We start from the raw sequence: 72089 nt of genomic DNA on the forward strand, positions 1-72089 counted from the left end.
CTAATCCAGTGCGCAAACAAAATCGTTATAACTGAGGCTATATTACTGAACCGCCTTTACATCATCTGAATTGAAAAGAAAGTAAATAAATAAAAATAAAAGAAAAAAAAGACATCTTGGAAAACTGAACAGTGGACACGAATGATCTTGTTCGATGAATGTACCGGGTGATCAAAAAGTCAGTAGCGCTTCTAGGCGCTACAGTCTGGAACCGCGCGACCGCTACGGTCGCAGGTTCGAATCCTGCCTCGGGCATGGATGTGTGTGACATGTCCTTAGGTTAGTTAGGTTTAAGTAGTTCTAAGTTCTAGGGGACTGATGACCTCAGCTGTTAAGTCCCATAGTGCTCAGAGCCAAAAAGTCAGTATAAATTTGAAAACTTAATAAACCACGTAACAATGTACGTAGAGAGGTAAAAATTGACACACATGCGTGGAATGACATGGGGCTTTATTAGAACCACCCCGTATTGCTAGACGTGCGAAAGATCTCTTGCGCGCGTCGTTTGGTGATGATCGTGTGCTCAGCCGCCACTTTCGTCATGCTTGGCCTCCCAGGTCCCCAGACCTCAATCCGTGCGATTATTGGCTTTGAGGTTACCTGAAGTCACCTGTGATGTGTGTGATAGCCGAAAGTGGGAGCTTTTAAGTTGGCGCTTTGTAGAACTTTTCACACACAGTCAATAAATAACCCCTAACACTTGCGTAATAATATTGTAAGAAACTCCTCAGTTGAGGAAGGGAAACGGAAGACGTTATACGTGCCAGATCTAAAATTTGTCAGAAGAACTGACAAAAGCATTTTATCCCTGTTTGTACACAACTGATCTGAACCCATAGAAAATGAGAAGGTGTTCTGATTCCACAGAACTAAGCTGTTGACCAAATGACATCAAACGACTCAAATAAGAAAATAAATTCCACTTAATACCACAAAACTGACTGTTAATAATAATAAATGCCAACAGGAAATCTTTACAAGGTGATTCTTGTAAATAAGAGAGCAGCAGGCAGCCACTGTTAATAATACTTATACAAATAGCGTCGGTGCCGGATTCGATCCGACACGTTCACCCTCAAACGCCTGTTCAGCTTTATATTAAATCGGTTGTCCAAGAAATGTGATGTGAACGTGAATAGCCGTCCGAAGATGAACCTTTCGGTTCGAAAGCAGTAACGGCGATCTTCGTGAGAATGAAGAGCATTTTTAACAGCGGCTGGTTGTTCTCTTCTCCTTTGGAAGGTTCTGCTTGTATTTCGTACACGGTCACTCTCTCAAAAATGTCCGTTATCGACAATATTGCAGGAAGAAAGTGTGTCTTCCAAGAGTCATGAACAGCAAGATACTACGTAGTATTTATGAAAATACGAATGCAGATATACAGTATTATGTTTTTAAATAGTAGAACTCAAGCCATCGAATATTTTTGACCTCCTGAGAGAAGCACAGCTTGGTACGAAGACGATGCCACATCTGTTGTCGTATTTTCTAAATACTTTCTCCGTGGTTTGGCGCCTCGATCTTAGCCAGTGACATGCAACAGAGTACTAAGAGCACAAAAGCACTGGAAACGTGATTAAGAAAAAAAATTGCAATTAGGAAGTTTGCGATTACCAGTGTTTAAGTTTCTTGGTTTTTTCCTTGATAAAACTAAAATATTTTTCTGTGTCTTCTACAATCCTCTTACCTTATCACTGCCTTGCCGACACCGTTTCAGAAGGAATATGAAGTACAGTACTACCGGGCATTCCAGTGGTCATGCCGAGGGGACGTTAGAAACCCTTATGTTCCTTCCTCTATTTCTTGCAAAGGTGTAAACTGTAGTAAAAGTTTTGACATTATCGAACGATCAAGACTGAGGCCCAAAATTTGTAGTTTGATACTTTCCAATATCTCCTCAGCTCTAAGTTTTACGGTTTCTAGACAAATCCTTTAATTTCTTTGGATAATTGGTCTAGATCAGCAAAGCAAATGAAGAGAATATCACAGTTTTCTGAAGCATACGTGAAATCCTACCAATACGAGTAACTTTTTTCCGCGTGCTGCCTACTCTTATTGTGATTTGAAGCTAACGTTTGTGTAGGGGTAGCGTCTTCGATTAGTAATCAAAACACATTCGGTCCCGGGTTAGAATGATTCCACTGCTTAAATTTTGAATAAAAATTATCAGTAATGGTGGCGAAGATTTCCTGCAGAAGAAGTCACCGTCCTTCAATCAGCAGCCTTGTCAAAGAGGGCGGAGGAGCTGTCTGAGGCTCAGGGCACTCTCTTTCCCTTCGATTGAGAAACTGAAGGTGGAAGAATCAACAATGATCAATACCAAAAGGATACATAATATAATGGAAACCACTGCATTAAAGGCATATAAGGTACATCCACAGGACCTGTTGTCCGTCATTGAATAAAGCGTCATGATGACCTCTCCATTGGAAAAAGGTTCCGGAATAGTCCCCCATTCCGGGAGGGGACGGCCAAGTGGGAAGTGACCATGAGAAAAAGACTAATTAACAAACGAAAGGATAACGTCCTATGAGTCGGAGCTAGGAATGTCCAGTCTGAACGTGGTAGCGAATGGAGAAAGATTGAAAAGGGAAATGGTACGGTTCAAACTACATATTGTGGGGGTCAGTGAAGTGAAATGGTTAGAAGACAAGCATTTCTGGTCACATGAGAATAGCGTAGCATGAACATCAGCAAAAAACAGTATTTGATTCGTTATGAATATAAAGGTAGGGCAAAGACTAAGTTACTGTGAAGAAAAAAATGGCTCTGAGCACCATGGAACTCAACTGCTGTGGTCATAAGTCCCCTAGAACTTAGAACTACTTAAACCTAACTAACCTAAGGACATCACACACATCCATGCCCGAGGCAGGATTCGAACCTGTGACCGTAGTGGTCGTGCGGTTCCAGACTGTAGCGCCTTTAACCGCTCGGCCACTCCGTCCGTCTACTGTGAAGACTTTGAAAGGAGTCTACTGGGGTACACTTATATGTGGCACCCGAATACGATAATAATGTTAATGTAAACTAAAATTAAACTATTGCACTATAAACGATGTATGTCACTGACAGGCTTTATAATGCGGATCGCTGACTGTGCACGAGCGCAGAGTCAAAGATACTGTTTCTGGTCTGAGATAGTAGTGTTGGAGTAGGAGAGTACAGGGCGCACCGTAGTAGCGAGCGAAAGACGATGGAGCAGGCAGTCTTTTGTGGTGTGCTTTGTGAAGCCGCCAAGTGTTAGATTAATGTAGGAATTACGAGAACATGCAAGCAGAAGTCTTTTCACAAGCAAGGTAAACATATTAAATAATTATGATTTTCATTTTGCCAGCGCGTTAGTATAAATGAGTTGGCTGATAATTTGTAGTTGTTGAGTAACCCCAGAAAGTACGTAAATTGATTGATAAAAAAGGTAGTTGGATATTTCACTTTTGTAATGTTTCTTTGTTAACAGAGCTATATGTAATTTGATGATTTGCATTTGTGATGGTTTAGTGCGGTTACACAATACTTGCTGTATAAATCTTATTGTTCGTTAATCAGTCAGTAAATATGATGTATTTCTCTGACCAATGTAACTTCAATTATCAGATGATTTTGACAAGACACACTTAACTTACAATATATTTCACAAAAAAGAATTAAATGTTAGTAATTCATCACAATCAGTACCATCTGATTGTCATGGTCTTATGTTTTTCATTTGTCAGCCAAAAGAATTTCATGTGCATTTCAAAGTATTATGGCCAGTACTGCACACTGCTGATCCTGTAACTAGCGTACCTTTTTTTATGAGAGACCAGAATATATCGCATTCCACCCTTGCTGCTTTAGTGGTAAGATAATTTAATTTACTTGTTGTGTGCACAGGGACCAAGGTAATCAGTTTTGAAGAGGGCCAGATGATTCAGTGCCTAAGGTGTTGAATGTATATTGCAGTGACTGTATTTCTTTATTGGTATTGGGAGTTGCATTGCCCAATCAGTTCGTGTAAAGTTTTGCCAACAATAACACAGAGTGAGCACACCACTTACAGTTACAACACGCTACACGATAATTCTAGTTTAGTATCCATTCCAGAGTTCAGTCACACATTCAACGTATGAAAAAGCTTTTTTAAAGAATGTTACTAGTTCAGTGATGGGTTTGTGGTCAACAGAATCAACAACAAACCAACACCCACAACAATAATTGAAATCTAACGCAAAAATCACAATAGAAAATGAAGAGACAGAGAAAGTATATGACGGTATTGAGCGTGTAATTAAGTGCGTAAAGGGAGAAGAAACTCTAAAACTAATGGGAAGTAGAATGCGATTGTTGGGGAATAAGCACAAGAATGGGTTAGGAGGTTATGTGTGCTTCGTGCTAACAATGAAAGAAGAGGAAGGTTAACTGAGTTCTGCAATAAATGTCAGCTATTAATAGCGATTATTCAGCTTAAGAATCACAAGAGCAGGAAGTATAGTTGGGATATGGTCCAAAGACCTAATGGAGCACCTTCACAAAGAAGTGTTCACTCCCCCTACGCGAAGCATTTTGTTGACTCACTTTGACAGGTATTGGGACAAAACGAAATTCTGACATCAAAACACCTCTTCCATGTATGTCCTACAGGTAACTATGACTGATGTATAGGACATATTCTGAAGAGTGTTTGGAACGTATTTGGAAAACTATTGTTGCATATGTTGTAGTTTTAACATTTGTGATCCTATGTATGGGTTTTCTCTCACTTCTTTTCGTATTTATATTTCATGTGAGCTCTTGTTTTGTTTACTCTTATTAAAGCTTTTAATTAAAAAAAAAGATACAATAGGAAAGTTACAGAGTAAAGAAAAATTTAACCTGTTAACATTAGTGCCAATAAGTCAAAAATTTTGAAAAGCTGTTCGAAGGCAGAGACTGTAATTAACATCTCGTTAGGTTTAACGCTTATATTTTTTTCCAACGATCGTCAGTTCACTTTATCTGCCCAAGTAATAAAATAACGTTTAATTAAATAACGGAAGACAGAGGGTATGCAGGAATGGTTCGAAACTGAAAAATTCCTAGCTAAATAGCAAGTGATGTGAGATAATGTTCTGTCATAGACTGCATAGAATGTACGCTCTGCCAACTTTCATTTGCTCTGTAACTCGCCAAACAGTTGTATAGTATGTGGTACAACGGTGCAGTGCACTTGTAACATTTCCTCAAAACACTTGTTTACTGCCACTACTGTAGAGAATTCCTATTACAAATCCGCTTCACTGCAGCATATTTGATATTAAATGATCTGCAGTTTCATGAAAATGATTATAGGAGATCGAACTGTTGGGTATAGACCATATTAAGCTAGGCCTGAAAATTCACCGAAGCAAATCCTAACATGTCCGCTTCGTTTTTCACAAGGTAAAATCTTTGAGGTATCCTTTGCGTAATAAACATAATTCCAAACATCTCCTCATATATCACAAATTGATCTATTGTTGTTTTAATCCTACCAGAACGACTAATGATCTCTCGTGGGAAGAAATAAAACAAACAGTTGATACTTGAGATATTGTGGTAGGAAGTTACAAACATCCGGTAGTTCTCCCAAAATTGTGACTTAACTTGCTCATTCATAAGTACAATAAATTAAACTTTCTGAGGTAATTTAGAAGTAAAGCAGTTATTTGAGACTTAAGTGGTCATTCGTAACCACGCTAAATAAAAGATAATGAGGAATATTTCATTTGCTGTAATACAAGTTTGAGTACGACTTCTCTCTTTCACGACACATTTGATACGATGGAAAAAGAGAAACGACTGTTGTACAAACAGTAGGAAAATAATCGCTAAAGTATAATTTCCATATGTTATACGTGAATGCTGGGCGTCAAATGCTTCCATTAATAAAACTATCCTCAGGGCTTCTCCAATGAAATTATGCGATATTTCTCAGGGACACTAAATATTTCTTAGCGACACTAAAGTAAACGGTGGAGCAATTACATCTGTAGTCTAAAATGTAAACAGAACTGTTAATTGCACATGCTGTATTTGACATAAGTTGCGTTACTTTAAAGGCAGATATTTACGCATTAAGTAGGGAATACATAAAAAGAATTTCAATGGACTCTTCCTATCAAAACATAAGCCACTGAGTGGTTTGAGACAATGGTTAAGGCACTAGATTAGCATGCGGAATTGTAAATTAGCTACCCAAATGTTCTCTTTTACAGTTTAAGTATTTTTTAAAGAGAATTCTGATATGCTAATCTCGATAACGCCACAGCCAGTACCCCTGTCCACCATTGCTAAGTGCAGTAGTGTAATAGGTCAAAGTTTAGTTTAGTTCTTGTCAGCCGTGACTCTATGTTGATGCCTTGAATGACTGCATGTCGATTAACAAATAAAAGTAAGAAATCAGAGGGAACTGGAAGACTAATAAAAAATTTCTTAGGTACCTCGATTTTGATATATTATTCATCCGGACCATCACTTAAGAACTGAAACAGGAAAGTTTCCATAAGTATTTTGATGAAATGTGTTATTAATATGATAACCTATTTATCAGGTGGCTTAGACCTACTTCAGCCTCATTTCAATTTTTTAAGAACTTCGATCATTGTAGTCATCAGATAACAGTGTACAGTTTGACGACAGTGTATTTAGAAGTTTTATTGTTATCTCCTTGGGGGTGAAGCACTACTGAATGAGCAATCACTTGATTGCTTTTATTAGCGATTTACATAAACAGAGAAAATTTATGTAAACATCTCCATTAAAATACTGACTACACATTCAGCAACGGATTGAAACTAAGGATGTTTAGACGTTTGTAGTTATTTTCGTTGTAAGAAGTTACCTTGCGTTAGCTTTCGACCACATAACGTCGACCACAGCTCCCCGCTGTGCCCGTAGTACCAAACCGCCTTGTACGAGGGTCACACAAAATTAGTCAGGTCGTCCGACCCCCACGATTAGCAAATCGAAAGCCAATTGATACCGGATGCGTCGTTTGAAACGCGGATTTAGCAATTAACCAATCACATAAATACCACGTCAATGATATTTTCCAATTTGGTGTGTGAACGCGAGTGGAGCGCGACCAAGCTGCTAAACTAGCTGATTTGCACCGTTAATTTACCGTGTCGCTCCGGCCTGACTGCGTGTCATTTTACAGATGAATTTTAAATTTTAACGCCGCTGATTGTAACACATGTCCTCGCGTTCTGGCAGCACCCAGAAAATGAATTTCGATTGCCCTCTGGTTATCCAGCCCGAAATGTGACACCCAGCCGGCCTGCAAATAAAAACGGGAAAGAAGAAAAGAGTAGATGGCAATAGAAAGTCGGAAAGCAACGAGGGCTGTTATTTGCAGATAAACTGAAACTTCACTTAACCTGTAATAATGTGCAAATGGTTTGCCATTAGCTATACCCACAAATAGGTTTCCTGCGGGAGCAAAAATTGTGGACGGTGGATACAAGAGTATACCGATCAAGGACAAGTGTCATTTCAGTTTCAAAAATTTCTCAATTACATTAATCAACCAACCGGAACAAAAATCTGTTATAGTTCGATAAATATATCGTACATATTATTTGAAAAGTAATGTCAAGGTCTACGAGCAGTAGAAAAATATCTTTGTAAAGCATCAGCAAAAGATATCACTTCCCCCAGATTTTTCACTGTTTTCCCAAATGAAGAAACTTTTATGGAAATGTCGGTTAATTCCGTATTCGTTCCTGCATTGGGACAGTCTCAGATGACACAAAAGTAAGTAACCTCTCAGGGTCCTCACTGGTTCCGTCAAGTAAATATTGTTAAAAAGTGTTTATTGATAACATCACTTGTGTTAAGAGAAACGATACTCTAACTGTCGATTATGATAGCTGAATAAAACACTAGCTGCAACATCACCAGTGAAAATAATTATCTTGTATTACACTACTGGCCAATAATATTGCTACACCAAGAAGAAATGCAGATGATAAACGGGTATTCATTGGACAAATATACACTCCCGGAAATGGAAAAAAGAACACATTGACACCGGTGTGTCAGACCCACCATACTTGCACCGGACACTGCGAGAGGGCTGTACAAGCAATGATCACACGCACGGCACAGCGGACACACCAGGAACCGCGGTGTTGACCGTCGAATGGCGCTAGCTGCGCAGCATTTGTGCACCGCCGCCGTCAGTGTCAGCCAGTTTGCCGTGGCATACGGAGCTCCATCGCAGTCTTTAACACTGGTAGCATGCCACGACAGCGTGGACGTGAACCGTATGTGCAGTTGACGGACTTTGAGCGAGGGCGTATAGTGGGCATGCGGGAGGCCGGGTGGACGTACCGCCGAATTGCTCAACACGTGGGGCGTGAGGTCTCCACAGTACATCGATGTTGTCGCCAGTGGTCGGCGGAAGTTGCACGTGCCCGTCGACCTGGGACCGGACCGCAGCGACGCACGGATGCACGCCAAGACCGTAGGATCCTATGCAGTGCCGTAGGGGACCGCACCGCCACTTCCTAGCAAATTAGGGACACTGTTGCTCCTGGGGTATCGGCGAGGACCATTCGCAACCGTCTCCATGAAGCTGGGCTACGGTCCCGCACACCGTTAGGCCGTCTTCCGCTCACGCCCCAACATCGTGCAGCCCGCCTCCAGTGGTGTCGCGACAGGCGTGAATGGAGGGACGAATGGAGACGTGTCGTCTTCAGCGATGAGAGTCGCTTCTGCCTTGGTGCCAATGATGGTCGTATGCGTGTTTGGCGCCGTGCAGGTAAGCGCCACAATCAGGACTGCATACGACCGAGGCACACAGGGCCAACACCCGGCATCATGGTATGGGGAGCGATCTCCTACACTGGCCGTAACCACTGGTGATCGTCGAGGGGACACTGAATAGTGCACGGTACATCCAAACCGTCATCGAACCCATCGTTCTACCATTCCTAGACCGGCTAGGGAACTTGCTGTTCCAACAGGACAATGCACGTCCGCATGTATCCCGTGCCACCCAACGCGCTCTAGAAGGTGTAAGTCAACTACCCTGGCCAGCAAGATCTCCGGATCTGTCCCCCATTGAGCATGTTTGGGACTGGATGAAGCGTCGTCTCACGCGGTCTGCACGTCCAGCACGAACGCTGGTCCAACTGAGGCGCCAGGTGGAAATGGCATGGCAAGCCGTTCCACAGGACTACATCCAGCATCTCTACGATCGTCTCCATGGGAGAATAGCAGCCTGCATTGCTGCGAAAGGTGGATATACACTGTACTAGTGCCGACATTGTGCATGCTCTGTTGCCTGTGTCTATGTGCCTGTGGTTCTGTCAGTGTGATCATGTGATGTATCTGACCCCAGGAATGTGTCAATAAAGTTTCCCCTTCCTGGGACAATGAATTCACGGTGTTCTTATTTCAATTTCCAGTAGTGTACTATAGTAGGACTGACATGTGATAACATTTTCACTCATTTTGGTTGCATAGATCCTGAGAAATCAGTACCCAGAACAACCACCTCTGGCCGTAATAACGGCCTTGATACGCCTGGGCATTGAGTCAAACAGAGCTTGGATGTCGTGTACAGGTACAGTTGCCCATGCGGCTTCAACACGATACCACAGTTCATCAAGAGTAGTGACTGGCGTATTGTGACGAGCCAGTTGCTCGGCCACCATTGACCAGACGTTTTCAATTGGTGAGAGATCTGGAGAATGTGATGGCCAGGGCAGCAGTCGAACATTTTCTGTGTCCTGAAAGGCCCGTACAGGACCTTCAACACGCGGTCGTGCATTATCCGGCTGAAATGTAGGGTTACGCAGGGATCGAATGAAGGGTAGACCCACGGGTCGTAACACACGCGAAATGTAACGTCCACTGTTGAAAGTGCCATCAATGCGAACAAGAGGAGACCGAGACGTGTAACCAATGACACCCCATACCATCACCCCGGGTTATAGGCCAGTATGGCGATAACGAATATACGCTTCCAACGTGCGATCACCGCTACGTCGCCAAATACGGATGCGACCATCATGATGCTGTTAGCAGAACCTGGATTCATCCGAAAAAATGTTTTGCCATTCATGCACCCAGGTTCTGCCATTCATGCACCCAGGTTCGTCGCTGAGTACACCAGCGCAGGCGCTCCTGTCTGTGAATGAGCGTGAAGGGTAATCGCAGCCATGGTCTCCGAGCCGATAGTCCATGGTGCTGCAAACGTCGTCGAACTGTTCGTGTAGATGGTTGTTGTCTTGGAAACGTCCCCATCAGTTGACTCAGGGATCGAGACGTGGCTGCACGATTCGTTACAGTCATGCTTATAAGATGCCTGTCATCTCGACTGCTAGTGATACGTTAGGATCCAGCACTGCGTTCCGTATTGCCCTCCTGAACTCACAGATTCCATACTCTGCTAACCGTCATTGGATCACGACCAACGCTAGCAGCAATGTTGCGATACGATAAACCGCAATCGTGATAGGCTACAATCGGACCTTTATCAAAGTCGGAAACGTGATGGTGCGCATTTCTCCTCCTTACACGAGGCATCACAGCAACGTTTCAACAGGCAACGCCGGTCAACTGCTGTTTGTGTATGAGAAATCGGTTGGAAACTTTCCTCATGTAAGCACGTTGTAGGTGTCGCCACCGGCGCAAACCTAGTGTGACGTTTCTATGTCACAGCATCTTTTTCCTGTCGGTTAAATTTCGCGTCTGTCGGACGTCGTCTTCGTGGTGTAGCAATTTTAATAGCCAGTAGTGTACATCAAGTACACGACGTGGACTAGATGCTTCAATATGCAGTAACTTCAGGACAACTGCACTAACAAGGAGACCTTGCCTACTTATGACAGATTTCATCCAGATTCGTGCTATATGTACGGCCTGGATAGAATGGAAAATGATTGAAGAGGCAGTTACAGATGGCCAGGCGTTTAGGAAAAATGTCATTTTCGGTGCGGTTCGGGCGAGGCATGACCAAATTATGTTAGTGTAACTTGTAAGCAGGGGCTGGCTCAGCGGGAAGAGTACAGAGCGGTAGCTGGAGGGTTGTAGGGTCGAGTCCCTATCTGGAAGCTGATTTGTATTCAATACTTTTACGTTAATTACACAGAAAATGAATTGGAACAATTGTCCGTATACTGTATTTATTAATATTTTCATAAAAAGGAATGGAAAGTAAAGGCAAAGGAAAATTAGGGATTGCAAGTAAATATCCAGGAAAGAATCGTAAGGTGTATAGGAGAAACTCATACGTAAAATCGGATTCTTTCATTATACAACAGTTGATAGTTTACACGATGAAAGGAGACTACTGGGGTACACTTATATATGGCAACCGAACAATGATACTAATGTAAACTGAAATTAAACTATTTTATTGTAAACGATGTATGTCTCTGATCGGCTGCATAAAGCGGATCGCTGACTTTGCACGACCACAAAGCCAAAGATACTGCTTCTGGTCTGAGACTGTTGTGTTGGAGTAAGAGAGAGCTTGGCGCACAGCAATGAGTCTATGAAGGTAAGACGATGCAGTAGGCAGTTTTTTTTGTGGTGTGCTATGTAAAGCAACCAGGTGTCAGATTATAATGTAGGAATTTTCTCATAGCAATATTTTGTGTTACACCACACGTAAAATCTGTAGTTGAAATGATGAGTGATTTTTTAACGGAATGTAAAGTTAAATGTTGAAATGTAAATTTAATTTTGACAACAAAGGATTACTTGATTGATATTACTAAGAAACTATACGAGTACATGTATTATTGGAAACATAAATGTGGAAGCAGAAGTCCTCTTGCAGTTAAGGTAAAGAAATTATTTTTTTATTACTTTCCTTTTACCAGCGTGATGGTGTAAATTAGTTGACTGATAATTGGTAACAGTGAGCTCTATGTTGATTAACACCAAAATATACGTAAACAGATTTGATGTATAGGCTAATTAGATATTTCCCGTTTGTAATGTTTCTAAGATTTGTATTTATGCTTTTTATTGATATTACGTAAAACTTGCTGTACAAATCTCGTGGTTTGGGGCAGAAACAGGTTTTCATTTAGCAAAAGAGGTATAATATTTATGAGTAATGTAAATTCAGTTATCAGAGGTTTTGAAAAGCCACACTTAAGACCGAATACTACTTCTGTATTGAAAAAGTCAGTCTTAGTTATTTACCCAAATCACTACCGCCTCCATATCCAGGTAATGTTTTTTTGAAGACATTCAATTTTTCTTAAATGTTTCGATTTATCAGCCAAAAGAATTAAATGTATATTTCAAAGTAATACGACCAGCATTGTACACCGCTGAGCCTGTATCTCGTATATATTAATCTTCTTCACGAGAGAGCATAATATAACTCGATCCATCGTTGCTGCTTTAGATGTAAAACCATTTTATCTATTTGTTGTGTGCACAGGGTTCAAAATTATCAGTTTTGAACAGAGCCAGAGGATTCAGTAACTAAGGGTTAGAATGTATGTTGCAGTGACAGTATTTCTTTATTGGTATTGGGAGTTGTATTTCCCAATCAGGTGGTATAAAATTTTGCTAACAATAATATAGAGTAAGCATACCATCTGCAGTTAAAACGCGCTACACGATAACTCTAGTTTTGTATGAATTCCCATTTCAGGCAATCAAACGTCAATAAAAAGTAAAGAACGTTATACTACAAATAATTTTAAATAACTTTACAACGTTCTAGGATTACACTCATTGTATACAGAACAGGGAAATCAATAATTATCTCGGCTACTTTCAGACGTTACAATCGCCTCGTTTTTACTAACCAATTGTTGTTTTAAATCTCTGTAGAAACGACAGAAACTTGGTATACATTCATAAAACGTTCTCTCTCACTGTACAGTTTGGCAGCAAATCACGCTCCACGCTATTCTAAGACAAAAATGAAACTAACGGAATACGAAGATTTGTACGTTCTAATTACAGTCCCTTCTTGGAAAGCTATTTGCAAAGTCCCCGTGGGCGCTCTAAGTACAATCCTTTCTTGAAACTTTGTTTGCTATCCCCGTTTCTCCTTTGCCTTTTCTTTTCATAGATTTTACGGAAATACTAACTTAGCGCCCCTGCTTCTCTCCCGTAGACAGTATGGTCTGCACAGATTGTTTTTTTTTTTTATTTTATTTAATCCAGTTTTCATGTTGTTCATAAATTTTACCTTATTCTTAGCTTGGCACGCTAATTAAAGCCATATTAGCATGGTGTTTTCCGAATGTATTTCTGACCAAAAGGCAATTCTGGCAGTTAGAGCCGGAGGTCTTTCTTCATCATGTCTTTTAAGTTTTTGTTGCGATATTTCCATGAAAAGTTCCATCCACTAACACGTATTTTACAAATGTCAAATACCAATTTTCGTATCTTTAAATATATTTTAATACATCAAACTATGTCATAAATATTTATGTCCTATTTTTCATGTCCTTAGTAGTTAATTTCCAAAAAAAAAAGAAAAAAAAACTGAGCACATATTATCTTATATCTAACCGAGAAGGAAGTTACAAATTTTCAGTGAGTTAGTTTCAAAAAATCATTCATAATGAAGTACACCCATAAAAACAGTCATCCTCTATTTCATCCCGATAGCGGTTAAATTTCCAAAGATGATGAAAAACGTATTGCTTTATATCTGATCGAAAAAGCAAATCTCATTTTAGCTTGAAAATTGCCTTGCTAGCGACTTACTTTTGGAAAGCTTTTCATCCCCTATTTCGCCCCCTTTTTGGCGAAATTCGAAAGATCTCATCCTGAACGACGCTTGCAGTTTATGGTCAACACTTTGAAATTTCAAGTTTCTATCCTTAGCGGTTTGCACTGGGCGATGGTGAGTCAGTGAATCAAACAGGTCCTATTTCACACTCTGAGGGTGTTAAGCGAGAAGCCAGAGTCAAATTTTCATACATTTAGCTTTAAAAAAGCTTTCATTAAAAATATTTTCCTAAAACCCTACAACCTCTATTTCACCCCCTAGAGACTAAGTTTCCTAAGATACTGAAACAAGTATGTTTATCTATTTGTAACCAAGAATTCAAATGCTAATTTTCAAAGATATAGCCTTAAGAGTGCCCTAGTAATTCTCTAATAATTATTTAATTTCAAAACAAGGTTTCACCCACTACCACATAGCGGCTAGATTTCCAAAAATACTGAAACACGTAGTTCTGTGTTTCTAACTGAGAATCCAAATTTCACTTTTCGCAGTTCCAGATTAAAATTGCCTTAATAGCGATATACTTTCAAAAAACCTTTCATAACCAATTTCATCCCCTCAGAGCGGTATTTCTAAAAGTCCTTTAATAAACAACGCCTACAGATAAGATTTTCCAAATTTCAAGTTTCTAACATTAGCCTTTTGGGCTGGGCGCCGATGAGTCAGTCAGTCAGGACATTTCCTTTTTGCACAGAATTAATAAATACAATATACTGGTCGGTGTTTCGGTTCATCTCCAGTATAAGTAACGCGAAAAAAATTTTTCCTTGTAGGGTATCGACCCCAAAACCATCAGCTTATCATTCTGCAATTTTTCCGCAGCGCCAGTCGCTACCTGGAGACACTGCTAACACAAATGGATCAGGTCTGTCCCGGCCCGCGACAAAACTGCTGTTTTTTCTAAACGCTTGGCCATCTGGAGTTCCCAGTTCTGTCACTTTCATTTGCGGTCAAGCCTCATATATAACATAAATACGGATGAAATCGACGATGAAGTGTAGGTTCGATTGTCGTGTATGTGAGCAGGAGTAATTCCGTCTGTATTATGTATTTAAGAAATTATAAAGCACCAATACTTGACTCGTAAGTCACATCTGACTGTTGTTTATTTATGCAATGACCGACTGATACCTGGTTTGTGATGGAGAAACGCCTACCACCACGTGTCGGAAAATGACAACAGGAGGGTCACGAACTGACGATATTGCTGTTTATCGTTTCTTGATTGGGTTTTGGTCCCGTTCGACGTAATGACGAGTTTCATGCGAATATGTAGCCTGGGTTCATGAGAACAGATAATAACATGGTCGACTAATTTTAAATTTTTCTCTGGGGTTCGTTTGAAAATAAAGAGTTTCTAAGCACATCGATTGTACTGATCACGAATCTGAAGCATGCTTATCTACAGTGTCTCAGGTTTTTGCACCAATACCGTCATTATCATCATTGAAATGTATACCCAATGAAATCGAAAAGCAGTTACAGAAGAACGAAGGTGAATTGGAACAATAAAATGGTCAGAAAAATACCGGGAGCCACAAATGAAACACACAAAAGGGAAGAAAGTAGTCTTCGAAGTCATATGTGGCTTTTCTATTTGAAAATACAGCACATTATTCAAATAGTTCATCCCATGTAGCTAATGTATCTAGACCTGATATGAAGAACAAACGTCCAGAAGCAAGAATGAAATTTTCACTCTGTAGCAGGAGGTAAGAGACGAGGTACTGGCGGAATTAAAGCTGTAAGAACGGTTCATGAGTCGTGCTTGGGCAGCTTACAAGGGAACCTCCCCATCGCACCCCGCTCAGATTTAGTTGTAAGTTGGCACAGTGGATAGGCCTTGAAAAACTAAACACAGATCAATCGAGAAAACAGGAAGAACTTGTGTGGAACTATGAAAAAAATAAGCAAAATATACAAACTGAGTAGTCCATGTGAAAGATAGGCAACATCAAGGGTTATGTGAACTCAGGAGCACCGTGGTCTCGTGATAGCGTGCGCAACTGCGGAGTGAGAGGTCCCTGGTTCAAGTCTTCCCTCGGCAGAAAAGTTTACTTTCTTTATTTTCGCAAAGTTATGATCTGTCCGTTCGTTCATTGACGTCTCTGTTCACTGTAATAAGTTTAGTGGCTGTGTTTTGCGACCGCACCGCAAAACCGTGCGATAAGTAGACGAAAGGACGTGCCTCTCCAATGGGAACCGAAAAAATGTGATCGTAAGGTCGTAGGTCAACCGATTCCTCCACAGGAAAACACGTCTGCTTTTTTCTATACGACACTGGTGACGGCATGTGCGTCACGTGACAGGAACATGTTGTCGACCCACCTAACTTGTACACTTGGCGAATGGGTAAAAAGATTCTTCTACCTTGCCCGATTTAGGTTTTCTTATGAATGTGATAATCACTCCCAAGAAACTGATGAAAATATAAGCGTTTGTCACATAAACTGAAAATATAAAAGTTAAACTCTTCACCCGAGGGAAGGCTTGAATCTAGGACCGCTCGTTCCGCAGCTGTTCACGCTAACCACGGGACGACGGCGCTCCTGGGCTCACTCTCTCCTTGATGTTGCCTATCTTGCGCATGGGCTATTCAGTTTGTATATTTTGTTTATTTTTTTCATAGTTCCACACAACTACTTCCTGTTTTCTCGATTGATCTGTGTTCAGTTTTTCAAGGTCTATCCACTGTGCCAACTTATAACTAAATCTGAGGGGGGTGCGATGGGGAGATTCCCTTGTTAGTAGGTCAGTCGGCCTTTGGGTGTTATGAGGCGCACACGCCTTGTTTACGTCTCGCCTGTAATGCTGCTTGCCAGGGACCTCGCGTTTGTTTACTTCCGCGTAGCTGCTTGTCCCAGAGTTCGACTCCATTGACCATCATGGCGTTTCCTTACCGCCACGCCACAATTAAATTAACGCTTTCATTAGATCACGAACGACCGAAGGCGTACGAAGTTGAATGTTTTCTACGGGATGAAATGCGTCTCCCGCCACAAGACGTTCTTGGAATACACTTTTCTATACTTAGTATTACTGTTACATGAAGCTCACGAATTACGAGCTGTGCGCCGACGATGTGCGGCGCCACGCTAAGGATTAAAGTTTCCATACTCCGACGGACATATAGGGACTGTAGTGTCTAATCACACTGGTTTTGGCCTCCGAAGGTAGCGAGTTTTCGAACTCCCGTCTGATTTACCGTCAGACGCTGTGGTGACCGCTTTTAAACCACACGGCAACTTCGTCAGTCACGCAGCTGAAACGTGGAAGACGTTAGAAACGTACAGTGTCCTCAATGGTGACCGTGAGATAAAAATTGAGCTGCGGAAACACGTGCCTTCCTACTTGATTATTGCCGGCTGCAGGGCTGTCGTCGTGTACGATGGCCATCCGCGCACCTGTTCAGGTTGTGGCCAGGAAGGCCATGTCTCCAACGTGGACTGGTTCAGACGCCGGTCGGAGTCGTCGCTCTTCCCGCGGCGCCCACTGTGTTACCCCTGACTTACGCCTATGAGGCGGTGCTGCCTGCTATGCCCCCTCTGAATCAGTCGATACCCGTGTCGGCACCTCTCGAAGACGATGTGGACCTTTCGCTTGTCTTTCCCAGACCTCTGCCGGAGGCAGTACAAATGAACGGCGACCGTCAGCAGGCACAAACTGTGTGTCCCGACCCCATGGTTGTTGGCCATGGAGCTGTACCTGCCTCCGCCTTTCTGCCCTCTGGCCACATGTCGGACGATAGTCGCCCGCCATCCGGCACGCAATAGCAGGAAGCAACGGTCGCCGAGGCAACGAAAGAGATAACGCCGTACCCCTTCTGATGACTGCGTCCATCGGATGTGTACACAGCATGCCGACCCTGCTACTGATGGTGAACTGTCCTCTGACGCTCTGGCACCTGACGATGCGACGTCCTTCTCTGCCTCCACCTCAAGTCAGCGTCCACCTCCGAATACCGACCTTCACCCACCTGCGTCTGATGCGTTTGCCTCCCTTTCTGTGTCTTACGCTACCTGTGGGCGGACCTCCACCAGGTGACACGTCTGTCTCCTGGGCGGACAAAGTCGATGCTGAGGATTGGTATTTTGGAGATGTACAGAACGATGGACCCCCGTAGGTGGCGTCGACTGCCTCCCTGTCATAGTGAAGAACCTTTCCGCGGGGACCTAACAGGAAGTTGCCTGTGCTTCCCCCGTGTTTGAATCGCCCATCCTCCTCGCGATATCAGCTTTGCATACTTATCGCACAGCAACGGTGAAGGTTAACACTATTCGCGTACGCTACAAAACTGTCTTTACTCCATGACATGCTGTATGTTGCGGATGTTGACGTAGCTCTCCTTCACGAGGTGCATGTTGCTACTTTCTGTGCTTCCTATGGTTTTACAGCATATGTCTCTCATGCTTCCCCTACCGGTAGTAGCCGGCCACGGTGGCCGAGCGGTTCTAGGCACCAGTCCGCAACCACGCGATTGCTACGATCACAGGTTCGAATCCTGCCTCGGGCATGGAGGTATGTGGGGTCCTTAAGTTAGTTAGGTTTAAGTAGTTCTAAGTTCTGGGCGACTGATGACCTCAGAGGTTAAGTCCCACAGTGCTCAGAGCCATTTGAACCTACTGGAAGTAGAGTGGCGATCCTCTTACGTGGTGGATGTGGGGAGAGAAATGGCGGAGTTTTGAAATTTGTAACACTGGATGTCGTGAACTGCTATGTATATTATGATTTTTCAACGCTATTAAGGTAAATACATTGTTTGTTCTCTATTAAAATCTTTCATTTGCTAACTATGCCTATCAGTAGTTAGTGCCTTCCGTAGTTTGAATCTTTTATTTAGCTGGCAGTAGTGGCGCTCGCTGTATTGCAATAGCTCGAGTAACGAAGATTTTTGTGAGGTAAGTGATTTTTGAAAGGTATAGGTTAATGTTAGTCAGGGCCATTCTTTTGTAGGGATTATTGAAAGTCAGATTGCGTTGCGCTAAAAATATTGTGTGTCAGTTTAAGGACAGTCATGTATAATTTTTCTAAGGGGACGTTTCATATGTCGACCCTTAGCCGAGGATACCTCACTGGAATCTTCTGATTTTTTTTCTTGTAGTTTGTGTAATTAGTGCAGCTATTGTTTATCGCTAGCGCGTAATTATAGAGAGAATTTCCTTTGTAGTTGTAGTGTTTCATTGTTGTACAGTAAAACACGTGTGGCACGCATGTAAATTTACACCAAGTATTTCGCAGCTGCGCTTGCAATTAACTAGATATTATTTTCAGTGCTTTGTTAATGTGTTCTCCTATTTTTGCTCTTCAAATTGTGTTTTTCTCTGTTGTTGTGTGAAATATTGTGACTATAATGGCGTGTGAAAACGTAATACTAGGCTCCAAAGTAAACTGAGAAATGACAGTGAAGACGAAAGCAGTGTCTTAGCGCCACCATGTAATGAATTAAATGATGTTCAAAGTAGTAATTTGGTAATTGTGCATAGGGAAATGGAGCGGGCTGCAAATAATGGTGTAGGCAGTGAGACAATTAGTGAACAGGGAAGCATTATCGATCGATCGGTCGGCAACAGCTCGCCTCAGGATTCCGAAATGACAGGACACAATCTTGCATATACTGTACATTCAGGTTTTGCGACCTCACCGTTTTCTCAAATAAATGAAGACACATTTTCTGCTTTTCAAAATGCGAATATTGCCGGCTCAAATGCACTGCCGAATAGCAGTGAGGAACATGTTTCAGACACCAGTGCACTGTTATTACAGTTAATGCAACAAATGGGACAAAGGCTACAAAAGTTAGACACAACGCTTGAACAAAATCAGAAACAAATGGGACAAAATCTTCAAAAGTTAGACACAATGGAACAAATTCAGAGACAAACACAGCAAAAGCTTCAAAAGTTTGACACAATGTAACACAATCTTCGGAAGTTAGACACCACGCTTGAACAAACACGTGAAGATTTAACTACTGGGTTACATAAAATCGAAGCGAAATGACAAAAAGTCTGTAATGACGTAAAAACACAAATTTGTGAGCATTTTCAACCGATTTTTTCGCGGCATGAAAATGCATTATAGAACCATGAAGCAGCCATAAAAGAACTGCAAACTATTGTTCACGAAAATCATGAGACCTTGCAAGCTAAAATTGACTCAGTTCCATCTACCGATTCGGTTACGAAACTTGCAAAAACTCAGGAAAACTTAAAGGACAGAGTAGATACTCTGGAAATTGGTTCAGGAAGACACATGGAGGTAATTAGTTCATTATCAGAGAAAGTAGCTGAACTTTCGAATCAGCTAAATAATTTATCTACGAAGGTAGATGATAATCTGAATGACACAAAACCGGTAGTCTTTAATGACATAGAAGAGTGCGAACAAATTAGGAAATTGAAACAAAATCAGAATCAAATTAATACGCAACACCAAAGAGAAATCCGGGAAGTACAAGAGCAGCTGACACAGGTAATACAAGAATTACATATTTCAGAGGACACTCGCGCACCAATACGGGATGAGGGACATAGAAATACGGAACAGCCACAAAATAATAACACAGCGCATTTCGGAAATTATGAAAGAAATTGGCAAGGTGCAACGAATTTTGAAATGGAACCGCCGAAACGACGTAACAATGACCGATATGCGACTCGCCGACATGATAATTTTGACTATAAGCTGTTCATTACTACACGCAAATTTAAAACATTTAAGAATTCTGGCAGCGACATTCATCCACAAGCGTGGCTCCATCAATTCTCTCGTTGTTTTCCTCCCAACTGGTCATTAGAGCACAGATCAGAATTTATGTGTGGCTATTTAGAGAATGAACCAGCTGTAAGAATGCGATGGGCCATTGACGATTGTCACAGTGAAGGAGAATTTTACCATGCCTTCCTCTCAGCATATTGGTCTCAAGCTACACAAGACCGAGTAAAACATAGCATCATAATGATGAAACATTTCGAACAATCTGAATTTTCCAGTCTTGTGAAATATTTTGAAGACATGTTGCACAAGAATCAGTACCTGTCAAACCCATACAGCCCCTCAGAACTCACTCGCATTTGCTCAATCAAACTGCCTAAACATTTACGACATATTATTTTGGCAGGACGTTGCAAAGACGACATTGAAGCTTTTCAGGGACTCTTACAAGAATTAGAAATTGACACTGACAATCGCAGAAAGCGAAAACAGGAATACAACAATTACAGGTCACATCCGTCGCAAATCCGCGATGAAAGAAATAATAACTGTACACGACAATGCTATTCTCACAACACAAATCGTGACCAAAACAGACACCACCCGTATGACAACCGTTGGCAGAATAATAAATACAGGGAAAGATCACCTCTCCGCAGTAGTGACTATCACGGAGACAATCAGAGAAACAGACAATATGGGAACGAAAATAATTATTATCGAGGGAGACAGAATAACTTCAGACACAACGTTCCACCACGCAGTTACGATTCCGGGAGAAATTCTCCACCACATGACCGACAAACAAGAAAATATGTAAACTACCGACAAAACGACAGACCTGACTTCCATCAGAACTGGCGAGCTTCAAACAGGGCAGGGCCTTCTCGATAAGGTGAATTTGCAGAAGTTAGGTCTCCTAATCCCAATAACGACGCACGCCAACAAAGAGACAGACAATGACTCGCACCACAGGCAGCCACGTGCGCCGGCTGGCTCAGGGAAAAATTACATAGACGCTAACCTTGAGAAAAATTCCAGTATTCTTTACCGACGTATACCACATGATAATTGCGTCGAAGTTGAAACACTGCGTACTAGGAAGAGTAAAGGCTTACACCACATTTCACAAGTAAAACCGTTTCTTGAATGATAATCTGCTTTTTAACTTAGTCTTTGCTATAAAATTTTTCACTTCACGTTACTGGTACTCTTTGTCACACTTACAAACTGTTAACATGCAACTATGTTTTAAAGTTAACTATCCAGTCAAGAACCTAGGGAACTTAGACTAGTAATTACGAATGCATTGTTTTAGTGAACAGACGACACAGTGTTGTTATTTGTATATTCTTGCTTGTTAATTGCACAATTACGTAACGACTATAAGGCTTACATACTTAGAACATATACAGTTAATGAGATTTTAATGCAACATTTTGGTTTACTTGAAGAGACATTCTCTATTTGAAGTACTTTATGTGAGATTACCGATGACTTAGTATTTGGTTTCTTTGACAGCTACACGATTATATCACGGCGCTACTAATATGTGACACGATTTACATTCTTGCTTTTGAGGTGTATCTGTGTTATATCTGCACAGTTTTTCTGTTTTATTCTGGAAAGTAAAACATGTTTTAGTAGTAACTTTTGTGGTATAGCTACAATGAGGCAGCCTTTTCCGTAGCACAACAATACGTTACAGCACAGTACTTTCTTCATCACGGCAATAAGCGTAATAACTAAGATATCTATACGCAAAGCATTTCACTTTAGTTTATCATGAAGTAAGCACATTGACTTTTGCGGAACTTAGCTTTCGGAAGACGATAACTACGACACTTCCACATAGATTATCTTACAAGGCGCACAGTTTAGCGCTACAGTACACGTATTTGAGTGATTAATTTTGTACTTAAAACATTTATTTCTAAAGATATTTGAAGTACAATGATACAAAGGTTTTCTGTGATACATTTCATTCTATTGCTGTAATCTGTAACAACTGAGGGTATTATTCATTTATCCTCAGGTGGGTACACACTTACTTTGTGTACCATGTGTTTGGCAAGCACAAGGAGCCCTAGCTAATATGGTATTTGCTTATACAACTTTACACTTCGGTACTATATTTCTCTAACACACAAATTACACAGCTATCTGATCATTTAACTGAGAGATAAACTTTTTTTTTTACTACGTCAGTGACACATGTTTACGCAATTACAGAGTTGGATTACTTCACACCTACGAAATTGAATTTTGTCTGTACTTTGTGAACTGTTCATATTTTTTCGGAGTGTTGAATGATATATTTAGTATGGGATCATGATTTTTAACGTACGTTTGAGGTAGATGACACTATTGAAATGAGCAGAGAATTTTCTTTAGGTTTTGATATTATTGGAGGAAGCTACAACGATTTTGAGATTGGACTGAGATGTTATGATGTTATTATTACGATGACCATGTGTATTTTGCTGTTGAGGGATGTTTATGGTGAATAAGCTGATGCTGTATGAGGAATTTGATTATGCTATGTATTTATTATGAAGAAATATTGAAGAAGTGTTGATGAATATGTATATGTGTAATAAAGCAAGGAATAATGAGTAGTGGTTCAGGACTCTGACTTGTGAAAAAGGATCTTGGAAACCAAGAATCGTACTTTAAGAGTTATGAAATGTGTATAAATGCATGAATGTATCACAATGCCGACGAAAACTTTTTGAACACTGTTATATTCATAGATTTTCTTTCTACACAATTGCAATGCAAATTCTCGACCTGTGAAATTTTTATATATGAGACTGTCACTGTAATGCAAACTGGTGTCGTAAATATTTCAGTAAGAAAGTTAAGCGACCACCTTCACATAATGAGTCTTGGGCACCCAGCTACGTGACAGTCGCCTGGAAAAAAGCCATTAGTGTGTGCCTTTCAGAGGCACAGGTGGAGAAAAAAGGAGGCCATTATCCTCGCTATTGACATTTCTTTGTAGAAAGCATCACAAATACGACACACTCAAACTTGAAAACATATGATTACACTGTGGAGCTCGTAATTTATGATGTTTACCAAAATGCCTAATGAAATGATGAGAAACATTTCACATCTATTGCCTTGCTGGTTGAAAGATTGTTTACTGCATTATGAAATGCCATATGGCTAGTGAATGACGTTTCACGCCTTGCTTTGCCTATTTTGTTTAATATCTAGTTTCTAGCTGCACTGAAGCTTTGGTTAAAATAAAATTTAATAGATGTACTAATACAGATATTTTATGCCTACAGATCCAGTAAATAACCATTTTATAATCTACTTCAAAAAAACGAGGGAGCACAAAAAGACATTTCCCTTCACAGGAATTGCATACATAATTTTTGTCAATGACTGGGTAACTTATTTCGTAGTCTAATTTATGGTGATGCGTCACACTAGTGTTAAGATGTGACACAGGTATTAAACATGGCCATTTTTACTGTTATATTTTTTCTGCTTGAGCTTTGTCATGTTTAGATATAAGTTATTGCATTTGCTGCTGCTGTTTGCCAGGCATAGTGCTACTAAATTTCACTTTTTTCTTGTTTGCTGCTCATTGCCTTATAATAGTTGTAATACTGCTGCTTGCTTTTCCAATTTGCATTTTTTTGTCCTTGCGGTTTGTGTTAATTTGTTATGTGCTGCTGCAATGCCTCGTCCATTGGTATATATATATCTGAGCTCAGTAGATTTACGTTAGCTTAAGAGGGGGTAGACTATATAAGAAACTGACTATGATGGATTGGAAGAAATGCAGTGAGAAGCTATAAGAAAATGGTTTGGCGAAAAAAAGTAGTGTACAGTGGAGAAAAACTATTTTTGAAAAAGGATGTGAACAGAATGCAGAAAGCATGTCTGGATAGGATTTTTATTTTATTTTATTTTATTTTTTTTTTTTTTTTGGGAGCAAATGTCGAAATAAGAGGAACGATCTATGGAATGAAGTTTTGGGTTGGACTGCAGTACCAAATGTTACACTGAAAACATACCCTGCCCTTTCCTCTTGTGTTATTCTGCCATGTGTTTGTGTACTCTTGTATATTTTTGTTTTTCCTGTCTTTATGTGTTTAGCTGATATGGGTTATGTTGTGGAATTTTTCTAATAATATGTTATTTTCTTTGTAAAGATGTTTAGACATTATTTATTCTGTTTTGTTTTAATGCTCATGTGTGAAGTTGATGTTTCAAAAGTTATTCTGATCTTTTATGTATGAACTTATGTCATAATTCCTGTAACACTGATGTATATGTTATTTCGATTCTTTTGTAAAGCCTGTACTACAAATGTTATCTGTATTGTTATGTTCTTTAATGACGTATTTTGTACCTTTGTAATTGTATTCTTATGTTATAAAATTGTAATTGACACCAGTTCATCAAATTAAGTAACTTGTAAGTTCCATTTCACTGCACACGTTTCTGTTGGTCATAGTATATGGACAATATGTGAGAAGTAGGGACTGTTAGTGTTTTCACGTGTGTTAAAAATTCAGCAAGGGACTGGACAACAGCATTGCTGGTTCTAAGGACAATTCCACCAACTTTGTGATTGCACAAGTGGTGGTTATGGACTTGCTATATTGTCTGCAAGACTCTTCAATGGTGACTGTGCACCTGCACAGTAGCAGCAGATGGCTGCTGGCCATCTCTACAAGGACTACAGTGGGTTTACACCTTTGCTGACTCACCAATACCGTAATCTCTACAAGGACTGCAGTGGGTCTGCACCTCTGGTGGCCCACCAATACCATACTATCTACCAGGACTACAGTGGGTCTGCTCTGTGATGACCTACCTACGAATATTCTTCATAACTTCGACTGACTCTGCTGTGGGTTTGCTCTGGTGTTGCCCATTACCTGTCTGCATGTCGAGAGTCAGCACTGTCTTTCCTTTGGAAGGACAACACTACTTCTTCAAGACTGCATGAAAATCCACTACTTCCGTGTGCATTGTCTTTTACTGCTCAGACTTTGAGAAAAGAAACGGCAGTTTTACTGTGATGAATGATCAGGACTGTCTTTATGGACTGTGAGAAAATTTTAGCTGTTGACCAACATTGTATTAATAAGTGTGTGCATTTGATATCTTTCTTAGTGTAATAATGAAAAATTTTTTCAAATCTGTATTGGCCAGTGCCCGAAATAATTTGTAAAATGTTTTGTTGGGAGCATGGGGGCTATGTAAGTAGGCTGTTTAGGTTTTCTTATTGGTAACGCTACGTGGCGCTCTGTATGAAAATTCACTGGCTGTGCTGTGTGGAGTCTGTGGCTAGTTTGCATTGTTGTCTGCCACTATAGTGTTGGGCAGCGGCAGCTGGATGTGAACAGCGCGTAGCGTTGCGCAGTTGGAGGTGGGCCGCCAGCAGTGGTGGATGTGGGGAGAGAAATGGCGGAGTTTTGAAATTTGTAAGACTGGATGTCATGAACTGCTATGTATATTATGATTTTTCAACACTATTAAGGTAAATACATTGTTTGTTCTCCATTAAAATCTTTCATTTGCTAACTATGCCTAGCAGTAGTTAGTGCCTTACGTAGTTTGAATCTTTTATTTAGTTGGCAGTAGTGGCGCTCGCTGTATTGCAGTAGTTCGAGTAACGAAGATTTTTGTGAGGTAAGTGATTTGTGAAAGGTATAGGTTAATGTTAGTCAGGGCCATTCTTTTGTAGAGATTATTGAAAGTCAGATTGCGTTGCGCTAAAAATATTGTGTGTCAGTTTAAGGACAGTCACGTATAATTTTTCTAAGGGGACGTTTCAGTATCAATAATATTCGCAATGCCCTCTGTCGCTGTCGGGACATAACCTCTCTTGCTCACGCTGGAATGGGTGCTCTGCAAATATGGGGTACCCTGATACAACGGTCGACGTCGTAAGTCTCTTTCGTGGAGCTACGTCTCGTGTACTCTACAATGGCCGTCTTACTCTTCCCATTTCGAGGCGTTGATCAGTGTGTCAAGGCTGCCCGCACTCTGCACTGTTGTATGCATTCGCCATGGAACCGTTGCTGTGCGGACTCCGTCAACACCTCTCTGGGATGTCTCTCGGTGACCATGTATTCAGCTGCACTACATACACAAACGGTCTCGTCATCGTTCTTCGTTGTAGTGCTCAGGTCAGAGAGTCACTGGCATGGATTACCACCAACGTCGAAGCTTCTGGTAGCTGCCTCAACGTCCGCAAATCGAGCGCCTTGGCTATAGATGCGGGACTTCCTGCGGACAGTGCTTCTCCCTTGCGCGTGGCTGATAATCTCAGTTGCTTACGAGTTGATTTCGCAAGTGATCTGCGGTGGCCAGTTGCCCGCAACTGCCGACTTCTACTTTCCCAATAACGAGCAAGGCGCTTAGATCACCGTTATACGAGCACTCGATATTCTGCAAGGCACACAATACGAAAATGGATATTTCGCGTCACGTATCCCCCACGTGGCACAGACACTTCTTGTTTCGTCATCCATGGCCCGCCGTATGCTAGCGGCATTGGGTTCGTTTGTTTTCCACGGCTTGCTAATCAAGATAAGGTACGAAACTCTCAACTTCCCGCGGAGCAGGGGTGGTTTAGGTCTGTATCATGCGCATGGCAGTGAGGTAGCTCTTTTCATTGGCTCTCATATGACGTTGTGGCGCTGTAGTCTTGCGTGCCCTACCAGCCTATTGCTGGAGGCCCTTGCACCACACTGTCTCAGTGCTATCCATCTTTCGGAAGCCCCCCGCCCATCTTTTACTTCCGCCACTTTTTCCTTGAACTGTGCTACGTCTGTTCTGTGATACTGCCAGCAGAATTGACTTCCATGAAGTCCATCTACAGTTTCCTTCAGCAGCACAGGTCAGCGCATGTGGTTGAGGGGAAGCTTCCCCACGTCGACCGACATGCCGTCAGGCGATCAGTATGCGTTCCTTATCTTGACACTGACGTCCAGTCTGTACTGTACCTTATTGTCAATGGGAAGCAAGTATGCCGGTCACGCCTTTACAGGATTCACCTCGCAGACACCCCGTTGTGTGTCGACTGCGATGTCATGGACACAGACCAGCACCGCCTGGTGTGTAGATCGGCGAGATTCGTCTGCTTCTTGGTACGACAGATGATGTCCCTAATTACCCGTGCCGCTCCTCATCAGCTATCTACTCATCTGTTCCTCTTTCCGGACGCAGGATACTTCCTATAAGCAAAGACGAACCTAGTGAGGTGGATTTGTGGACACGCAGCACACTGCTTGTTTGGTGATGGCAAGAAACCTATCCTTAACTTTTGGCAGTTCCTTGATGAATGTCACTGCGCAACTGTCCGTATTCCAAAATACAGATAATTTTTCTCCAATTTCCTCTGCAGTGTCATCCTTAACCCACCCTAGAGCTGGGCTCTTCCTGTCATGCAGAGTTGATCCCCACCTCTTGCACACATAGAACCGATACACCCACAGCTAATCTGACGTCTAGTTGCGCCCTCCTCCTCGCATGACGCCGGTCTCCTGACATTCTCGGTGGTTTTAATGACAAAAATAAATACAAATTAAAAAATGAAAATAAAATTAAATAAATAAACGATGTTCATTGAACCTCCACTGCAAGTTCCCTAGGCTTTCCTTGGTTTCTGGAGGGTGGGAACTGGACACGGTGGCTCACCTCGGTTGCGACCACTGCCCACTTCGCCCCCAGTCCTCCCTTTGCGTGCTGGGAAGGTTGAAAAAAAAAAAGCGCATCAGATTGCCAAGTGCTGGGACCCAGGTTCGAGTCTCACCGATGTTGATTCTTTTTATTTTTTAAATAAAAGGAAAAAGAAGAGTTGGTAGAGCCTTTGCCTGCGGAAGGCAAACATCCCGAGTTCGAGGCTCGGTTGGTAAAAATTTTTAATCTGCCAGTATGTTTACAAAGTCCAGTAGATAAAGAATGAAGGGAACGTAATCTAGAGACTCGTCCCATGCAGTCATATTTTCAGCTGTTTTTCCTGACTGAGCTACTTTGTTTGGTACCACAGTTCAGGCAACGGTACTGTGGACGTTATAGAGGTAAGTAAACAGGGAGCTGCAAGGCACTGGACCGCCTTAGTGTAAGATGAAACACCGGACTCAGTGTGATGCCAAGAAATTTTATAATTTAAGCACACAATATGGGTACCATATCATACATGAACCCTACTTCGACTCCTTTTTTGGTTTGCCACATGCAAACAGAAACTTTTGCAGCTATATACTCCATTGTAAAATTTTATATACTATGTCCCTTGTTCATTCATTAGAACTACTCAGCTAAATGTGCCCCGCACTGATGCATACAGGGATTTCCACATTCCCATCGTGGGCAACGCTGTCATGGAGAAGTTTCGCCATTGCTTTCCTCCATCCTGTTATGAAGTGTCAACTGTGGATGACCGTGATGAGTGTTTTGGGCTACCGGTTTTAATGGAAGCGAGAGGGGGAAACCCTGTGGCCGGAACACAGCCTTCTCCTTTACAATAGCGCCAAGGCTCCCGACGTTCTCATTCGTAGGGCGATATAACGCCCCAATTACAGAAACCTTAATAAACAATCCCTTGTTGTAATAGAAGTAGGATAATTAGTCATCCGGACAGTGAAGGCAATTACTGACGACAAAATTTACACTTGTGATAATTTGATCAACAGCAATGTCATGAGAATAATAATATTTATCATGAAACAGAGACTGACTGAAAGAATATGATAGGATACGCAACAAAAAATCAAAGAAAGAATTGCAAAATAATTAATAACGAAGGTTAAAGTACAGATGGTAAATTGGCTAAAGATAACATATGCCATAGAAGAGAGTTGTAGCCACATCGGAAAGGAAGTCCGATGTGACTACAATGTAACTCGGAAATGGTAATGATAGCTTCACTTGCAATGTAGTCGCTCTCTAGTACTATTGCATGTAAGCATGCATGTAAGCGCTACTAGATTGTTTTAAGCTAATCTGAAGTTTGAAAGTTTCGCCATATAGACAAGTATTATTCCGAAGTCATACTAAAGCAAAGTCATCTTAATTATTAGTCTCGAGTAGGTAAACGCAAACACGAAGAACACACAATTACGCCGAGTTGTCAGAAGTTGTCGTCATCGACAGGATTACTGATGCAAACGGGAGCAATTCCCTGAGTGAGAAATCGATGTGCGCGCTCAGCTTAGGGACATTTAAGTACAAGGAACAATAAAATTGGATTCTAACTTTAATTCTTCATGTCGCTCACATAATTGAATAGACATTATCATGTGTATTAGTGACAATTAATTGACTGTTAGAATATTATGAAGTGACAAGTGAATTCATGGTTATTTAACAGTGAACAATCATCTATTTGTCCCAAGATTACGACGCATACTGAACATTGCTTAAATATACCTTATCTCTGGAATTACGTCGTGTAGTTATTGAACACGATACGTAGCGACGGCTTGACGACGGAGTAATAATTTATTGACTTAACATACTCGCAATTCCATAATGTGGCCACGACTTGCGTGATGAATTGAAGATTCGAGACCATTTTATCAATATTCAACATCCATTATCTAACCGGGCATAATAAAAAGTTCGCGGAAGCTGAAAGTCTATCGCGGACTCACAACAAAAGGAAACTGGTGGTCATCATTTCAGGTCAATGGAGTAATCGGGTAATTGAGTGGTGCAATTGCCACGTTTATCAGTGAAGAAGCAAGAGCGGCTTACACACTCTGACGCGCTGCTATATTGAAATATTGACACTAATCACGAAAGACGGTATCTGAAATATGACCATACCAATCGAGGAATTTTTGTTTTTCTACTACTTACAGAGTGGCGTTGTGAGCGACGGACGCCACTCCGCGTCATACCGACTGGGTCAAAAATAGTTCAAATGGCTCTAAGCACTATGGGACTTAACATCTGAGGTCATGAGTCCTCTAGACTTAGAACCACTTAAACCTAACTAACCTAAGGACACCACACACACCCATGCCCGAGGCAGGCTTCGAACCTGCGACCGTAGCAGGAGCACGGTGCCAGACTGAAGCGCCTAGAACAGCTCGGACACAGTAGCCGGCCTCTTGCGATTGCTAGCGGAGCTAGCGTTTCAACTCTAAGGAGACGCCGACGCCACAACGACTACCATCAACTTCACGTGTCTTCCATCAATGAAACATAGCAGTGAAGTTTAGAATTTAACTCTTTTTACTGTCGATCAATTTCGGTGTAAGAAAGGTAAAGTCATCTCACAGGCAATGCTGATATTGCTCTTGGTTGGTTTGTTGGTTGTTTGGTTGATTTGCGGGAAGGAAAGGAAGCTGGCCGTGCTCTTTCAAACGAACCATGCCGGCATTTGCTTGAAGCTATTTAGGTAAATCACGGCAAACCTAATTCAGGATTGCCGGACGCGGGTTTGAACCGTCGTCCTTCCGAATGCTGGTCCAGCGTACTAACCACTGCGGCACCTTGTTCTGTTAATCCGTTTGACAGTGGTAGGAAGAAACAACATTCTAGCATAGGGCTCGTGCGGCTAGAAAATGCGTTTGACAAGGTAAAATGGTGCAATATGTTCTAAACTGTCAGGGAAAAAGGTGCAAGATGTAGGGAAATACCGGTATTGAGTAGTATGTGCTAACCAAAGACAGAATGACAAGAATAGAACACCAAGAACCAAGTCAAAAAGGCGTAAGGAAGGGACGCTGTCATTCGCTAATACTGTTCTCCCTACACATCGAAGAAGCGATGGCGGAAGTAAAAGAAAGTTCGGGAGTGGGATTAAAATTCAGAAGGAATGGACACCAATGAAAAAATTTACTGTAATCACTGCTATTCTCGGTTAAATTGAAAACAAATTATAGGACAAGCTGAATAGAATGAACAGTCTAATGAACAGTAAATGCGGGTTGAGGGTTTACTGAAGAGAGATGGAAATATAGAGGAGCAGTAGAAATGAGATTGGTGGAGAACGTAACGCCAAAATTAGTTAGGAAGGCATCAACGAGAACTGGCATGGTGCCAGAGGGACCTTCAGAAGGTAAAACCTGTAGGTGTAGACAGAGACAGGATTATATGCAACAGATAAGTTGTGCTGCTCTGAAATGAAGAGGTCTGCGGAGGACGGGGAATCATGGCGAGACACTCCAAACGAGTGAGGACAGTAAAGACAAAAAAATGCACAAACGTCTGGTGATCAAAAGCTGTAAGTCAGTACCACCCTCCTCCCATCCCTTATCCGGTAAGATACCAGCGATAACAATTTCTTCCTGAACCAGGACTGGAACTCGCATGGAACAAGCGTGCATTAGCGATCTCGGTTACGGAGATAGGTCTCTAGAAGTCAGTTGCGTGCTTCGGAAACTTCAGAGATTTATCAAGCATGATTTGTAATTAACACCAGCATGATGTCTCTTCGGCTAAAATTTTGGAGGAACCAGCGTTCCACGGACGATGAAGTCAGTGCAGCCTGACCAGATATACGGTTTGGTGTATAATGGTCAAGGAAATCGGGTATGTCAATTATCGGAGAAATCATACGTGCCTTGAATGTCTTAAGATGAAATGAAATGTCGAGCGATTAGGGCCTCCCGTCGGGTAGACCGGTCTTTTTAGTTGACGCCTCTTCGGCGACTTGCACGTCGATTGGGATGGGATGGTGATAATAAAGACAACACAATACCCAGTGCCTGAGCGGAGAAAATCTCCGACCCAGCCGGGAATCGAACCCGGGCCCCTTCGCATAGCATTCCGTTACGCTGACGAGTCAGCTACGTAGGCGGACAACGACTTAGGGTACAAGTACGTGAATAAGTTTCAAAAATCAGTGCTTTAATTTTTATCTTAAGAAAGTCTCTGTAGTTTTCTAAACATGAAAGAGTTTACTTCCAGGAGCTTGTACCGCAGAAGCACCAAAATGAGAAGAATTTAAAAGAGTCTGCTCACGTGACGACGACTTCATATCACAAAGACAGTTCTGTTAAAAAAGGAATTTTGTCCTCATACGTTTGTTTTTATGACTTTTTAGTATTTAATGTCTTACTGGCATTATATTATTAGAAGTAATGACCGTCCAGTCTGCCGAGCGCTGTTGGCAAGCGGGCTGCACTCAGCCCTTCTGAGGCCATTTGAGGAGCTACCTGACTGAGAAGTAGCGGCACTGGTCACGAAAACTGACAGCGGCGGGGAGAGCGGTGTGCAGCAGACATAGCCCTCCATATCCGCATTCACTGACGCCAATAGGCTGAGAATGACAAGCCGGTCGGTCAGTACCGTTGGGCCTTCCGGGGCCACTTAAAAAGGAGTTCAGTTTAGTTAGCTACAGGGTAGGCCTCAAAATCCAAATGAGAGTTTTGACAACTGAATATGGGAACAGATGCCAAAAACTATTCTGGTACGACAAAATACTTTGAAAATAGGTGTCCAGGATCCTCTGCTTCGTTTCAGTGATGGTCCAATGTCAAGGTTAAGGTTGTAGAACTGGTTGCAGTATCTGATGGACTAAGTATGTAAGTAACTTCAGTCAACATTGACCGCGGAAGACTCAGCGAAGCAGGAAAATCAGTGTACGAAACTACCAAAGAAGCAAGAAGAAGGGGAAGAAGACTGAAAAAGAAAAGGGAGGGAGAACAATACCTGAAGCCAGATCAGTGTGGAGCTGGGATCCATTACAGTAGTTAGAGGAACAAGTCTTAATTTCAGCTTAAATTTTCTGGAAGCGCACTTTCTTTTATATTGCGGTAAAAATTGTTTAAAAGCTGTTATCCATGGTGGGCTGAAATTTTGTGTTCTGTCTTAAAACATACGTAACTAAAAGTAGACTATTGTTGTTATTTAAGTTCTAAAATTAAAGCCTTTCTTAAAGAAAAAGTATGCGTTAATAACAGAAATTGTTTATAATAGTTTTTAAAAAAGTTTACCATAATTAGTTACTGCAAAATCTTTTCAAACGTCGACTTTCAAGATAACAGTCAACAGATGGTTCAAATGGCTCTGAGCACTATGGGACTTAACATCTGTGGTCATCAGTCCCCTAGAACTGAGAACTACTTAAACCTAACTAACCTAAGGACATCACACACATCCATGCCCGAGGCAGGATTCGAATCTGCGACCGTAGCAGTCGCGCGGTTCAGGACTGAGCGCCTAGAACCGCTCGGCCATCGGGGTCGTCCAGTCTACTGAACTTCCAGAAAAGAGCTAAGCTCTTACTTTGTTTTTGTTTCTAAATATGTCTATCACGTTCACAAATAATTAATGTACTCTACTTCCCTTGCAGCACAAAATACAATTTAGAAAGAAGTGTGGTACATAAAAATATTTTCAAAAGATCTGTTAAGAAATGGTATTATTTGGGTTGCACTATTTAAAATTTTCAAAATATCCCTGTGTCTTCACGACCCAGTCCGCTCCTTTAAGGACACTACCAAAGACATAAATCTGGTAGGCCACTGAGGATTTGCGATCTGCTCCTTCCGATCGTGAATCCAATCGTTCCGTCAGTGCCGCGCTGTGGCTCACTGAAGTTGGCAATGAAATTCGAGTCTTTAAATTTCGATACAAGACTCAGCCAGCGAGCTGTCTTGATAACTGTCCAATAGTCACATTATCCTCTTACTGTATACTGGGTTGGGTTTATACCATCACCGACATCTTTTTGTGTAGCATATTTTTGTTGAACACACTTCCAGGTTGCATTTTCGATGTTCGGAAGTCTTTCTTGGTACTGGTAAGCCATGTATTCCTGATTTTGAGTTTTTCGTAGAAAATTTCCGCCTCAAGCTTTCCATCCACGGTGACAGTACTTTAATGAGAGTCCTAAGAAGCTTTTTGGAGTCATCTTAAACTAAAGTGCTTGTCCATGTAACCATTTTTGTTCTGTTGTTCTATAAGTTCTATAAGTTAAGGAATAGAGTATAGGTTCGACACAAGACTACTAGTTATAAAACTATTTCACATTGAAATAGCTCGGTATTATGGAGGGGTTTTCTGCTCGTGCCACTGCTGGGTAACAGACGAGAAAATTTGATGGTTCGTCCAGAAAAGTTGCTGACCATGGTAATGTTCGCGTTCTTGTGAAACAGGCGTATCTGATGGTTTCGAATAATCATTTGTGTAAAGTTTCTGTTAATCGATTGTATGTTCAAGGGCGACAGTTTCTTTTTTTTCACGTGGTTTTCGTTTTTCGGCTTGTTCGCTTTCACATATCGGTCAGAATACCTACAAGTTCGTCCTAAAATTTTGAATAGGGTAAATTTCCCACTCCATCGTATTAATTTTGTTTTGTTTTTTTAATTAAGGAATTTCATAAAAATATAACTGATTATCTTTAGCTCAGAGTTAAATGGCATGACGGTAAATGGGTGTTGTATCGCTGCCCATGTCTGAATTGTAAGCGTGAATATCGCGACCTGCGCGAGGGACTGGAGGAAAACTCTGCACAGACGCTAGTAATGCCAAAGGCTAGGTTCGCTTTTGTGGACCGTTGTGTAAGAGACGAAACCAGCGCAGCGAATGAAATATGAGAAGCAGAATTCACGAGGATTGAGGAAAAATGTGGAGAGAGGTAATAGCAAAAGGACAACGGATATGTTCACAATACGCAGTAGCACACCAAGTGTTGTGTGAAACTGGTAATCAGACCTCTTAAATTAATTGGAGGAGAACCTGTATTGCGTCCAGCGTGTAACACGACCGGTGAGTGTTCTCCGTCCTTACCCTAGCAGATGAAAATACTTTCAACAATTACGAAAATTCTGCGCGTTTGGCTGTTTGGTCTGACGTGCTGTCCTTATTGAATATCTGTTTGCTGCAGAGACGTTAATTAAGCAGTGTATCTCTAATAAAATACGTATCACAGTACGTCTTCTATGTTGCTGTGGTCTTCAGTCCGAAATTTGCTTTAATGCAATTGTCCACGCTGGTCTATCCTTTGCAAGCCTCTTCAGCTCCAAATGACGACTGTAACATGCCTCTCTTTCAATTTCATTATTGTACTCATTCCATGGACTCTCTGTACAATTTCCGCCTGACCGTCCCGTACACAAGGAATTGGACGATTCTTTGGCATCACAACGTTTTCTATCAACCGTTCACCTGTTCTACTCAAGCTAAGCCGGTTTTTATGCCCAAGTAGATTCCGCTCCACCAATGTAATCTTCAGCATTCTACATCAGCACGGGTAATTCTTGTCCGAACTGCTTATTGTCCACCATGCACTTCCGCACAAGGCCACACTCCAGAAAAATACATACGGACATTAATTTCTTACACTCAAATTGGTATTAAATGTTGACAAATTCCTCTGTGTCAGAAACGCTTTTGTGGATATAGCCATCCTGCCTTTTATACGCTCTCTGCTTCGGCCATCATCAGTTACATTCCTGTCCAAATAGCAGAACTCATTATGCCTTTTGCTAATGAAATTCCTCAACAGCGCTTAATTTAATAGGACTACGTTCCATTATCGTTGTTTTAGTTTTGTTGATGTTCGTATTATAAACTTTCTTCAGACGCTGTTCAATGCGCTCAAGAAATCTTCAAGTATTTTGCTCTCTCTGGCAGAATTACAAACATATCGACAAACTTCAAAGTTTCAAGTTTTTCTCCTCAAAAATTCCCTTTCCAGTTTTTTCGATGGTTTCCTTTACTGCGTGCTTAACGTGCAGACTGAAAAATATAGAAGACAGCCTACGACCCTGACTTGCTTCTCAACCACTGCTCCCCATGAATATCCCTCAACTCATAAATTCAATCTGCTTTCTGTACAACTTGTAGATAACCTTACGTTCCCTGTATCTTATCCCCGTCACATTCCGAATAACGAAAGGTTTCTTTCTGTCGAAATTTTCCAAAGCTTTCCCTAAATCAGCAATGAATATAAACATAGATCTGTCTTCCCTTTGTCTGTCTTCTAAGATGAACCACACAGTCCGTATTGGTTTCATGTGTCCCTACATTTCCTCAGACAGAATCAGGATCGATATCCTACTGGTGTGTGTGGCTCGGATAGCTAACGCAAAGATTAGGGACAGTAAGGGCTAACATCTTACAGGAAAACAAAGGAGAGATAGATGTGAAATACTCATCCTGCAACACACAAGCAAGGTTCTCAGGTACACTGAAAAACTAAAATAAAATTACATTGGCATGATAGTGTCATTTTATGAAAATGAATGGAATGAAAACCAAATTAATTTTGATTCACTTAGGGTGCGTGGTAGTTAGTGAGAGAGCAAGCAAGAGATTACTTCATCGACGGGAGATGAATGTGCGGCACTATATAATTATCAAGTTTGTTCTTAACGAGTATTTAACTGCAACGTGTCTGAATCCATTCCTGATATGCGGTGTGATCGTCCCGGCACGTTGCTTCGTCTGAGGGTTGAACATGAATCTGTCTCGGGCGCTTAGGTCCAATGCTTCGAAAGACAGAAAATACGTAGTGTGTGCAGTAATCGGCATTGAGAAATGAACGAACAGTACAGCAATAGACAGCATCTTAATATACAGACTCTATGCATAGCACTAGTATTTTCAGTATTACGAAACTTTTTTGGAAAACAGTATCATACAACAGGGATTAAACGAAAGGGGCTGAGCGTTTGGAACAAATCATCCTTGCATTAGGAAGCATGGAGGCTCCAGTCTCCATCCGATTATCTGTACTTGGGTTTTCTATGGCTTTCCCTGTTCTAGGTAAGTTAGGGGATGATTTCTACTATAAGGCCGTGGACGACTGCCTTTCCTATCCTTGTCAAACTAGATCTGTAAGTATATAAATGCCTGTATGAATGGTTTATGTTAATTTCATGATCCGTTATTACTTGACATGTCCAGTATCCTTGTAAAAGTGATCACGCATGAGTGAAACTACAACGGCTACTACTACTACTACTAGTACTGCTACCGCTACTGCAAAGTGGAAGGAGCACTTTGTTTAGTTCCTATCCAGCTCAGTGGTTACTGTAAACGTCCTCCGAAGCGAAGCTAACGAACCAACAAGGTCAGCATGTTTTCCTAAATCTAACCTACCCTGTTCCTCTCCAAACTCCAAAGAGCTCTGAATAATGTATGCGTCATTATTGACACATCGGTTATTGACACATAGGTTCCCTCTCAGGCAGGATTATGCAAAAATTTGTCAAACCTGAGAAATACCATTTTAATACAGAATATTTAACTGCGTGTGTTTTATATGCCGACGTAAGGGTAACCTTCTGGCTGCGGGCGTATTCGCCGTCCTAGCTGATGACGGTAACTGTGTAATACGCTTTTTAAAATGTTGTGAGGTGTCAGTCGTCCTACCTGTTGTTTAGGACGGGAAATCATTAGTTCTGAGTGAATAGCTTGGCCCTGTTTCTTGTTTAAGTAGCCAGGTATCTATATAACAGCTAGCATGTAATTAAGTCGTCTTTACTAATGATTTAATACGTACGAACCAGATATTTGTGTCGGCACAATCAGACATCATGAATAAATTAGCTAATGAGTGGTTCTTGTTGGCTATCGAAGTAACTTCGCTTGTGAGAACAGGCATCGTTCAAACGACGAGATGTTTAAGCTGGTATCCAGGAAAGGCTCTGAGACTCAAGCTCTTGAGCACCCTGAATGCCGCATCATGTTCATGATAATGGCCATCATCATATCATTACTATCATCATCATCATTATCATTGTCATCATCGTCACCTCATTACAAGACAGACAATACTTCACAGAAAGTTATGCATGCAACCTTAGCTATATAACGTGTTTCATATTTGTTGAAATAAATGTAGTGGCTTCTGGGGATTCCATTAAGAAAGATTAGCTACCTTGTACGTTCTCTTTGCGTCTGTCGGACTATAAATGCGATACTCCAGACTTCAAGGAGTGTAGATAAGACCGCCTTCGGTATCTCCATAAATAGTTGCGGGCATGATAGCCTCTTTTATCGAAACAGACCCAGGGCAGTTTTCTTCCCCATTTTTATGTCAGCTTGTAGTGTAAAGTTATGCCGCCTTTGCTCCGTCTCTGATGACATCAACGTCGACTGAATTTAAAACTCTTAACTTACAACTGATGAAAGTCCTGGAACATTGTACAAGACACTGGAAATGTAATACATGAGGTCTCTACAAAGTCGCCTTCGAATTAAATGCTTTATAGACGCTGCGTTATGAAGACCACGTCTCAAGAAGTTTTCAACACAGACTGTTTGAGGCCGATGCGCGAAAAGTGGTAGGAGTGTCAGAGATATGTGAAAAGTTATAAACCCGTGGACTGTGTAAAAAGGAGAAAAAATTAATAAAATTACACCTCTGCAGAAATTCACGCAAACTAATGAGCTCGAAGTACATAATTAAATGTGAATTACTTTGTAGAACAACACACTGTAACATTTTGTCAACAATAGAAACCTAAAGACTACTATTATATTTGCTTTAGCAGCGTATGTGACAAAATTAGTTTGTGGCCTGTGGTTGGTTGGTTGATTTGGGAGAGAGGAGCAAACAGCGAGGTCATCGGCCTCATCGGGTAAAGGACGGAAATCGAAGAGAGTCGGCCGTGCCCTTTCAAGGGAACCATCCTGGAATTTGCCTGAAGCGATTTAGAGATATCGGGGAAAACTATAAATCAGGATGGCTGCACGCAGGTTTGAACCGTAGTCCTTCCGAATGTGAGTCCAGTGTGCTAACCACTGCGCCACCGCACTCAGTGGCCCTTGAGTTAGGAGGATATTTATCTAAATGGTCCGTAGGGCCCGGCGTTTGCCTCCTGTCGCTGGCAGAGTAGTAACATTCTGCAAATTATTCGTGGATTCTGCGCAATGTAGACGGAAGCAGTTGGAGAGATACTTAACAGTATCTGCTTTCTTGTGTAGATAGTTCCTGGCCCTTTACAGGTGAGTGCACTGAAAATGAGAAATCAATTTTTGGTTAACGACAACGCTAAGAAAGCTCTCTGTTCCCTGTCTAAAGATTAAAAGCTAACTATTCTCCTTCGGATGTTGAACTGAATACCACAGTGCTAACACCACAGTGCTCTACTAAAGATGGGTGTATCGTGTATGGTATACCCCTGCCTTTATTCAGCCTTCTAACTGACTGACCTAGTATGTTATATAGGGTCGTACATCTAGGAGACTGTACAAATGGCGATTTGTCACATTAATAAACTATTGTGCGATGCCACACTCACGGGGGGAGCAAACTACTATCACCACATCAGAATTAGCTTAATTAGATATTGACGAAATACTGAGGCTAGCAAAGGTATTATTATATGAATTAATTTCGGTTGTAGTTTGGTTGGTCCTTTTTTTGTCTGTTGTGGGTGAGAGATATCAAATAGACAGGAATGATGTCCTATGTTGAAGTACTGCTCATAACTTTTGCTGGTAGTAATAAGAATTAATTTGTACGTCCATTCTCGCATTAATACGCCACAGAAGTGGTTCTGGTCCTTAGAAGACGTCAGCGTATAGCTACCTAACGTAACTACGCAGCCTGGTCAGATGGTTCAAATGGCTCTAAGCACTATAGAACTTAACATCTGACGTCATCAGTCCCCTATACTTATAACTACATAAACCAAACTAACCTAAGGAGGCAGGATTCGAACCTGCGACCGTAGTAGCAGTGCGGTTCCGGTCTGAAGCGCCAAGAACCGCTCGACCACACCGGCCAGCCAACCTGCTCAAAATTATGGAAATCAGCACTGGATGGCTATGGAAAGTGGAATCCTCTGTGCACTCGGCCGTTTTCTTAGAAACTTAAGCTTTAAATAATCCGCACGGGAAGAGGTCAGCCTCACTGAGGTCCGAGTTCTTCTGCTGTGAAGATGTCTACCCATGGCTCGTACATTCAGACTCCAAACCACCTGGTTCCGCCGTTTAGGCACCTTGTGGAGAGAGTTCAGTTGATTGCGAGTGTTACAGCTACCAGAATTCCTGTAAGATATTGCCGGTTAGTCGTAGAATCAAATAATTATTTTTTTGCCTACTAGTTGTGATAATCAGCCATAAAAAATTACGGTGATAACTCGTAAATGCGACTTCATCTGGAGTACCTACGCCTCCAGCCCACTGTTACTGTAATCTGAAACTTTCTAGTGCCATGCAGCACCATTAGGCAGTATCTCTCTCTCACCCGCGTTTATGTGTGTTACTTGTTCAACTTGTACGTGTTGTCTCAATTTTTATATCTGTGGTTTTTCTACAGTGACCAAGCATTGTCTCCCGGTTCAATGATAACTACAGTATTTCTTATTCACGTTCGCAACCTACCTCAGAGCTTTTATTTTACCTTGTTCAACCTTGTGAGCTTTATTGTTAATATACAAGTGTTATACCATACGTATTGAGACTGTAGTGTTATTTAAACAGATCTATACTATACACTTCCTTCCTTAACCTATCATCTCACGAAGCCTGCTCCACTGTGATTTTGAAGACAATATCGAATCCCTCCTGTAGTAAGAGCATAATTCGACGTTTTAGACCCGGAAAAGTCAGGAAGCAGAGTAAGAAGCGCTCATTCCCAAGTTGGTTACACCATTTCACATCCTTGGCTATAGTGCGACAGAACTTTCGAACCCTATCGAGACCTGAGGAATTTCTAGAGCCTGGCGGGATGTAAATTTACACAGGTCCCTCTCAGATTGACGACTTCGTCCATTACCTCGTCATCCAGAAAGATTCTTACCCTTCAGCCTGCGAAGCGATCACAGAACTAAAAACGAGGTAACGACCCTTATTCTTCCCCACCCACACAACAAACATTCAAAAATCACTCGCTGAGTTAATCTTTATTCTCAGTAATAATTAGTTGCAGAGAGACATCTAAGACGAGGACGCTGTCAGTAGAACGGCAAGAGATGGCGTTGATAGCAGCTGACCCGTTACACAAAGTTAGAGGTCATAGTGAGGATGAATAAGGGATGTCGAGACGTTGGTCGGCCGATTGAGACTCAGCAGGACCCATTGCAGTGACTCCAAAACGATGAATCTTTGAGTCTCGCCACTTTGACGGTATCGCATTTCACCACCGATCCAGAGGGAGCGGATGGTGTACAACCAACGCGGTCACTACCTGTCAAGGAGCCGACGTAACGCGGCCTGCTGCAGAGCTGTGCGCCGGGACTGCAGCAGACCACGCAACAGCGCCGCCCGCCCCAACAGCGCCTGAGCAGAATGCGGACTCCTCGACAGGTCCTTATTGAGAAGCGTTCTGTTAATCTCCAAATGTAGCTGACTGCTCGCGAGTTAGGAACACTTGAAAAAATGAAATGGCTCTGAGCACTATGGGACTTAACATCGGAGGCCGTCAGTCCCCTAGAACTTAGAACCACTTAAACCTAAGGACATCACACACATCCATGCCCGTGGCAGGATTAGAACCTGCGACCGTAACAGTCGCGCGGTTGCGGACTGAAGCGCCTAGAACCGCTCTGCCACCGCGGCCGGCAGGAACGCTTGACATAGTAGGTTTAATGTCGATGTTACTGAGGCTGTACAAGTCCAAAAATAGAGAGGGGAAACTAGAAATAAAATAAAACAGCACGCTGAGGCGACAATTCACACAACAACGAGTAAAACAGATCATCAGTACAGCACGAATGATAACTTAAACACTTGGTTAGGTCAACAGTAGACTGCTTTTGCTGACCGGTCATTCGGAGTGTTGCCTCGCAAATAAATTACTTTGTGTGGCTGAGTAACATTAGAATACCTTTCTTACCTAATACAGTAAGATGTCAATATCGATATAGAAAAGAACGTTTTTGTGAAGTACAACCAGCTCTAAATACACACGAAGAGTTGAGTGTTATTGACAAGAGATTTCAAATTGATTCAGTATTTTTTGGTTTCCAGAAGGTTTCTGACGCTGTACCACACAAACGGCTAGTACTGAAATTGCTTGCTTATGGAATATCGTCTCAGTTACGTGACTATATTCGTGATTTCCTATGAGAGGCGTAACAGTTCTTTCAATTGACGGAAAGTCATCTAAAAAAAGAAGTGATTTCTGTCTTTCCCCGAGGTAGTTTTATGGGATCTCCTCTCTGCTGCTCCTTTTCTATATAAATGATTTAGGACAGAATCTGAGCAGCCATGCCGGCCGGGGTCGCCGAGCGGTTCTAGGCGCTACAGTCTGGAACCGCGTGACCGCTACGGTCGCAGGTTCGAATCCTACCTCGGACATGGATGTGTGTGATGTCCTTAGGTTAGTTAGGTTTAATTAGTTCTAAGTTCTAGGGGACTGATGACCTTAGAAGTTAAGTCCCATAGTGCTAAGAGCCATTTGAACCATTTTTGAGCAACAGTCTTATGTTGTTTGCAGACGATACTGTCGTTTATCGTCTTGTAAAGTCATCAGAAGATCAAAATAAATTCCAAAACGATTTATAAAAGATACGTGTGTGGCGCAAAATTGGCAACTGACCCTAAATAACAAAAAGTGTGTCATCCTCATGACTGGTAAAAGGAATCCGTTCAACTTCGGTTAAGCGATAAATCAGGCAAATCTCAAGTCCGTATATTCAGTTAAATACAACTACGATAAACCTAAATTCGAAAGAACACACAGAAAATGTCGTGGGGAAGGCAAACTAAAGGATGCGTTTTATTGGCAGAACTCTTAGAAAATGTAACAGACCAACAAATAAGACTGCTTACATTACACTTGTCCTTCCTCTTTTGGAGTTCTACTACGCGTTTTGGGATCCTTACCAGATACAATTAACAGGCTACATCGAGAAAGTTCAGAATAGAGCAGCACGTTCTGTATTATCGAGAAGTAGTGGAGAGAGTGTCACTGACATGATACAGCGTTTGGGATGGTTATAATTAAAACAAAGACGTTCTTAGTTCCGACGGGATCTTCTCACGAAATTTCATTCATCAGCTTTCTCCTCCTAATGCGAAAATGTTTTGTTGACGCTGACCTACATCGGGGGAAACGATCATCATAAGAAAATTAGGGAAATTAGAGCTCGCTCTGAAAGATTCGTTTCTTCCGCGCGCTGTTCGAGATTGTAATAACAAAGAATTCTTGTAAATGTGGCTCCATGAACCGTCTGCCAGGCACATAAGTGTGATCCACATAGACATAGCTGTAGATGAAGATAATACCAGACAAGCAGGTCAAGCAAGACGGCTCGGCAGAAGTTACGCCAGGGCTAACTGCTGATGTAGCAAAAAAATGGCTCTGAGCACTATGCGACTTAACTTCTGAGGTCATCAGTCGCCTAGAACTTAGAACTAATTAAACCTAACTAACCTAAGGACATCACACACATCCATGCCCGAGGCAGGATTCGAACCTGCGACCGTAGAGGTCGCCCGGTTCCAGACTGTAGCGTCTAGAACCGCACGGCCATTCCGGCCGGCGCTAATGTAGCAAGCAGAGCTTCGGAAACGCCAGGGTGGTTATCTCATGTCTCCAAGTGGAGGGGCCAGAATCATAAATTCTATCGATGCAGCAGAAAGGCAAAGACACCCTGGTCTACAGCAGTGGTCGTCAAAATGCGGCCTGTGGGCCGCAAGCGGAGCGTATCAAGTGGTGCAGTCGGCGTTTCTCAGCCTTATTTTATAATAATAGGGTTCTGATAACTAACACCAAAATCCTAAACCGTCAGATAACGTTAAAAGCTTTTGCAGGGTGTATTTTTATTGCTACGTAACGAACAAAAATTCTTACAGAGATATTAGTATTTCAAGAAGCACTTAATTGACGTTAGTGAATTCGGCATGAGCTAAGTAAAGTTTGCCGCTTGCGTCAAGGGAAAGACTGTATTTAGCGCGACCACTATGGGTTAAAAGAAGTGACAGGGTGGAGGGGGGGAATATTTTATATTTTGTCTTCCAATTCTGACAACACACAAGCGTGTGTAACTAGAACCAATGAGCAGCTATGGTATAAATTCCAAACTGAAGTTACATGGATTAATAAATGCGTGTTACTGAGACGGTCGTTTTCAAATGCGGCACACGTTTGTAGCAAGTAATATGAAATCAAATTAACGCTTCGTAATACAATGCTATGAGTAAAAGAAAAACTGCATTAAAAGGATTTGGTAAACCTTTGCGACCGTGCCTCATAATGCAATTACTGTTATTAATTAATGTAATATATTAATTTATGTTCCTTACCGCCGGCCGGGGTGGACGAGCGGTTCTAGGCGCTACAGTCTGGAGCCGCGCGACCGCTACGGTCGCAGGTTCGAATCCTGCTTCGGGCATGCATGTGTGTGATATCCTTAGGTTAGTTAGGTTTAAGTAGTTTTAAGTTCTAGGGGACTGATGACCTCACAAGTTATGTCCCATAGTGCTCAGAGCCATTTGCACGATTTTTTATGTTCCTTACGAGCTCGTAGAAAAATAGGTGGGAGAAGGTGTGATAAAACTGTCAGGACGGGAAAAGGGGACACAGCATATTTTTTACCCTGCACAGCGCTTCTCCCTGACGAGATGCAGGCTCGATCGAATAACATACTCTATATCACCATAGATGTCAGTGAGACAGACAGATGTTCGTTCCGTCATTTTTAGTACGTAAAAATTTTCGGCTCCTGTGTTTTCTGATGTAAGCTAAGTCATTTATATCATTCATGCTAACTCACTAGTACAAAATGTAATAATATTATACAATACCAACGTATAAATAAAGCCATATACCCTACAAATGTAGTTCCTTGTTATTTATTTCAGTCTGATAGTGTCTTCTGTGGACCACTAGTGGCGACATGACGTCAGATCGGGAAAAGTGACCACACACTACTTGTCGGGAAAAGTGACCAAGGTGCTGTAATGCTTTTAGCCTTGCAGACGTCCCATTCAGCTACAAGATGCTCTTCTTAAACCAGCTGAGAAGGCAGCAGTGAGAGGACAAGGTAATGTCGTGTGAGGTACAGGTGACAGACGTTTTATTCAGTGCTTGTATCGTCTTGAAGCCCCCTAAACTGTAGTCCTTCTCCGCGATTGGCTGCTGTGTTCTGAAGTAGAGCAAAAATGGTAAACTTCTGATATTAATATTACGAAATTAAACGTCTAATTTAGATGCATTTTTTATAACTGCATCTCTCAATTGCAGGCTACCATTCCGATATTTCACTAGTGTTAATTACTAGCAGCGTGATAAGCAACTGCTAAACGAAAAGGCAAACGAAGCACTTCGGAGATTTTTGGGTCGCACGTAACTGGGATGGCGGACGAATTGGATCGGCAGTCTTGGAGAAAGACATGTTGTCTGCCACGGTTAGTATCAGTTAAGACTTAGCAAGGAATTTCTGCTTTGGTAACATAAAATCTCGATCGGCAGTCTCGGAGGACAGACATGTTGTCTGCTACAGTCGTTATTGGTTAAGAACTTAGTTAGCAATGTCTCGTTTTTGGACTTGTAATTGACTACTAGTTTCATAGTAATCATGCATACACACAGTTCGTTATTTTGTTTATTCTCTGTGAAAGTTACAAGAATGGAAATTATTTGTGACTCATAAAGTGGACTATAATTGGGCAGTTTCTCGTATTCTGCCAATATGAAGCGAGTAGCATCCCGTAAAAGCAAACCAATTCAAAATATAGTTATTCATACAATACTAGTCCTCGCTAACAGTTTACTATAACATCAGGATAACGGATTCCCCACCTACTTGCTGTTTTCTGCGCGGAGGACAACAGCCATACAGGCTGCAGACTGGTGAACCTTACTCAGAACTTATGAATTCCACCCAGTGCAGTGGAAGGAGCTAGGCGCCTAGTATAAGTCGAAATGCTTTGGAATTATGAGGCCACATTTTATAGGTGAGAACTGTGAACTGTAACCGACCAGCGAACTACGTAAGGACTGCTTAATGAGTGTAATAAGAAAGTACTGAACTGTATTTGAACTTCAGCTGAACTTTAATAAATGGTGCCGCAAAATCATACATTTTTGTTGCCGCGAATATAGAGACGGTATATTGCACAAATAGGAAGTGTTGAAGTGCTACGTGAATGAAGGCTAACATTGTGAGAACAGGCCATCGGATTACGTTAAAAGTCATGCTACAAGACGGCGCAGCATGCAGAGCAGTGCGAGTCAGCCACGGACAACTGTTACGGCGGAAGCAAGTAGCTGCCAACGCAAATATACAGGGCACGTCAGAAGTGTCAGCTTCAGCACACCGCTGCAGCGGAGTTGCGGTATTGCAGCCAGCGGGACAAAGAGAATCAAAGGCAGTACATCAAGGATGAAAATGGGTGTAACTGTTGGACTTGTACATAGCAGTTCCAGATTTGTAATTGATAATGTGAAGGTAAGGTATAAGTCAGAAAGTCAAATTGTGTTCTGTGGGGTTTGAAATAAGAAGAATATTTTTGGTAAAATATATTTTAATTTTAGTAGCATTAGTAAAATGTCTGGGAAAAAGGAAATGAGAAACGCTCTCAGATGTGGAGAAGGAGTTCAGTCTCGGAGTATTAGCGATGATCCAGTGGATCAGATACAGATAAATGACAGTGAGGTATCGTTCTAATGATATGTCAAATGTAGTGAAAAATAATCCAAGTGAAAACGTAGATTTAAACTTCGTTGATGAATCCGAAATAGTAAATTCAATTACTAATGGCCTCATTAAGAATTCTGAAGTAGACGTGACTGGCTTCACTGTAAGTGTGGAGTTCTAAACATATAATACGTAGTATCTAGTCAAAATGAAGTAACTGATTTGAATGATGACGCCAGAGAAAATGATTTCAATGTCGACATTACCAGTGAGATAGATGAGTTACGTACACTGACGACCGCGGTGGCCGTGCGGTTCTGGCGCTGCAGTTCGGAACCGCGAGGCTGCTACGGTCGCAGGTTCGAATCCTGCCTCGGGCATGGGTGTGTGTGATGTCCTTAGGTTAGTTAGGTTTAAGTAGTTCTAAGTTCTATGGGACTTATGACCTAAGACGTTGAGTCCCATAGTGCTCAGAGCCATTTGAACCATTTTTGAAAGTTACGTACATTAAGTCATGTTATAGCGGCCGGCCGTGCTGGCCGAGCGGTTCCAGGCGCTACAGTCAGGAACCGCGTGACCGCTACGGTCGCAGGTTCGAATCCTGTCTCGGGCATGGATGTGTGTGATGTCCTTAGGTTAGTTAGGTTTAATTAGTTCTAAGTTCTAGGGGACTGATGACCTCAGAAGTTAAGTCCCTTAGCGCTTAGAGCCATCTGAACCATGTTATAGCATCAGCTGACACTTCGACGACTCAGCATGATGGTCAGTATATAAGATCTACACCAAAACTATTTTTGAAAGAAGAAGAAGTAGCAAATAAGGAAAATAATGATAAATTGAGAAAAACGCAAAAAATAGTTATTGGGTATGACTAATTAGAAAAAATTAGATGAGGGTTTAAAAGAAGTTAATGTAGGAATAGCTCAGCTTAACGCTAAGTTCAATGCTTCAGAACAAAAGGTGGCAAACTTTGAAGATAAAACTGAGGAATGCCGCAAGAAAATGGATTATGAAAGAAAAATATGGGGTAAAAAATTATAAATCAAAAAGTTAAACAAGGATTTGTGGGAGGAAAATGGGATAATACAAAAAACACTTAATGACATTTGTAATGAATGACAAGTTCAAAGCAAAGCTATCAAAGCAACCTGTGATAAATGTAAGATACACTGGAGTAATTACAGAGTATCAAAAATTGCCATGAAACATTTAGACATGATACTTCACATGTAGAATCCTTTTGTAAAGCAAAACACTTGCGATTTAGGGTAAACTGACATAAATAGAGAAAAAAGTACTTCTTAGATGAAAGACAAAATACAGTATCAAATTAAACAAAAAGTCGAAAGAACGAAAGAAAGGAATTGTTCATATAACTGACATAGCAAATCAAGAAACTGCGCATAAATTCCATTATTTCTCTAGTAAGGGAATCATACACCCACCACCCTTCGTCAGATAATTTGAGGGCATGTTTTCTGAGAACAACAAAATCCAAATTCGTGGCCAGAAGAAGAAGCAGCATCAAGGGAACAGGGGTCAGTAACACATGTAAAACACATGAAGGATTTGTTCAAGCACTTTTGAATGAAGTATAGTGCTGAAAATGAAATTTTTTAAGGCAGAAGCTTTGCGAGTAGTGATTGCAGCAGATATAAGGATATTTCCCAACATTACTGGGGAAACACTTAATCAAACCACTAAGAGAATCTGACTTAAGAAAGCGTAAGGTGTCCAGATTTTACGGATGTTACATGAGCAAAATTTGGGGAGCAAAATAACTGATGATGCTCGAAGTAGACAGGATTTAAAACGTAGACTGGCAATGGCAAGGAAAGCGTTTCTGAATAACAGAAATTTGTTAACATCGAGTATAGATTTCAATGTCAGGAAGTCGTTTCTGAAAGTATTTGTACGGAGTGTAGCCATGTATGGAAGTGAAACATGGACAATAAATAGTTTGGACAAGAAGAGAATAGAAGCTTTCGAAATGTGGTGCTACAGAAGAATGTTGAAGATTAGGTGGGTAGAACACATAGCTAATGAGGAGGTATTGAATAGGATTGGGGAGAAGAGAAGTTTGTGGCACAACTTGACTAGAAGAAGGGATCGGTTGGTAGGACATGTCCTGAGGCATCAAGGGATCACAAATTATCATTGGAGGGCAGCGTGGAGAGTAAAAATCGTAGAGGGAGACCAAGAGATGAATACACTAAGCAGATTCAGAAGGATGTAGGTTGCGGTAGGTACTGGGAGATGAAGGAGCTTGCACAGGATAGATTAGCATGGAGAGCTGCATCACACCAGTCTCAGGACTGAAGACCACAACAACAACATATGAGCTTAATCCATAACAACTGTACAATACAGTATCAGACCCTAGGAAATAATAATTACATTATATCAACAAAAGGCAATTGCAGTTAATCTCATGTACCGAAAACTAACAAAACAATATCTATCAATACAAGGACAGGGGCATGAATGAGCAAGTTAAAGTGAAACACATATTGGAGATGAACTGAGCAGGTGGTTAATAGCATCAGAAAACCCCATGTAACTAGAGAACAGCGAGCTTCAGTGCAGAAGAGGATAAGGCCAGAACAATACATTATTCCTTTCAATGTAAATACGGCCGGGTGTGAAGGTAAGTGGCTGCACACCATTAAAAGGGCTAGGCTGCGACCCAGCAAGAAAAATTAAATTCACTTCTAGCGAGACGGTAATTGGCTGAAGCCATAATAGGAGACGCAGACGCAACATTGTGGGGAGATCCCCGTTATATAACAGCATTTTGAGAACTAAATGCCTAGCTCTCTCTCATCTCACGGCGAAATACACTTGTTTGTGGATATAAGCTTGGGTGTTAAGAGCTTTGCTTTCTGCGAAGTGAGGACGATACTTCATGTATCGTGGTAAAAGATACCAAAGAGAGAGATAATTATTCCTGGGGGAATTTTTGCGGGCTATAGCCATTATTTCGACTAGGAAAAGATTAACATTCTACAGATCCCCTGAGTCTGAGTGAATTCAATCAAGGCCACATTAGGGAATTAGTGTTTCAGATCCAACAAGGAGACAATGCCATTGCAGATGCCGCTTGGTAAAGTATCATCATGCATTAGGTGACAGTATATGTTGATTGTAGAATTGCTCACTCCCACTTGCATATGCTTTGACCATTGAATATCAAAAACAAGGTTACTAACCTAACTCACATTGAGTACATGGGAGTTTTTTCATTGGTACAAAAAGTAAATTTACTCACCACCAACTCAGTGCATTAACCAGTTATGACAACATAGATGTAAATGAGTTGATGAAGATTTTTAATCATTCTTTCCTGTGATAAAAAACTTTTATGGTTAAACACAACAATTTTAATAATCGTCAATTCAGTGTGTCCAAGAGTTATATATTTTTTTACTGTCAAAAGTAATTGAACGTGATTGTTGTGTATCACTTGAAGCCTGAAAGCACAGTTGATAAATTATATGTAGAATAAAAAGGGAACAGCTGTTTTGTCTTTCTAGAATAGACGCTACACTTTTACCTTTATTAATTCATGCATTCTAGTTTAGTGCTGCATTTCTAATGATCTCTGGTATGATTAGCACCTGCTGCCTTACAGGACCAAGTTGATATTTATTTAGAATGTCTGTTTAACACACTGGGCTTGAGAAGATAGTTCAGATGTTTGGTCTATTTACGCGTTAAGTGGTAAGCAAGGTTTGCACATCTTGGTACTCTCATTGTGCAGATACAAAGGTCGGAGCATGACAAAATTATTATACTTAAATTCCCAGTGTCATTGCAAGAAAAGTTAGTCATTTTAAATAAAAATGATGTTAGTCACTTAATGCACTTGCTGAAGCATTAGATTCGTTGTCCACCAACAGGGCAAGTACCCGAGGCCTGGAGAAAGAATAGGTGGCAGACAGACTGTCATAAAGACATCGATCAGAGCCTATACAGAGTGGGAATCGAAATGACGAATGACGTGACTGGGAGAGAGACACATCCGCACACAGTCGCAGCCCATCTCGAAAAAGGAGTAGCACATTTCAGAGGAAAATGACATGAGGAGCTTCTTATGTTGGACACAGAGAACATCCAAGTGATGAAAATAGGGAACATGCTCCTGAAGGAGACAGGACTGATACAAAGCACAAAAATTAGTGGGCAGTTCGGACCTGGACCAGGCACGAACAGCAGAATGTAATGGATTATTAGCATTATTCTTAGAGTGTGATGAACAGAATAACAAATGCATTCATGAAATAAGTTATGCAGGAATTAGAGACAGTCTACCAACCAGCAACTGAAACTGAAATATAACACATGAAAGCAATTGTAATCCTTAATACAGCTAGCAAAATTAGTGTTGCCATAAGTAGTTTATAAGAAGAAGTAAAGTGATACTGATGTCCCTTACTTACAATTTCATGGAGTTGAAGTGGTTAGAGGATATGGGTCTAAAAGTGAAATGATAAAGAACCAGACTTTATCAGAATTTAAGATGCAAAACAGAAATTCTCATTGAATGCAATGGTGATTTCCAGACTTTGCATTCATTTAACTTCTGGGACAGATTGGTTAATTGCTAATATGGCAATTCTACATTTTTTAGGAGATGTATCAGATAAAGAGAAGAACAAGAGGAACAGGTGTTTAAATTTAGTGGAGATGAGGCCAAACAAACTAAAGGTCATAATGCAAGAGTGCAGATTATGAGGATGCAGACGTTCTGAAACTACAGATCAGAAGAAGGTATATGTTTGCATTTCGGGATGGACCCAAATGAAGTAGGAAGGTTAGAGATTATAATCAAGGGAAAAGCATTAACTGAGGGAGAGGCCCATGAATTGAAAAACATACTATTACAGCATCAAATAGCGTTTACAAAGAATCCAGGGCACATGAAGGAATATGACTATGGTTTCGATCGGTTTAGATTGAAACCATATTTCATGCTGTTGGCAAAAAGAGAATCAGTAGATAAAGAAACGAAGATAATGATTGAGTTGTAAATTATCTCACAGTAATTATTTAACTGCCATTGTAACTGTGTCAAAGAAAGATAGTTCAGTACGCATATCTTTGGAAGCCTGAGCCTTAAAGAAAGTCAAATTACCACAGGTTTGAGGCACCAGAGGAGCTTGTACAGAAGTTAAATGGCATCAAGATATTAATAAGTAGAGACTTGACTGCCAGCGTCTGGCAGGTCCCGTGAAATAGTTACGACAGAACTAAACAGGCTGATTAAAGCAAATTACTCTAAAAATGAGACATGGGTGAGTAAATTATGTTGTAGGATTTGAGAGAATTATGAATGAATTGCCTCATTCTACTGCGGAAATACCACTATAAGAACTTCTAACAGGAGAAACGGTATGTAATGTCAGTAAACACATAGTAAGTTTCCCACAGAGAAATGATATTTCAGTTAATGAAAAGAGGGAATTAGCCCCACGTAGGACCAAAGAAGAAGCAGCTATAAGAAAGAACAAATACAACAAGCAGGTTGAGAAAACATTGTAGCAAGTTGACGAATTCGTACTGATCAGTTCAAGACACAGGTCCTCCGAAATAAATTTTGAGATCAAAAAATTGTGTGAGAAATATGAAGAACCATGCATAACGCATAGCGCATCCCAATGCAGTGGAGACAGCCAACATTAAAACAGGAGCAAGCAATGGGATACGCAGTATTGTGGACATTAAAAAATGTTACGACTACTAAACCTCACTATGCAATAAAGTTTCTTGTGTTGCTAATTAACTGAGACTTACCAGGAGCCCGAGTTAACCGACAGCCTACTTCATTTCCTCTTCCTGTTGTTAGTTCTTCTTCTTCTTTCAGTCCAAATCAGTTTTGCCTTCTTTAACATTCTTTACTATCAAGTTTAAGATGAGATAATTTCCTTTCACTGAATGCGACAATAAAGGAGTAAGCTATGGCAGATACCAAGCAACCAAGAGGAATAAACTACTGCATAGAAAACGGACATACGACGAAATACATGTGGGCAGGTCAAAACATAAGAAGCATAGGATACGGCAGCCAGAGAACACAGTATATAGTTACAGCTATACACCAGTACTATGTAAATGAAGATAACAAAAAAATAGAGTATGTAGTGGAACAATTTGTAAATATTAACAACGATGGTAAGCAAATCTTTATGTTTAAAAACAGGTTTTAAGAATACGAAAGCTAGGTGAGGGCTATTATACGTATATAACACACATGAAATAATGCATAAAAATAAGCTGAAGCTTGCAGAAGAACAGGACAATGCTAAACCAGGTAAGTGAATATGACACTGTACGAAGAAGAAATTCTGGTGGCAAAAGTATTGGAAATAACTTAATGTTGTTAGCCTGAGACGTTGTATAGATTGTATCAAAATAGACATATCTTTATTCTTCAGTATGCATTGAAACGTCGAAGTGGCTTTCGCTGTAATGAAGTACGATACTTTGTTAGGCTGGGAATAGTACTGCCAAAGAGGTTTATGGTAAATTGAGAGTTACGGTTATCAGGCGACAGAACAGTCATTCACAAAGCGAGAAAAGAGGTGAGTGGAATGTCGTAGACTAGGTGACAGAAAAGTTAGCCTATTATTGACGTAGAGAGAGCAAGGAGAAGTATGGTTAGTAGGCGACAGGAAAGACAGCCAATCATTTATGAAGAGTGAGGGAGAAATGGCAAAAGCCGACGTGTAAGTCGGCCATGAAGTGGTGTTTATGGGCGAAGTGGTTTCGACCAACTTTTTTATGAAGTACACATGAGTAGAGATGTTGTCGACATACTACACAATACTGACATGAGAATCTCGTAATAGACATAAACGAAGTACGTAAGCTTTACTTAGAAGGTCACGTAGTATGAAGTATATAGAGTAATGACACACTCAGATTTTAAATATAAAAAGAATGTGAAATAAAGGTCTAGCTAAGAATAAGATAATGAGCCCCAACATATTACAAAGTCACATAATGCTCGAATATGAAAGTCAGTAGAAAATACACAGTCATTACATTAATACAGTTTCACTAGTACTGTTTGTAGCAACAATGACAGTCAAATACAGAAGGAATTATACCTCATACTGTTAAGTGAAAAAAATTTGGTAAATGAGTGTTTGTGCGTTATGCCTGAAGCAAAATTCTGAACAGTTCTCTCAATGTACTTGTGAATCGAAAATCGAAACCCTCCTATGTAAGATTTAAAGTGCATAGCAAGAGCAGAGACGGCGAGTAGCGGCGTGAGTCATTACCGAAGCGGGTCAGTAGTAACATGGTGTGAACAGAGATAGAATTCTTAATACTGTGAAGGGCAGTGCCCTATCTATATGTAGACAGTGGATACAGCTGTAATGAAACGAAAAGAATGAAAAGCCACTCTCGCGGTAGAATGTAAATATTGACATTGTTTGTAAACAGCCAAAATCCAAACAAAACATTATGTATTATGTTGTAATAGTATAAGAAAACATGTTGTTTTAACTTGTTACGTAGCTAACAGAAGGCGTTTTGTATTGTCACATGGAGTTGTTCTGGAGCTATACGCTGAGGCTGAAGTTGGAAAAGGGACTGACAGTTACTGACCTCAACACCAGTTGATACACTCTGGAGTTTCACAATGCAAGGCCACATCATAGACAATAGAATAATTAAAATGGGTTGCTTTTGTGCGAATGTTCTGCTAAAAGATGTGAGTGTAATAATGTTCTGTTTCCACGGATTTGTGTATAGGTGTTGTGTTTGTTTCATTTGTAACCATGTGATGTGGACACCTTTTGACGCATTCACACGTAAACAAAGTGCAGAACGGCATGGTGCTGACGTAGTAGTGAGAAAATGTGTAATCTGTAAAGAGTGGCATGCTGAAGGCATGTGATGATGCAAATGTTTCATTGAACTGAAAGGGCCGCAATTGGTAGACAGTAGTTGTATAGCTGTGTAACTTCTTATGACAAACAGTTGGTCAATTTAAGGAACAGCAATGCGCCAAAAAGTAATTCGCAATGTAAGTTCTTCATGCAGATATGTTGTTGAATGTAAGGTAAAGCAATGCGCCGATAATAATGGCATAGCAGAACTTCTCCTGTGAAAAAATGATGTTGAATTTAATGGAGGACAATGCGTCAATAAAAGATTAATAGCAGTATAAAATTCTGTGATTGAAGTCTGGATAGGGGGTAGTGGACTGCTATGGGGTTTTCTATCAGAAACGATGGATTGTAAGTTAGCAAAAGGCTACTGCTAACATAAAGGTGCAGAACAAAGCTACATTACTGTTAAAGGAATAATGTAAAAGAGTAATGTAGGATGGAAAGTGTAATTAACGATTAATGATTTTGGGATGTGTAGTTATTGGGCAATTTTGTTGCGGGTAACGATTAGATTTTTCTAATCACAAAATGAATAAATATATAATTATATAAATTAAGTAATAAACTGAGAATTAAAGAAATATAAAGAATTGAAGATTTTATAAAATAATAACGAGTCACAAGTACAGTGGCTTGGTATGGGTCTTGAGGGCTCAAAACTGAGCAAATTTATGAAAATATGAGTACAAACTGGCTTATTTCATAAACTGATTGTTGTCTGAGAGAAAATTCCAGTTTCTGAAAATCTCTGAAAAGGGGCATACGTAATATTTTTTGCTTTACTGTCATGATATTCATTACAGGATGCTCTTCTTGGAGAAGTTGAGAAGGCAGCAGTGGGAAAATGATACAATGTGATATGAGGTATCAGCGACAGACAGTGAATTCAGTTGCATTTCACATAAAAGCATCTCTCAATAGCAAAATATCATTCCGTTATTTGAAAAGTGTTAATTACCAAGATGATTATAAACAACTGCTAAACGAAGCTCTTCGGGGATGTTGGGCTCGCGCCTAACCTGGATGGCGGGCGATGTGATTCGGCTGTCAGAGGGGAGCTGGATCGGCAGTTTCGGAGGACAGACATGTTGTCTGCCGCATTCGTTATTGGTTTAGAACTTAATTAGCATTCTCTGATTTTTGGACTCGTAATTGAGAATTAGTTTGATAGTACTCACACACACACACACACACACACACACACACACACACACACACACACACACACGCAGTTCATTATTTTGCTTTTTCTCTGTGAAAGAGTAAAAATGGAAATTTTTTCTGATTCATAATTGATTGTAACTGTGAGTTTATCGTATTCTCTTAATATAAAGGGTGTGGCATCCCGTTCAAGCAAATCAATTCAAATTTTATTTATTTATATAATATCGGTCATTTATATGATATCAGGTCGCCGTTAACAGTTCATTATAACCTCAAGATAGCGGATTCACGACCTAGTTGCTGCTTTCTGTACGGGGAACAAGAGCTACAGAAGACTGCGGGTCAGAGAACATCACTAAGAACTTACGCATTCCACTAAGTGCAGTGGAAGCAACACGGCACCTTGCGTGTAATGCAGGCTTAACACAAGTAAGATCGGTGACACGTCTTCCGTGGTGTCACAGAGGAAGTATGAAGGTAGGAAATTTTCGAGGGAATAGATTTATCATACATATCTAATTCCCTCTCGCTATCTCTCCGTTTCACTTGCTGTAGTATTCACTGAAATGAGTGTTAGTTACTCTCAGATAACACGCATAATATAACAGATAAAACTGACCTCTAAACCTTTTTATGTACAATATACACTCCTGGAAATGGAAAAAAGAACACATTGACACCGGTATGTCAGACCCACCATACTTGCTCCGGACACTGCGAGAGGGCTGTACAAGCAATGATCACACGCACGGCACAGCGGACACACCAGGAACCGCGGTGTTGGCCGTCGAATGGCGCTAGCTGCGCAGCATTTGTGCACCGCCGCCGTCAGTGTCAGCCAGTTTGCCGTGGCATACGGAGCTCCGCGACAGCGTGGACGTGAACCGTATGTGCAGTTGACGGACTTTGAGCGAGGGCGTATAGTGGCCATGCGGGAGGCCGGGTGGACGTACCGCCGAATTGCTCAACACGTGGGGCGTGAGGTCTCCACAGTACATCGATGTTGTCGCCAGTGGACGGCGGAAGGTGCACGTGCCCGTCGACCTGGGACCGGACCGCAGCGACGCACGGATGCACGCCAAGACCGTAGGATCCTACGCAGTGCCGTAGGGGACCGCACCGCCACTACCCAGCAAATTAGGGACACTGTTGCTCCTGGGGTATCGGCGAGGACCATTCGCAACCGTCTCCATGAAGCTGGGCTACGGTCCCGCACACCGTTAGGCCGTCTTCCGCTCGCGCCCCAACATCGTGCAGCCCGCCTCCAGAGGTGTCGCGACAGGCGTGAATGGAGGGACGAATGGAGACGTGTCGTCTTCAGCGATGAGAGTCGCTTCTGCCTTGGTGCCAATGATGGTCGTATGCGTGTTTGGCGCCGTGCAGGTGAGCGCCACAATCAGGGCTGCATACGACCGAGGCACACAGGGCCAACACCCGGCATCATGGTGTGGGGAGCGATCTCCTACACTGGCCGTACACCACTGGTGATCGTCGAGGGGACACTGAATAGTGCACGGTACATCCAAACCGTCATCGAACCCATCGTTCTACCATTCCTAGACCGGCAAGGGAACTTGCTGTTCCAACAGGACAATGCACGTCCGCATGTATCCCGTGCCACCCAACGTGCTCTAGAAGGTGTAAGTCAACTACCCTGGCCAGCAAGATCTCCGGATCTGTCCCCCATTGAGCATGTTTGGGACTGGATGAAGCGTCGTCTCACGCGGTCTGCACGTCCAGCACGAACGGTGGTCCAACTGAGGCGCCAGGTGGAAATGGCATGGCAAGCCGTTCCACAGGACTACATCCAGCATCCCTACGATCGTTTCCATGGGAGAATAGCAGCCTGCATTGCTGCGAAAGGTGGATATACACTGTACTAGTGCCGACATTGTGCATGCTCTGTTGCCTGTGTCTATGTGCCTGTGGTTCTGTCTGCGTGATCACGTGATGTATCTGACCCCAGGAATGTGTCAATAAAGTTTCCCCTTCCTGGGACAATGAATTCACGGTGTTCTTATTTCAATTTCCAGGAGTGTATATAATCCACGACTCTGTCCCTTTTCGACAATTTTCAGTTAATTAAGGTATTTTATTTTCAACCGTCTGTTCTGTTCTTTTCCATCTGAAAAACGGCCTACTTCAGTCGTTTCGTATAATTTCAGATACTTGATCATCGAGACAGAAAATATATCCGCTAATCATATTAAGACATGGAACCGTTTTGCTATGGCACCGGCCACAGTACCAGATTGGGTACATAAAACTGGTCACTACATAAGCCTTCCAAAATGGATGTAGCTCACATATGTTATTTTCTTTTTCACTAAAAAATATTTGTTGTGATAGTTTATAATATGTAGATTCCAGAGTGTAACTTGTAGGCTTCCAGCAATAATAGTTTTGTAAAAACTGTGTTTCTTTTCAAGTTGCCTCTGCACCCGCACTCCTCTTCTTCTTGTGCGCTGCGAGGTGACGCCCACGTAGTGTCAGTACTGGCTCATAGGCAGAAAGGTTTGACGATCACTAGTCTCAATGGTCACACTTGTTTTTCGCGGGAGTTAGTGACTTGTCGTAACTTACGATTCAGTAGAAAAACAAGTAAGTGCCCAGCCAGTATAAATCACCGTCAGTTTTGTTTATCATGTTCGCAGTCTGGCAGTGATATTCTTCGAGAAGAGGTCTACGCCGGTTCAAGAGGCAGTATGGTTCTTCAAGCACACACCACGATGTTTCTCCTGCGATGACTCTGAGCCTACTGCTAGTTGTAAGTACTATGCTGCGGGCTTAGTGCCTTCCAGCAAGTGGGCCACATGTGGGCCTACTTCCAACCACTGCCAGCCTTCTGCCCACGAGTGTAGCTGTTAAGAGACCAGGAGATGCGGCCATATTTTCGCTATACACCTCCGCTCGGATGGGCGGGCACTGTTGCTGAGGGGTATCTTGCTCTACAAGAATCATAGCGGCCTTCCACGCTTTCTAGTACGGCTTGCCCCGAGCTGCAGGGCTACTCCCAGACAGCTCACGCACTACCTCACCCACCGCACATCAGCATTCTTGCTGACCCGCTGACGTCACAGTCTTTCCAGTTGCTGCTTTCAGTCCACTTCCCGAAGGGCACTTACAGTGCAGATCGTCACTAGCAGTTAAGCAAAAAGTGTAATTAGCAATGATACCGCCTCATCTGAACGCACCAATTATAAACAATATCCACCATGGGCTTGTATAGAAGGATTTTGGTGGTTAGATTACTCATTAAGGGGACAAATTTCACTGCTCCAACCAGTGTACAGCTTCGCATTACGAAAAGTAGGCAACAAATTGTTCAAATGGCTCTGAGCACTATGCGACTTAACTTCTGAAATCATCAGTCGCCTAGAACTTGTTGTTGTTGTTGTGGTCTTCAGTCCTGAGACTGGTTTGATGCAGCTCTCCATGCTACTCTATCCTGTGCAAGCTTTTTCATCTCCCAGTACCTACTGCAACCTACATCCTTCTGAATCTGCTTAGTGTATTCATCTCTTGGTCTCCCTCTACGATTTTTACCCTCCACGCTGCCCTCCAATACTAAATTGGTGATCCCTTGATGCCTCAGAACATGTCCTACCAACCGATCCCTTCTTCTGGTCAAGTTGTGCCACAAACTTCTCTTCTCCCCAATCCTATTCAATACTTCCTCATTAGTTATGTGATCTACCCATCTAATCTTCAGCATTCTTCTGTAGCACCACATTTCGAAAGCTTCTATTCTCTTCTTGTGCAAACTATTTATCGTCCATGTTTCACTTCCATACATGGCTACACTCCATACGAATACTTTCAGAAATGACTTCCTGACACTTAAATCAATACTGGATGTTAACAAATTTCTCTTCTTCAGAAACGCTTTCCTTGCCATTGCCAGTCTACATTTTATATCCTCTCTACTTCGACCATCATCAGTTATTTTGCTCCCCAAATAGCAAAACTCCTTTACTACTTTAAGTGCCTCATTTCCTAATCTAATTCCCTCAGCATCACCCGACTTAATTAGACTACATTCCATTATCCTTGTTTTGCTTTTGTTGATGTTCATCTTATATCCTCCTTTCAAGACACTGTCCATTCCATTCAACTGCTCTTCCAAGTCCTTTGCTGTCTCCGACAGAAATACAATGTCATCGGCGAACCTCAAAGTTTTTATTTCTTCTCCATGAATTTTAATACCTACTCCTAATTTTTCTTTTGTTTCCTTTACTGCTTGCTCAATATACAGATTGAGCAACATCGGGGAGAGGCTACAACCCTGTCTTACTCCCTTCCCAACCACTGCTTCCCTTTCATGTCCCTCGACTCTTATAACTGCCATCTGGTTTCTGTACAAATTGTAAATAGCCTTTCGCTCCCTGTATTTTACCCCTGCCACCTTCAGAATTTGAAAGAGAGTATTCCAGTCAACATTGTCAAAAGCTTTCTCTAAGTCTACAAATGCTAGAAACGTAGGTTTGCCTTTCCTTAATCTTTTTTCTAAGATAAGTCGTAAGGTCAGTATTGCCTCACGTGTTCCAGTGTTTCTACGGAATCCAAACTGATCTTCCCCAAGGTTGGCTTCTACTAGTTTCTCCATTCGTCTGTAAAGAATTCGTGTTAGTATTTTGCAGCTGTGACTTATTAAGCTGATAGTTCGGTAATTTTCACATCTGTCAACACCTGCTTTCTTTGGGATTGGAATTATTATATTCTTCTTGTAGTCTGAGGGTATTTCGCCTGTTTCAAACATCTTGCTCACCAGATGGTAGAGTTTTGTCAGGACTGGCTCTCCCACGGCCGTCAGTAGTTCCAATGGAATATTGTCTACTCCGGGGGCCTTGTTTCGACTCAGGTCTTTCAGTGCTCTGTCAAACTCTTCACGCAGTATCATATCTCCCATTTCATCTTCATCTACATCCTCTTCCATTTCCATAATATTGTCCTCAAGTACATCGCCCCTGTATAGACCCTCTATATACTCCTTCCACCTTTCTGATTTCCCTTCTTTGCTTAGAACTGGGTTTCCTTCTGAGCTCTTGATATTCATACAAGTCGTTCTCTTATCTCCAAAGGTCTCTTTAATTTTCCTGTAGGCGATATCTACCTTACCCCTAGTGAGATAGGCCTCTACATCCTTACATTTGTCCTCTAGCCATCCCTGCTTAGCCATTTTGCACTTCCTGTCGATCTCATTTTTGAGACGTTTGTATTCCTTTTTGCCTGTTTCACTTACTGCATTTTTATATTTTCTCCTTTCATCAATTAAATTCAATATTTCTTCTGTTACCCAAGGATTTCTACTAGCCCTCGTCTTTTTACCTACTTGATCCTCTGCTGCCTTCACTACTTCATCCCTCAAAGCTACCCATTCTTCTTCTACTGTATTTATTTCCCCCATTCCTGTCAATTGCTCCCTTATGCTCTCCCTGAATCTCTGTACAACCTCTGGTTCTTTTAGTTTATCCAGGTCCCATCTCCTTAAATTCCCACCTTTTTGCAGTTTCTTCAGTTCTAATCTACAGGTCATAACCAATAGATTGTGGTCAGAGTCCACATCTGCCCCTGGAAATGTCTTACAATTTAAAACCTGGTTCCTAAATCTCTGTCTTACCATTATATAATCTATCTGATACCTTTTAGTATCTCCAGGGTTCTTCCATGTATACAACCTTCTTTCATGATTCTTAAACCAAGTGTTAGTTATGATTATGTTGTGCTCTGTGCAAAATTCTACAAGGCGGCTTCCTCTTTCATTTCTGTCCCCCAATCCATATTCACCTACTATGTTTCCTTCTCTCCCTTTTCCTACACTTGAATTCCAATCACCCATGACTATTAAATTTTCGTCTCCCTTCACAATCTGAATAATTTCTTTTATTTCATCATACATTTCTTCAATTTCTTCGTCATCTGCAGAGCTAGTTGGCATATAAACTTGTACTACTGTAGTAGGTGTGGGCTTCGTATCTATCTTGGCCACAATAATGCGTTCACTATGCTGTTTGTAGTAGCTTACCCGCATTCCTATTTTCCTATTCATTATTAAACCTACTCCTGCATTACCCCTATTTGATTTTGTGTTTATAACCCTGTAGTCACCTGACCAGAAGTCTTGTTCCTCCTGCCACCGAACTTCACTAATTCCCACTATATCTAACTTCAACCTATCCATTTCCCTTTTTAAATTTTCTAACCTACCTGCCCGATTAAGGGATCTGACATTCCACGCTCCGATCCGTAGAACGCCAGTTTTCTTTCTCCTGATAACGACATCCTCTTGAGTAGTCCCCGCCCGGAGATCCGAATGGGGGACTATTTTACCTCCGGAATATTTTACTCAAGAGGACGCCATCATCATGTAATCATACAGTAAAGCTGCATGCCCTCGGGAAAAATTACGGCTGTAGTTTCCCCTTGCTTTCAGCCGTTCGCAGTACCAGCACAGCAAGGCCGTTTTGGTTATTGTTACAAGGTCAGATCAGTCAATCATCCAGACTGTTGCCCTTGCAACTACTGAAAAGGCTGCTGCCCCTCTTCAGGAACCACACGTTTGTCTGGCCTCTCAACAGATACCCCTCCGTTGTGGTTGCACCTACGGCACGGCTATCTGTATCGCTGAGGCACGCAAGCCTCCCCACCAACGGCAAGGTCCATGGTTCATGGGGGGGGGGGGCCTAGAACTTTAATTAAACCTAACTAACCTAAGGACATCACACACATCCATGCCCGAGGCAGGATTCGAATCTGCGACCGTAGCGGTCGCTCGGCTCCAACTGTAGCGCCTAGAACCGCACGGCCACTCAGGCCGGCTAGTAGGCAACAAGAGACTTGTGAAATCAGTAATTAGTACTGTAGATGGTAAGTCTGCCGAATGTCAAGAATCCTGCTCTTTCTTACACAGGTGATTTTCTGCACTCGGCGCTGCTATTTAATGGTCCTCTTACATATATTATTTTATTGCTCGTTGAAATATTAATTTCAGATACAAGACTAAGACAATATTAATTTCGAACTGCTGCTGAGTAATGGTACAAGGGCGCCGAATTACAAAAATCCTTTCGTTAGTAAAATTGGGAAAGAACTAATGCGTATTTGGTGGAGATGCAGAACAGTGGTTAAGTGACATGGAATGCATAACCTGTTGGTGTCGTGGAGAAACAAAAGAAGTACTCATTGTATGCGTTAGTTATTGCTTTGTAGTCGTTCTACGGCAGAAATGCTGCAGTTAGAATTGATTTCTTTTTAAAGGGAATTACTAGTAAGAGGTACACCGCCACTAAAATTATTCCAACAACGTATTCTAAATTTTTCTCAGCAGCCCATCGTTTCCTTTACAAAGAAAACTGAAACAAGGAATCCTCACTTTTTTCTCAGTAATTTATGCAGTTTCTTTTTCATTGCTGCGAGAAGCTGAGACACTTAATAATCCCTCGCATTGGTGGTTGTCAGTTACCGGAGAGGTGGAACGTTGTTAAAGGCGTGCAGAAGCTTATTCTAGGGCGCAAGTTACCATTTTTATACTTGAAAATTAATCACGCAGTTTTATTTTATGTCCCTTTATAGCAAACTATAATGTCTTTAACTTTAATGAACTTAGCGTTTTTTTTTGTTTTTGTTTTTGTTTTTGTTTTTGTTTTTTTTTTTTTTTTTTTTTTTTTTCATCAGTCTACTGACTGGTTTGATGCGGCCCGCCACGAATTCCGTTCCTGTGCTAATCTCTTCATCTCAGAGTAGCACTTGCAACCTACGTCCTCAATTATTTGCTTGACGTATTCCAATCTCTGTCTTCCTCTACAGTTTTTGCCCTCTACTACAGCTCCCTCTAGTACCATGGAAGTCATTCCCTCATGTCTTAGCAGATGTCCTATCATCCTGTCCCTTCTCCTTATCGGTGTTTTCCACATATTCCTTTCCTCTCCGATTCTGCATAGAACCTCCTCATTCCTTACCTTATCAGTCCACCTAATTTTCAACATTCGTCTATAGCACCACATCTCAAATGCTTCGATTCTCTTCTGTTCCGGTTTTCCCACAGTCCATGTTTCACTACCATACAATGCTGTACTCCTGACGTACATCCTCAGAAATTTCTTCCTCAAATTAAGGCCGGTATTTGATATTAGTAGGCTTATCTAGGCCAGAAATGCCTTTTTGCCATAGCGAGTCTGCATTTTATGTCCTCCTTGCTCCGTCCGTCATTGGTTATTTTACTGCCTAGGTAGCAGAATTCCTTAACTTCATTGACTTCGTGACCATCAATCCTGATGTTAAGTTTCTCGCTGTTCTCATTTCTACTGCTTCTCATTACCTTCGTCTTTCTCCGATTTACTCTCAAACGATACTGTGTACTCATTAGACTGTTCATTCCGTTCAGCAGATCATTTAATTCTTCTTCACTTTCACTCAGGATAGCAATGTCATCGGCGAATCGTATCATTGATATCCTTTCACCTTGTATTTTAATTCCACTCCTGAACCTTTCTTTTATTTCCATCATTGCTTCCTCGATGTACAGATTGAAGAGTAGGGGCGAAAGGCTACAGCCTTGTCTTACGCCCTTCTTAATACGAGCACTTCGTTCTTGATCGTCCACTCGTATTATTCCCTCTTGGTTGTTGCACATATTGTATATGACCCGTCTCTCCCTATAGCTTACCCTTACTTTTTCAGAATCTCGAACAGCTTGCACCATTTTATATTGTCGAACGCATTTTCCAGGTCGACAAATCCTATGAAAGTGACTTGATTTTTCTTTAGCCTTGCTTCCATTATTAGCCGTAACGTCAGAATTGCCTCTCTCGTCCCTTTACTTTTCCTAAAGCCAAACTGCTCGTAACCTAGCGCATTCTCAAATTTCTTTTCCATTCTTCTGTATATTATTCTTGTAAGCAGCTTCGATGCATGAGCTGTTGAGCTGATTGTGCGATAATTCTCGCACTTGTCAGCTCTTGCCGTCTTCGGAATTGTGTGGATGATGCTTTTCCGAAAGTCAGATGGTATATCGCCAGACTCATATATTCTACACTCCAACGTGAATAGTCGTTTTGTTGCCACTTACCCCAATGATTTTAGAAATTCTGATGGAATGTTATCTATCCCTTCTGCCTTATTTGACCGTAAGTCCTCCAAAGCTCTTTCAAATTCCGATTCTAATACTGGATCCCCTATCTCTTCTAAATTGACTTCTGTTTCTTCTTCTATCACATCAGAGAAATCTTCACCCTCATAGCGGCTTTCAATGTATTCTTTCCACCTATCTGCTCTCTCCTCTGCATTTAACAGTGGAATTCCCGTTGCACTCTTGATGTTACCACCGTTGCTTTTAATGTCACCAAAGGTTGTTTTGACTTTCCTGTATGCAGAGTCTGTCCATCCGACAATCATATCATTTTCGATGTCTTCACATTTTTCCTGCAGCCATTTCGTCTTCCCTGCACTTCCTATTTATTTCATTCCTCAGCGACTTGTATTTCCGTATTCCTGATTTTCCCGGAACATGTTTGTACTTCCTCCTTTCATCAATCAACTGTAGTATTTCTTCTGTTACCCATGGTTTCTTCGCAGCTACCTTCTTTGTACCTATGTTTTCCTTCCCAGCTTCTGTGATGGCCCTTTTTAGGGATGTCCATTCCTCTTCAACTTTACTGCCTACTGCGCTATTCCTTATAGCTGTATCTATTGCGTTAGAGAACTTCAAACGTATCTCGTCATTCCTTAGTACTTCCGTATCCACTTCTTTGCGTATTGATTCTTCCTGATTAATGTCTTGAACTTCAGCCTACTCTTCATCACTACTATATTGTGATCTGAGTCTATATCTGCTCCTGGGTACGCCTTAAAATTCAGTATCTGATTTCGGAATCTCTGTCTGACCGTGATATAATCTAATTGAAATCTTTCCGTATCTCCCGGCCTTTTCCAAGTATACCTCCTCCTCTTGTGATTCTTCGCGACTACAACGGTCAAACACAGCACAGCGCCGCCCACAGCATCAGGGCCAGCGCAGAATAAAGTATTAGCGGCTTACCAGAGAAGCAGCGCCGAGCATACTGTTAACTCCCAAATGCTACTGGCTCGTTGCGAATTGGAAACGTCTCATACGGCAGTCTGAATGTGAATGTTGGTGGCGAGACAGTTTACACCGTAAACAGTAAAAGAGATGAGAAGTCTGGCAAGACTGATAACTTGAACACTTGGTTGGATCAGCAGAAGACTACTTTTATTTTGGTGACTAATCATTTGGAGGTCTTCCGCGGTCAAATTACACAATTACATGATCAGTCGATGCCTCCCGAAATTCATTTAGCTTCTCTAACTAGCAACGGTGAGACCCCCACTCGCGATACAAGTTTTATCGCACCTTCTCCCACCTATTTTTCTACGAGCTGGTAAGGAACATAAAATATCGTGCAAATGGCTCTGAGCACTATGCGACTTAAATTCTGAGATCATCATTTCCCTAGAACTTAGAACTATTTAAACCTAACTAACCTAAGGACATCACACACATCCATGCCCGAGGCAAGATTCGAACCTGCGACCGTAGCGGTCGCGCGGTTCCAGACTGTAGAGCCTAGAACTGCTCGGCCACAGCGGCCCGCGATACAAGAATCTTTTTAATCAGTAGTTAGCACTGATAAGACTGTCGAATGTTATATGAATGCTTGGCTACTGTACTTTCAGACATGTTTGATATAACAGACATGAAGCTTTCATACAATACACTATAGCCGACATAATCCTCTTGAGAGAATTCAGTAACTGTATACGAGTAGATATTTAAGATAAGAATTATCTATTGTTCCGCCTCAGTTGCACATTTCTTTAATTCGATTATATGTGTCGACCTCACTGGATCGTCTTTATATCTAAAACAAAGTAAAACTAAACATCTAGCATCTATTGTCACCACATGCCGTTCTATGTCCTCTACGTAATTCCACTTCTGTCATTTTACCATCTCTATCGGCCGGCAGTTGTGGCCGAGCGGTTCTAGGCGCTACAGTCTGGAACCTCGCGACCGCTACGGTGGCAGGTTCGAATCCTGCCTCGGGCATGAATTTATGTGATGTCTTTAGGTTAGTTAGGTTTAAGTAGTTCTAGGCCTAGGGGACTGATGACCTCAGATATTGTCCCATAGTGCTTAGAGCCGTTTGAACCATTTTTGTATCACTTAATAAAAATATGCATTAACAGGTAGCTCAAATGCTTAAATTGAATGTAATAACCCAAAACAAACTAAATAACAATAAATAGTAACAACTTTTGTAAGCGTTGGAGGTTTGAATATTGATTGAACTACTCATTCTTTGTTTTCAAGTGTACCCAGCTTGTAGTTTTTTCTGCCGGTTCAACCACGTATGTTTTCAACACAAACCACTCTTTAGTGTTATACTGTCAGTACTAGTCTACACATTCTTCTTATGAAATCAGTCTTTTTGTCATTAATACTGACTGATTAATGTATTGCAGTGAATTCGGTTCTACCAAATGCATTGAATACATAACTCAGGACGATATATCGTTGGGTGTATCAAGGTCAGCATAAAAGTTCTCTTAGGGGTAACTGAAGAAGAAAGCAGCGTTGTCAGATTTTGGCAGCTGATTTCATTCTGTTTTATTGAACACATGGGATGATGTACATTAATTAAGAAGCACTTTAATATAGTACTTAAACATTTATTCAGCCATTTATTTGCGTAGTTGGTAAATATGCTGTGTAGAAAATTAAGTTACTAGCTACGTACAAACAAATCATAACCTGCTGACATTTTACAGCCTATGGAAGAAATAGGTTCAGTACTGGATGGGCATGAAGAATTATTAAACACTTTCATACACTGGTACTCCTGCTTCAAAGCTAAGCCTTTCTCTAGCCATCACTGTGAACATTCTCCAACCGTGTTCGCATCCCCCTGGACCACTGAGTGAGTCAATAAACTGGAATCGCCTGATCTCGTCGCATTCAGGTCCAAGCAGAAGAATTTGATCGTGTTGACATCGTCAAATTATTGTTTCTAATTGTACTCTGTTATAGTCTGTCACAACTGTTATTCTCTCTCAGATACTTAGTTTTTATCGAGGACCAAAGAACAGCTGTTCGTTCGTTTTTCCGCCCATATTTATTTTGGAATATGTAGTAAGTTTCTATGGGACCAAACTGCTGAGATCATCGGTCCCTAGGCGTACACAGTACTTCATCTAAATGAAAATAACTTACGCTAAGGACAACACCCACACCCATGCCCGAGGGGGGAGCCGAACGAACTGTGGCAAGGCGCCTCTGACCGTGAGGCTATCATGAGCAGCCCACCCATTTTTATGAACAGGCGTGAACTACATGTCTGGGTTCAAATGTTGAAACACTCAGATGCGTGGGGATGAAAGGAATCATATGACTGAATAAAAATATGGGGTCTAAGGTGAACAAACTGATCAGCTGGGGATCAACATACGACACTTACCAGAACTAATTGCTTTCCCTGACTTCATACATGTGAATCCGCGGTATGGCCCAAAAACTACCAACATAACAATGGCCCACTATCTGCTTTATTGCCAGTCATCAATGCTCTACTCATAGTTCCAAAGACTCCTCGGCGCTAGGCAGCGTATCTTTGTGAGGCCTATGACCGACCGGCGCCACTCAGCGTGTCTGCCCAGTGAGACCGGCAGACTTGGCAGTCTGAAAACGTTTTCACCCAGGTTCCACAGGAAAACACTCTCGTGGGCCCTAAGTCGTCATACGCTTTTACTGCAGTCAATTAACTTGGCACCCTCCTCCTTCAAACACAGGTACGGCTTACCACTACTCCATCATCAGAGCACCCAATCAATAGCATTACCTTCTGCCAACCATTTCATCACACTGCACTCGCATTCGGGATGACGACGGTTCAATCCCGCTTCCGCCCATCCTGATTTAGGTTTTCCGTAATTTCCCTATATCGCTCCAGGCAAATACCGGGATGGTTCCTTTGAAAGGGCACGGCCGACTTCCTTTCCCGTCCTTCCCTAATCCGATGTGACCGATGACCTCGGTGTCTGGTCTCCTCCGCCAAACAACCCAACCAACCAACCATTTCATCATATGAATGTAGTCAGATCATACCCAGCACAGCAAACAAGTAATAAAGATCATCTTCCCTAAGAACATTATGCAGCATGACTCCAAATCAAAAGTGAGAGTGCCCTGCAATCTTTCCAACTGATAGTCAAGATAAATTCTATGTGATATTCCTTACTGCATAAATGGTTCATCTGGTACTGTTCAGAGATCGTGGAGCAACAACAAAGTCTGCAACGCATATTGATACCTCAAACACTACACGGCTCCACCGAAAACCACAATGATGAATCGGGGGTGTTCCTGAAGGCCACAGCTCCCCTCTAAGCACAGCAGTGCCCTCACACTGAGGTCACTATACTGTCGAGCATGCAAGAGTTCAGCTCAGTTTGTGACCTTCACTGAAGCACTCAGCATCATAGTGTAGGACCAACAAGTTGTTAATATTTCACATGAACTTGTACTATTGTCAACATGGAACATTGTACCTCGATAGAACAGTGTTTTACTTAGTACCTTAATTGTTGCTTTCGTAGTTAGTGACTGTTGTAAATCATCAGGCAGTCCTGTGGCAAAAAACTGTGTCAAAGTTACGTGAATCTTTTATTCACCAATGTAATAAAGTGAATTAATATTTCATGTGACCCTTCTTCAGAGAATCAAAGACCCATAGCTACAATTGGACGAAATAGTTCTGCCTGGTCACAACAGATCATATTCTGAACGGATGTCAATTAGAGAAATTTAGAGGAAATTAAGAAAACTTACATTTTTTGTAGAAAAATGCTTCTGACCAACGAAGTTTACGTTTAAAAAGTGACTAAGTCACGAAACATTTTTAAAAAGTTGTATCCTATATGATGTCCGTTCATGGAACGTCAGCAATGGTTGAAACAGAATTATCAGTGGTGGGTGTAAAGCAACAGAAAGAGACATAGCTTCAATAAATTAAGAAAAGAAAGAAATTGCTCATTTCAAACAAAAATTTATAATTTAGTAGTAAATTTTAACTTTTTACAACCCACCGAAAATCCATACACAGTAAGTTCAGAAAAATGAAAAATTCGTATCCAAGTAAATAAATACACTGATAGAAACGAAATTACAGCACCTGGAAAGGTGACATCGATTTTGCTCCGATGGTGGCATATACGACATGGAGTAAATGTTGTGATAATGGCTTAAACATCGTCTGCCAAGAAACAAATGGCTCTGAGCACTATGGGACTTAACATCTGAAGTTCTCAGTACTGCCAACAAACAGCACAGTGGCATAGCTGTCAGAAAGCCATCTGTGTCCTTTATTACGAAATGTTCAAATTCGAAAGACTCAGTGTGATTCAAACGTGTGAAACTATGCTACGGAAAAACACTTTCGCCAGGCGAAATATCATTTAACACTTCCTAGAAGACGAATTGGCTGAAATGGTCACGAATATTGGTCACGAAGGTCTCTGACTTTAACCCTTTAGATTTCTGCATGTACCCATGGTTGCAAGGCGAAGTGTAAAAAAAGAAAAAGTAAACTCAAGAGACGAGCTGATCGTCCCGTTTATGAACAGTGGTGCTCACATAATAAAAAGATTCCAAGGCGACCTGAGAAGAGCATATGGGGTAATATCAAGAGAATCTGTAACTACATTGGAGTCGAAATTGGACTTTTATGTTCCGTGGCCTTCCTAAATAAGTTTACTCCATGTCACGACCGTCATCCTATACCATTTTTATACAGTCAGAGCTAGTGGTTTGTTTCTAATGATTTTGTTGTCAGACATTAAACTCAAACGTTGAATAGCTACTGGTAGGTGTGGGATTACGAGGACTTCGTTTGTAACGGTAGGGCGCCGCGTTGGTGTTATTTTATGAAAGCTACAACTTATTTAGTGTTGCAAGAAAATTACTGCAATGGGTGTGGTTCGCGCTGGGTTGAGAGAAGAAACCACTTTCATTTATTTCTTTTTGACAACCTTGCCTTCCAGGAAGGCGTCAGACACAGAAGGAATACACTACTACTAGCATCAAATTTGAAATAGTTGCAATAATTTAAAAATTTAAAAAAACACAATGTCAATTAACGTCCATGACAGCAATTAAATATCAGTCACTTGTTTCCCTTCTTAAAATGCCAAATTTTAAAAGCTTTAGTAATTTAAAAATAAGAAACAAAATACTTAATATGAACCAATATCCGGAATACAAATGAAATATTAGTCACTTTGTTTCTTCTTAGAAACCAGCAGGCACAGAATTTAGCAATATCAGGCATCAATTGCCAAAATATTGCAATACATGTCACACCAGTGCATGTACCATATTATTTGGTATCCAACGGCATTCCTTAGATCAACTTCAACTTATCTTGACAACTCTACATATTTTTGCAAAGTTTGTTACAAATGTCTACTAATGCCTAAACAAACACTCTTTCGGCGGTTCAGATTTTCAACTCTTGCGCTGTTACCAAGACTATCAGAAAAAAAGTTTACAAATCACAAACCGACAATAGTGATTTGGTCTGAGTTTCATTCGTCGCCAGCACAGCGATCTGAGACAATGTTTCTAATTACACCGTAAACCGCTTATCGACAGAGCTAGAAACTCATCAAATATGCCCTAACCGCCAAAGCCATGTTCTAGAAGCAGGCAGAATCACAATTTCCTTGACCATACCTCTCCATTGGGCAAGTTCTACAGCAGTAATAACCCAGACTAACGTCTTTAACTTCACTCAGTTACCAAAGACATAAAGACATGTACAAACATTACTTCTTATACACCATACGCCAAGGGATGAACAACTATAGGCCGGCCGAAGTGGCCGTGCGGTTAAAGGCGCTGCAGTCTGGAACCGCAAGACCGCTACGGTCGCAGGTTCGAATCCTGCCTCGGGCATGGATGTTTGTGATGTCCTTAGGTTAGTTAGGTTTAACTAGTTCTAAGTTCTAGGGGACTAATGACCTCAGCAGTTGAGTCCCATAGTGCTCAGAGCCATTTTTTTTGAACAACTATAGGTAGTCAGTTTTGACACATGAAAAGAC

Source organism: Schistocerca piceifrons, chromosome 7 (genome assembly GCF_021461385.2).
Source record: "Schistocerca piceifrons isolate TAMUIC-IGC-003096 chromosome 7, iqSchPice1.1, whole genome shotgun sequence".
Lineage (NCBI taxonomy): Eukaryota > Metazoa > Arthropoda > Insecta > Orthoptera > Acrididae > Schistocerca > Schistocerca piceifrons.